This window comes from Streptopelia decaocto, assembly GCF_964273445.1.
Source record: "Streptopelia decaocto genome assembly, chromosome: 20".
In the NCBI taxonomy this organism is placed as follows: Eukaryota; Metazoa; Chordata; class Aves; order Columbiformes; family Columbidae; genus Streptopelia; species Streptopelia decaocto.
The window spans coordinates 3,750,134-3,820,718 of record NC_138675.1 but is presented as its reverse complement, the minus strand read 5'-3'; the positions used below and the strand labels follow the sequence as shown (position 1 = coordinate 3,820,718).

Genomic DNA, 70,585 nt, shown 5'->3' with positions numbered 1-70,585 from the left:
TTTGAAAGTGCAATGTGAGTTACATCGCACCATGAATTTGGCCCCAAATATTTTGTTCCCTAACTCACTGTATCTGTCTATTTTAACTCTTACTGCAGCTGGAAGCCAGAACATGCTGAGAACCTCATTCTTCTTGACCAAAGCCTCACATTTTCCTTGCTTTTTCAGGGAGGCCAAGAAAACTGAATTATACTGTTCAACTTCCTTACCTTTATTTAAAACAAGCTCTGCTCATTTTCTCCATTAATCAGTTTGAGCTATTACCACCACAATACAGAAACAATGGGCCTTTGTCCCTGGACAGAAGTCAGATTAACGAGTACACTGGAGCTATAACACAAATGAACTTTGCTGTGAACACAAATCTTCGCAGAGCTCGTGTGAGTGCCGGGTGTTATCAGTGCTCGGCTGCCCTGGAATGGTGGAGCTACAGAAAGCTCGCTGGATTTTGCTGTAATGGAGAAACAGGTCTTAGGGGATAGTCTGATCCCTTTACAGCTTTAATGTGAGCAGAACTTACTCATTTTGGCCTGTTAAACTCATTGTAAAATTCAGCTTCATTGTTAAAATATTGTAATGGGAAAAACAGGAGAAAGGAAAAGACTGGATTTTCTCGGTTACATAATTTTCTTTTAAACCAAACAAACTATTTTCCATCTGACAGGATTTATGGGGGTACTTAATCTGGAGCCAACCATAATCTCTAAAAATGCAGCTTCCTTGTAGCTGGCTTGCTGTAATACCCAAAGTTTATAGAATTGGTGCAGCCAGGCTGGGACGCTCAGAGAATCATATCAACACGGTTCCTGCTGCTGAGAGAAGCAGCTTGCTTCTTTTTATGACATTCTCCCACCCTTCCAGCTTCCCTTGATTACTGTTTTCTTGAAATTAGCTCCTTAAAATTCTTATAGCCAATCTCCTAGACCTCCCAGCTGACACATATATCTTAGGCTGCTGTTCTCCTCCTTCATAAGAATTCACACAAAGCATGTGAAGTACTTCACATTTTGTTTGCTAATAAAGACCATGGAGGGATGTTAAACCAATAGAAACCACCTTACAAGAAGATGGGTTGAAAAGGATGATACCGCCATATCCTTTCTTTGATTCATAAGCTTAACTCCCAGTCTGGCGTTGGTTTTAAGCTTGATGTTCTGACGAAAAACAAGAAATAGAGGTCGAAATAGAAGGCACAGTGGTTTAATGGTGAATGCTGCCAACATTGCCACCAGCTCAGCTCTGTAACTTCAAACCATACAATTTCTTTATGTGGTTTTATTTCCCTGTGTGTGAAAAAACAATGTCATGTTGCCTTTTCCTTCCTTTTCTTGCAGTAATCCCTCCTCCAAGGTATTTCTGGTATTTTATTCAGTGCACATTAGTAAATCTGTAGCACGCAGACCTGCTTTAAAACTTGAACTACTGTGGAGATGATTGGACAATGTCTTGTGGTTTGTTTGTCTTTTATTTAGGACTCCAGGGTGAAGCATCTGGAAACTATTCCCTCTGTCATGCTCTTGTCTCTTTACTCAGTTTATTAATTAAATATTTATTTCTTTACTTCATTATTTCAGATTTTTAGTTGCCTCTCACATCTAGAGGAACTGAGAGAGATATTTAATTCATTGCCTCCTGTATATGCTGTTTCTTGGGGATTTCCTCCTGAAAGTGCTGAGCTTCTTTGGTGCTTTGTTGAGTTGCCATTTCTGAGGAGTTTTATATTTACTCAAATTAGCCAAAGGTGATTATTTATTCAACCGGAAGAAAAAAATCACGAGCAGCTGGAAGCTTTATTTGTACTTGTGTTTTTCTTCTCAAATCTGCAGTTTGTTAAAGCCTGCTGTATGAGTATTTAACAATCCTGTTTTCCCCTCATGCATGCTTATTTACAAGAGGAAAAATAGACACTGATTGCATGGTGTAGCTGATTAGTTACACAAATGCTCTGCAAACCTCAGCCATACTGAAGCTTTCCGTATTGACCCCATATACTATTTCTCTGCACATAACAAATACCAGAGCGGTCTATATTCACACTTGGCATAAATTGGCATAGCAAGTGCTGCTGATTTATGCCACCGAAAGACATATTTACCTGGCTAGTAATGATGGATTTCATCAAAACTCCTGATGCCACCAGCAGAGCAGATTGTAATGAGAACAGGATGGGCTGGGATCAATAGCATTTTGATTTCCTTACGTCTGCAGTCCTGTAGCAAGCACATTTTTTTCTTTATTATTCTTTCAGAACGGTGGCCGGCAGCCAGAATGGTTCCATGCGCTGCACTGAGCTCTCTGAGGTATTAAGTTGTGTCTCTTGGTTACTGACGATGGCATGTGAGTCTCTGGTGGGACTGTAAAAATCCACCACAGGCCTGAAAAATGGAGAAATGTCTCCCAAAATACATTTTCCTAATCCAGAAATGCAGCAGAGTCAGAAGCACCTAAAGAAAACAGATTCTGCCTTGTTCAAACAAAGTTTCACCTTGCCTGTATCTCTGGGGATCTGGTGTTCTTATTAGCCCTGAAGTGATGGTGACAGTCACAGCACAAAGGGACGGGATGCACAGGAGACCCTTGTTTGTTCTTACAGATGAGACAAATATGGAGAGAGCTGGCAGGGAAGGTGCGATGCTGCCATCCCCAACTGCCGCAGCTGGAGGACACATCTTTAGAAATGTTCCCAAGACACAACCGGGGAGGTAATTAGATAATCCAGTGAAAAAACATCCTGGTAGCCAAGTATGTTGTAGGCGAGGAGCTGAAGAAGTTGTATACTTCTGTTCATGGCAGGGGCATGAAAATGATCTGTTCTCCTTTCTACCATTGCAACGATTTGTAAAGACTTGTCTCCAATTCCGTAAAAGTCTAAACAGAACTAAACTAATGAGAAGTGTGTTGCTGAAAGTGCTGTTCATCCAAAGAACTCTGGGCAGGGAAAATGGTTTGTGTCATCTGAAGTCTTGGATTGACGTTCTATCACAGCGAACCCAGCATTTGCGTCTTTCATTTAGCTTTTCTAAGTAACAACAGCAGATGGGATGCGATGGGAATGCAGTCACAGAAAGATGCGATGGATGGATGCCAGCATAGGTGAGCCGTACAGACCCAGGACACCTGGAAAGCACATGCAGCCCATACCAAAATTGATGCTTCCATTGCTACTGTGTGTTGTTAGAAGCTGGCTCGGGTACTCACGCTGCAGGCAGGTGAAGGTAACAGGATAAAATCAGTTGCTAGTACTCATTTTTACAGGATAAGGGAATGCAGAATTCCGCAATAATCGCATCCAGTTGGAATAATGACAAGGCACAGGCAGGACTATTTACATTTTCTGGGTTGCTTTTTTGTCAGGGGACCTGAACACTCTGAATTGTGTAGCAATTATGGATGTAATAACTTGACAATGTTAAATATCATTAATGACTGATCTAAGGGAACTTGCAAATGACCATGTAGTTACACAGTGTTTGCAGCATAAATACCAATTAACTTCATAGCTGTAGCTGTTTGTACTTAGCAGATTATATCAGGGAATCCCACAGAGTGGGAACGAGTGTCAAATGATCTAAGACAGGGGAAAAGGGCGATAACACGAAACTGATAATGAAGGAAAGTCTTGGTCTTCCCTCTAATACATCTGCTAAAGCAATAGGGATGCTCAGGAATCATATGCAGAAACCTGAAAAGCAATATGTATGTGTCTATATCTACGTCCACCCATCTGTCTCTAACAAATTAGGTAAAGGAATTACCGTGGCATTTAGCTCACAGAATTTTGCTTTAGCTTAAGCTGCAGAGGCTGCGTTCTTGGATTAAAGGGCTTGGGACTCTGGATTTTGCTCAGTGATTCATACAGTAATTGTCAGCAGTATGCAGCACATACATTTATCTCAACAGGAAGCCAGAACATGCTCCATTGATACTTCTGGACTCCGTCCAGAGCCCTCACCGAAGGCCAGTGAGTGTGTGTCACAGTCACAAGCTGCAGAGCTCTGGGAGCACCAGAAAGACACCCCAGCTCATCAGGTTCAGCAAAGAGTTGACGTCCCTGTCTGCCACTCTGCTCAGAAGGTGTTTGTCACTCTCCTGAACGGGGGAGAAAGCAGCCAGTTAGCCAGGGTTTGCGTCACAATGGAGCTTGGGGAGAAGAGTTTGTATTTCATTGTAAACAGAAATTTCTGATGCTCTTGCTTTCCCCTCCCCTTGGCTGTAAATGAGATCCGGAGAGAGGGACAGAGAGAACAAGGAAAAATAATTGATAAAATGCCATACTGATCTTTGGTCAATAAATCAATTTCTAATTAGGAACTACAGCAGCAGGTGCACAGTGTATGTTCTGCTGCAGGGTGCTCATCCTAACAATACAAAACTGAATTTTAATATTTTCATCAGCATGATTGTGAAGCAATCCCAGTGAAATCATGGTGTTTATCCTGGATTTCTACCAGTATCAAAGAAAGCAAAATCCCTCTGATATTTGTCAAGGGTCTTCTTTACTGTAATGACTAAACCAGCCCTGCATTGCAGCTTCCCTTACTGCAGGCTTAAGGATGCCCCTCTTTTCTTTAGTATAGGTTTGGGGATTTCATTTCTAGGCGCAGCGCTAAACACTCTGTCCTTCCCTTCAGAGATGGCAGCCACTCCCCTGACTGGAATTCTTGATTTTATGGTCACCTCTAGTATACGCTGGAGTAACTCTGTCACTGGTATTGTACCTGGCCTGGTATCCCCATTTTCTGCTGGGGACAACCATAACCAGGCATTTGCATTTGAAATAAAGAAGCTTTCAAAGGAATAAACAAGTAGAAGAGTGGAGAGAGGGTTGCCTACTTGTAGGGAAGAGGCAGGCGGAGGAAGAGAGGAGAGATGCAGTGCAAAGCTGAAATGACAGAGGTGGGGCATCGGGTGCTGCAGCTGGGCATCTGGAGTTCTGCCAGATCACATCGGAAGAAGACCTGTCTCTGAACTCCCACCCCACTGACTGTTGCATTAACAATCTGTCTAGCAAATCAATCTCAGGTGAGTGCTGGCAGCAAAAAGCATCTTGTTGGGTGAAGTCAAAAGACCTAGATGGATAGATGTGAATATCAAACGCACATTAGAGCTGGCGAAAAGCTTTAAATGTGGTGCCCAGGACATGAGCATGGGAGCACAGGACAAGGGAGAGCAGCACAGGAAAAACTGTTCTCTCTAAATGTGTCAGTCTCAGAGAGGTGACAGCTGTCAAGGCAGATGACGGCCTGATGGATTGTCACCTGCACCAACAGACAAAAGAGCTCTGCTTATTGTGGAAGGTTTTCTTTTAATGGTGTGCTGCTATTTTCCCGTTTTCCAAAATCAGAGAGAGTTGGTCTAAATTCTGATCTCTGATAGATGCTGTTAGTGGTTTCCACTGAAATCTAAAAGCCTTTTGTGTCTCATCAAAAGCATTATTTGGCTTTAGCTTCATTGGTCCAACCTGCCATTCCATATTTATCCCCCGCCTTCTCTGCAGGCATCTCCGGATGCTATCTGCATCTGTGATTCCACAATCACTGTACGAGATCAACACAATCCCAGTTCTTCTGACAGGGCAAATTTGATTCTTGCACTGTGTTACACATGGCTGAATTTCCACTGGATTAGCTCGTGCACGTAGCTCAGAGTTTATGCCAATTTACAGTTTTATGTCAGGTTACACTGCTTGTGGGAGGACAACAAACACCTGATCCAGCTGAAGGCAGAGCGGGGCAGACAGGTAACGTGCACATTGCCTGGCAGTGCGATGCTTTGTCTGGGACTGTCCTCCCAGCTGGGGCGAGTACAGAGTTTGAACAGAAGGGACATCGTGGAAGAAACCTGGAAAAGGAAAGGGACACTGGCTAAGTTGAAAAAAGAATGGCAGAAAGAACAAGAGACAGAAAAGCAAACAGGACCTAATCCTGTATTGTACTGAGTTCACTTTGAGAAGCATAAACTGCCCTCAACTCCCAGCGACTGCAGCAAAAGTGGCTTTTACTGAGTATTTATATTGCTTTTTTATTATTCTCATTCCACAGTTGCAGACAGGATTAGGATGGAGGCAGGAAATGCTTCGTATCGTGCTGGATCTGACCCATGGGGGAAGAGAACAGTAAGGGCACAGCTCAGGGCTTGAGAAAGGGCCAGGGACTGGGGACAGGCAGGAAATCTACTCTATTGTTGAGCATTCCTGCTCCATGACCCCTTACCAAACATGAGCAAAAATCCCTTGCACTCTCCAAAGAGCAGGAAACCCTTTTACAGGAGGGGAAACAGAGGCAGGGAGAGAGGAAGGCTCAATTTTCCAAAGGAGTCTATCCAGTTTAGGTGACTACATTTCCTCCTAAAACACACACCAGGTTTGTGTTGGATCCTGCATGTTGCCAGAGGAGAGCCAAAACAGAAGCCAGGACACCAGATTTCCTGAACTGGGGGCACAATGTCACATCCCAAAGCAGCTAAAGGGACCATCAAAGGCAGGGAGAAATCTGCAGCTGGGGTGCCAGCTGAAATAGTTAATGGAAGAAAATATTCACCTAACCCTTAATTATTTAGAACCAGAGTTAATTTTGCAGTTCCTCTGGCAGGTTTCTCTGGTCATTAGGGCACTGGCAATGAGTCTTTCCCAGCAATGCGGCCATCGATCAATCTCTCTGAAGGCTGATGTGCCACTGAGAGGTTGGACACAGCTGTGTCTCAGGGCAGAAGCTGAGCAAGGCAGAATTTATCCATGCTCTTAAATTTTACTGCTCCTTCTTTCCTCCCCCTCCTCTCAGAGAGATGATAAAAATAAAGACACATAAAATAAAAAAGAAAGAATAATGGCTTCATCCTTCTGAGGGACTGTATTTTGAGATTTTGGCCAGCTTTCACCAGAAGTGCAGCTGACTTGAATAAATTCTTTTGATCATCTAAACCTTGGCTGGATTAAATTGCCAAATCCCATTGGATTCCTTGGGATTTACAACAGATGCTGAATGAAAGATTTATCTGTGGCCCACCAGGACTGCATGGCCGTTCAGAGCTCTGCTGTCCCCACAGGCGTCGGGCAGCACCGGAGGAATTATCTTTCACTCCTCATCTGTTGTGTCTGAGAAGGTGTAGGGATCAGCTGATCCTACCCCAGGCACAAGGATCATTTCTAATGGAAGGAGGTCCTGAGCAGGGGCACTCCAGCTTTCCTTGGAGAGGGGAGATGTTTTTGTGCGAACCCCCACTCTGGAGGGATAGGGGAGCAGTGTGTAGGGAAAAGGAATTAATTCTGGGCAACACTGCAAGGTTTGTTTGCATTAGCTCTCTACTTTCTTGCTTTCTCCTTCTGTCCACGCTTTTAAGATCACACAAAGGTTTGGGAGTAGTGGGAATAGCTGATACGTTATTAATGCTTGTAACCAGTGGCCAAGCTAACTGAGCCATTACAGTGTCAGCTCCATTTCATGCCCTCTTTCCACTTTCCCTGCCTTGACTTTTCTGCTCTATTTGTCTGAAACGAATAGAGATGAAGTGAAATGACTTACAGCCTCTCCTTCTTTCATGCTCAAGACCTAGAGAGAGAGTAGTGTCACTGTGTTTGGCTCACAATTTGTGGCTCTGCTGCAACGCAGCCTTTCCCAAGCAAGCGCTGGCATGCACAGAATCCTTCTCTCCCATTCAAAACCTAATTTACATGCAGCACTCATTTCTACTCTTATTGTCCCTATGCTCTGCACACTTCTCTTCCACAGGCTCAAATCTGCCAGATGTTGAATGTTCCCTGAGAATTCCAGCAGGGCACAAGAGCACACAGGGAGTCCAGATGTGATAAGTGAACTAATACTTATGTGCTTCCTCACTCGGACCCTTGGGTACTCAACAGGATCCTCACCCAGACTCCAGGGAATAAGCAAAGAGGCTACAAGCAGAAAATGACAGTGGCATTCCATTTGATGAGGATTTTTCCTCTGGGACCCAGCTGTAGCTTGCATTACAATTGTAAGGTAGACACACAACATCCACAACCCGCACTGAGATGAGATATTGCTGCTGTTGAGGCTTCTGCCTCTCCATGCTGTGAATTTGGGAGTTCAGGCAGCAATCGGAAACCACCACATCCTAGGGCTGCATGAAGAAGATGCACCAAACACGTCTCCTTGTGCTCTTTGCTGGTTGAGAAATTGTTCCGGCTCTAAGTTTTAATCCTTTCCGTACAGAAGCTTCCAACTGGTACAGCTTGTTCTTCCTGCTTAGCTAAAACACTAGCCTGAAACTTAGCAGATAGTAATTACACTTTGACATTAATATTTAAACCACAAACACAGTTAACGCTCTAATACTGTCCCCAAAGGCTACTGCTCATTTAAGTTTCATCCTTATGAGACTTAATTATTGTCAGGGATGAATCCTAAAAGGCAAGAAATATTGCAGCTGAAAGACTAAACATTCCCTTGATTATTAGAGCTACAGGATTTGGGCACCGAGTATGGAAAGGACCTTGGCTATGGTGGTAACATTTATACCACTACTGAAATCCATTGAGTTTTCAAATCCTAAAGCCTGATTTTAAATGTCTGCTGAGATTTCTTTGTACTTGAAATTATACAGAGAACTCAGTGTTCAGTTAGTTTAGCCAAAGAATAATTTTGCAAAAGTTAGGTGTCGTTACCTGTTGTGCAGATGGAGAAACAGCAGTGTTTTGAGGGTCTGACCCAAGGCAAGATCAGGGCTCTGCAGCCTTAACCTTCCCCTCTCTGGAATAAGTGGCTGAGGTGATGCGAGTAAGAAGTGCCTGATGTTTCAAGCCTGCCACTTAACTATTCTTCAAGCTATTTCTCCCGCGTAACCTCTTTATGGACCTTTTATAAGAAAGAACCCTAGGATCACACATTTTCAAATCAGTTTGCGCAGCTGCAGTTAAGTTCCCAGGATGCAAAGAGCTAGCTGGCCATTTTAGATGCTTTTTGGCATTCTGAAACACACTATTGTTTGCTATACAATAGGGCAATCTGTTCCAGAAACACCAGTAAAAAAGTTAGATTTTCTGCTGGTGAAACTCCAGAAGCATCAAGACACTGGGCTGTGTTTGGCTAAAAACCAATGGCTTGATCCTCAGTCAAAATGAGCCTGTTTAATTTCTCTCTGGATGAGCCCAATCAGGTGCAGGTTTGAGGCTGTTTTCTGTCGTACTGCATTAAAGGAGGGATCAGTGTGGTGAGACCAGCTCACGGCTGGAGTGTATCAGGATCGCGCCTGTGCACAGAGGGGACTCTCCTTCAGTTCTCATCCAGCTGCACTTTAGTGACCATCTCCTGATTTTTGTTGGGAGGGCAAACAGAAATAACCACACAGATAATTAGCTGAAATTGCCAATTCCACCTGGCTTAGCAACAGTAGTTGTAAAATGGCTTGTTTCCAGTCTTCTGAAAGGAAATGGTGGATTCCCAGAGGTCTGATCAAGAGCTGAAGCCAGGTTCAAATTTGCCACCTTCTATCTGGAATTGGGCCTTGGCGATGTTGCCCTGGACCCAAGTTTACTCCAAAATTTAACAGGTCTTGGCAAGCTTCTGGCTCGGCCTGGGGTAAATTTCAAATGTGAGGCTGTACCCCAAAGTAAGTGAGCTTTCCTATTTTGAGATGTCATAATTTACATTTTGTACGGTTCTAAAATACCACAGCCAGGAAGCTGAATTTTGCTTTTCCTCCTGCCTCCTTCCCTCTCACTCTCCCTCTGTGCTGTGCTGTCTTCTTGGTACTGACATTGTGTGTGGTGGGAAACCCAGATCTCATGGAAGGAGAGAAATCCTTTGACATGGATCTTTAGATTAATTACTAGTTTCTTAAGCAGTCTCAAAGCCTTTAATTCAGGCCAGTGCAGACTCTACCACCTGTGTCCAGGGAAAGGCAAGTCTACTGCCATCTGCTCCCTCAGCCTAAAACTAATGAGTGCCTTAACTTGCAGAGAGAGATTCATAAACTGCCACTGCCTGAGGATGTGATGAGCTGTTGATGTTTAAAGAGTAGCCTCCAAAGATTGCTCAGCCAACTGTGCTCCATTTTATTTAGAGAAACCCATCAGAAGGCTCCCATTATTCCCAAAAACGTGTGTGATTTTTCTGGAGGTGATAGCTGTGTTATAGTAGATTAAATTCATCATTTACATTGCTCAGGAACCAGGGCTAGTTGAGCTCACTCCTGCCACTCTGCAGCTGATTTAAAAACTAACAAATACAGGCACAGCAGATGTGAAGTCTGTGTCCACTGCACAAATGCACCGTGTGCGTAGGATGCTGAAGCACCAGAGTGGCCATTTGCATGTTGATGTAAATGACGACCCACGGAGCAGTGAAACCAGGAGGTGTAAAGGGCTCATACAAGGCACTGAGTATCAGGAGCAGGAACTGGAGTCACAGCTCCTATTCTGCTTCCACTTTAACTAGCATGAGAGGCATTCATTTTCTCCATATCCTTCTAGTCAAATTAGATTTGTCCTCCCTTTGAGTGTCTAATTAGTCTCTATTTAACATGCAAGTGCAATGTTTTAAATGAGAAGCCTTGATTTGTGGAAAGAGGCATTGACGTTCAATCTATATTTAAATTCATGGGCAAACAGCCTGTGGACTGAGATACAAGCCGACAGAGTCATTGAAGTCCCCATGGTGGCTGACACAGAGAGCCTGAATCACTGGTGTGTTTACCCCCATAAATTGATGGTATAAATGCAGATTAATAGAGGGGTGACTCAGATACTTTGACTTTAACCCATGTTGTTTGGCTGGCGTAAAGGTTGGGTGCACACTAATGTGCCCGCTTGGAACATCCTAGCTTGGTTTGCCTTGTAGCTCAGTTGAATGCTGATCCGAACCCTTTCATGTACATTTTTCTCATTTTTAAACACCAAGCCTCAACATTTTCCAAGTAGCTCCCATTAAAGACAACAGCAGGCACATAGCAGAGCCTCATGTGCAAATTTAACCCGAAGCATCCTGGGATGCAGCGATCGGGAACCATTCTGCTTTTTGGCAGTTGCCAATCGGGGAAGGTGATTTTCCCGGTTGTGTTGTCTGGTGAAATGTTATGCTGTGTGAAGTTGTTGAGCACCTGCTTCTTCACAACAGGAGAAGGTGGAAAGTGCTCCCCGCTGCCCTATAGAGGCTGCTAAAAAGATAGCAGGGGGTTGGGGTCAGATGGGTAATTACTAAAATGAGCAATGTGCTAAGTGCTCACACTTTTTAGCATTGGAGCTTTGTGTACAGTGAGTTTAATGTCATATAAAATGAGAGAAAGCAAGTTTTTGTTGCTGCTGTTGGAGCTGACGTTCTCCTAGAGGGTGTAACGTTAAGCACTAATGCAAAGAACCACACAGCAGAGGCCATTTGCTCTACACAATCTTTATTATGTGCAATACACAACTTTCAGAGCGTGGTCTACTGGCCCCTTATTTGTTAGCCAGCTGCGTGTAAACAGATGTCTGGGTAGCATTTTGGTAATATTTGAGATGTTAGTGACCCGATGGTGGCTGGTATAGGAGTTTGGACAGTGACACAGCCTATAAAAATGAAAATGATACAGCGCAGTTTTAAATCTCATTTTGTAAGAGACATGGCAACATTTCTGAGGTGCGGAGGTTATTTTTTTTCCCTCAGATGGATGTGCCTAGAGCTTTAAAGAAAATATTGAGCATTTTCCAAGACCCACTTCTTATATATGTGGGTGAGAGGTGCCCTGGGAATACTGATGATGAGACCGACTCAATGAAGGGCCCAATTCTGTCATAGCACCTGACTCTATTTAAGCAGTTGGATTTGTTGTGACATAAAACCCCATTGATGACTGAGAGACACTTGCCAAGAGATAATAAAGATTAAAAGTGGAAGAGTGTTCATCTGCAATTACCTTAGCTGATTTTAGTAACAAAAGAATGAATAATTTTGCATGCGAGTGAAGCTACGCAGAGATAAATTTGGCTTACAGCTTCATTTTTCTGTTAGGTCTCTGTACATTTTTCTTTTCAAAGTCTATTTTTCTGCTCACTATTTGAAAAGAGAGATCGAACATGACACCGAGTGAACACATGGTAGTTTTAGGAGTAGCCTGACATGGCCTGTTTGATTGCAAAAGCACACCAGATAGAGCTATCTCTCTAGTCCTCCTTCTGTAATTCCCTCCTTTTCTTGCTTTTTCCCCTCTTCTTGAAAATTACAATAGTAAAATTGCACAGGGGCTGAGAACTCCTCGGCCAAATTGTAATACAGCAGTAAGCTTTTTGTGCCAAGACATGAAAAACAAAACCTCAGAGGAAAGGATATAGGGAGTTAAGATGGGAGTGCTGATACGACCTTAACTCCAGTGTCATCCACAGCAATACTTTAATTTATTCAATCAATTTCGGGGCCCTAAGGCTGGGAAAGGATAACGCAAGGATATTAAATCTGTCCCTCTCTCCAATCTGTCACTGGTGTGCCAGAACACATTGATTCCTCTAGTCCTGCTTTTATTAACTGTCTCCTCAATGTGGCCTCTCAGTCTATCACACACTAACCTGCAATTGCTTGCTGAGTGCGAGACCCCTGGAAAACCTCTGGATTCTCCGCTGACCCCGTTTTGTAGCACTGTCAGTGCAGATGTGCTGACCTGCTATTACTGTCTGTCATTCATCCCCACGTACCTGGGAACTGCCATGGAAGACTACACTGGAAGTCTATTTTGCCTTCTGCTCTCTCACAAACTAGTGATGGGTGCACCAAAAGAGATGTTTGGTACCTGAGTGACTGTGCTGTAAATCCCACAGCACGAGGAATGGTGGTCTGAGGGATGTTCCTCCCAGATCCCCAGTGATGGTGTGTGGCCTGCAGGGTGGGAGCTGATCACCCTTGTATTTTGTCAGCAGCTTCGTTAGTCTAATTGCACATGCCATCCCTGCAGACAGCGTTTCCAGCCTGCAGCAAATAGCTCAGAGCTGAGCAGGCATTTCCTATTTTGACTAAAGCGTCAAAGCACCTAAAGCTGGCCTGTCCCTAGATTAACTCTGCGTATTATAAAAAGGGCTAAACTCATCCTTCCCCATAGCTTGCTTAGTATGGATTCCAGTCTTTTTAAAGGCTAAGTCTACTTGTAAACATCCTGTGGATCACTTTCCAAATGTACTAGTGGCTGGCGTCACTAGTTTTTTGGGTGTTCACCTTAGAGGCCAAGGTTGGTATACAGTTCTGCCTCTGTACAGCTTTGCCTCAGTGATTATTGACCCCCAATAGCACAATGAAACACAGAGTCATGAACATTAAAGCTGGAAGCAACATTTTGATCACCCAACTCCAGCCTTTTGCCTAACACGAGCTAAAGAATCTAACCCAAGCTGCCTGTCTCTTCATTGGACTGATTCTTATTAATTTTGGTTTTAGAAACTGACAGAGCTGGAAAATCACCAAGGCACCTTTCATACAAGTTGAAATGAATCAGATAAATCAGAGAAATAAATTGCCCAGGGAGCTCAGGGGAGCAATGGAGCTACACGTGCAGCACAACCCGTGTCGCATCGTGAGGGGGAGACTGAGAAAGTGCCACCTCTCAGCCTTGTCCCGATGGCTCCAGCTGGCCCTGGTACTCCTGCAAAATTCGGAGAGAGGTTGTTTAAGGTTTCTATAATCACCTTCCCAGCTGCAGGAGCTGAATCCACTTGCAGCTTTAAAAATGTCAGCCTTTTGGCTTTGTCTCCGTTACATTATCCGTAGCCCAGAGTGCTTTAGAGATGGGCTCAGTATTTTAAACACAGCGAAGCTGGGCCTGGCAGTGGGTTTCTTTGAAAAGCCAGGAATTTGTACCATTCTTGAAAACTCTGTTGTAAAGACAGGTACTTTTCCCCTCTGTAGTCTGAGCACTTGAGACACCTCTCTTTCTTGATTTATTTGCTATATAATTCCAGGTGTTTTTGGCACTGTTTCTTTCCCCTGTAGCATGAGCAAATATTTAGCAACAAATCCTCACTTTAATTTAATTAATTATCTGCTAGGGCTGGAAGCCTCTGAAATAATGTCTGATTTTAATAGAGAGATCACAAGCAAAACAAGCTTCTATTGCCTCCACTTCTTTCAAAGGTCTTTTACTCCATTTACTTTGAATCTGGTTTTAATTCGCTCTCCCTCACCTTCCAAGGATTTTCAGGTTTCTTTGTTCGCATCTGAGATGGAGAGGAACAGCTAATTGTGTTTCATTACCATGTGCAATACGGTCTGATCCAGGGTAAGTTTCTCACTCCCACAAATAAACAATGAAATAAAGTCCTTAACTCATCCAAGCGATTTTTCTTTTTAATGTCTGCATGCATAAGTATTGACTTTGTCTGTCTGCGAAGATCAGGTTGGAACAAAAGAAGCCATCTTGCTTTCCTGTACACATCCTAGCGTGAATAATATAGAGTGAGGAAAGGAAGTGGGGAAGAAACAGCTGACTAAAGGCTTCCTGAAATGATCCTATTCCAGATGCAGACTCTCATTAGCTGAACTTCTGGCCAGGGACCCTAAAGCAGCTGAGAAATCAAGATTTATATATATATTTTTTTCTATTATTTTATCTTTTCCTAAAGAAGTCCCTACTGCCTCAGATTCCCACGAAGCTGAACCTCACTTTGATAATCTGTGATAGCCCTGATGTGTTCTGCTGCCCCTCACTTCTCCCCTGCTGCTGCAGCAGCAGCACTGGGGCTGAGCAAATTAGCAAAATAAAGAGAGTCCCAATTGTTTAATTAAAAATTAAATATTCGTAGCAATAGAGGCTGGTGCTGAGTGTCCAGTCCCCTCTAGCTTACTGATACAAACACCCGTGTAATCACTTTGAAAGCAGAGTTGCGTAGGAAAAATACCAGAACAGCCAAACAGATGAAGGCCAGTTTAGGGCAGTGGCTGCTGGCTGACGGTGCCTTGAGCTTGGAATTAAAGCCCAGCATGACATTTGGTTATGGAGAACGCACATGTGCAGGACAAACACCCTCTCTGTCATGACCAGCTGTTGAAAAGTCATAGCACTGTTTTTCATCAGTGGCAGAGATCTGTCCAGCTGCAGTGTGTGTCATTCCACCCCGCCGGGCCGTGCTTTCCTGTTCTCCCCATTGCACTCCTGGCTCTGGCTGTGAGGGTCTGGCACAGGTGAGCTGAAATGTCTGCTGCTTTATTCCCCAGGGTGAAGAATGGTGCTGGGTATTTACAGGCATCTTTTAAATAGGAACGGGAGGCTGTTCAGGGCACTGCTGAATTTCCAGATAGGGAAGTTGGTGGTGATCACAGCAAATCAATCTCTTGCGCATGAAATATCACTATAAACAAGGAATACATTTCTCGTCCAGTCACTCTTTTTTCTGGGACAAACAGGCAGATCAGAAGTTCCAGGAAAATGAAAAACATCTTGCAGAGGATAGATCGATGTTCTCGTTTATGGGGAAGAGCACAGTGCGGATTGTGTGCAGGTGTAAAGGGCTGACAGCTGCTATCAAATGCTTTCCAAATCCTATTAAAAATGTTGCACTGAAGCATTTGTGGGGAAGGCTCTGTGAGAAGAGGGATGAGGGAGCCAGAGAAAGGGAGGAATGCAGGTTTCATTGAGCAAGTTTTCTTATTATCACTCCTGAGAGCAGTGTGTGATATGTAGGAAGATGTGGTAGATTTCTGTGCTAGTGAATATTAAGTGGGAAAAAAACACTTTTGTAGGAACTGCTTTTAAGACAGGATTTCAGTCACTGTGAGCATGGAGAGCACAGGCTTTGCAGAGTGCTGGTAACTGGTTAAATATGCAGGGGAAGGAAAGTTGATCAGTCAGGACAATAATCTGTAAACTGGGCAAACTCACTTTAAGAGTGCCATGGGAAAATCATTTAGAAGACCCCTCAGAATGATTAGGCACCATCCCTCTTCTTCACTCCTAAATCTGTTGGTTTGTCTGTTTTTCAATCTGAATCTCCTTTTCCCATACATGTAATAGGGAATATTAGCAGAGAGCCTTTGGAGACTAAATGTATCAGCCACTAACACCAGAGATAAGCATTCTGGCTGGAAGGACTGACAAATAAGTGGACAAATAAGTAAGTAGTAGTGGTGGACAGACAAACAGAAAGGCAAACAAATCGCTGTGTGCTGTACGGTTTGCTTTTATAGCTTATCTAAGACTCACTGTTGCGAGTCGCTTTCTGAATTTCTGCTCTCATCAGGAAATGAGCTTGTGGTTTGGGCGCAGTCGTGGGCACACCCACATTGAAAGCTTCAGTGAAAACAGGTATTTGCCTCTTGGTGCTTGGCTGGAAATTCCTTCCAAACTTGGTGACTCTCTCAAATTAAACAGAGAATTGCAGCAATTGTTGCCATCAACTGATAGCAACATAGCTCACCTCAGGTGGAAAAATAAGGGCTAAGGTCTGTTTCTAGGCCTTGAAGCAAGATCGAAGTATACAAGATGGAATAAAAAGGTATAGTTCCTGCAAATAACTTTGCAGGCCCTGACTAGCACATATCCACAGTCTAGAACATGTTCCTAATCATCCCTTATCTGAGCAGTTGCAGCCCCAAATTGAATCGCCTAGTTAGGTCATTTCTGCATCTCCTAATCATGTGTGACATTAAACACTTATTCAATGAAACTCTTTTCTCCAGCACTAATTATTAAGCATGAAAAGTTGATATTGAGCGAGGTCATTGAGCCAAGACAATTCAATAACTAGCAGGGAGGAGAGATTATTTCAATAAAATAAGTTCGCTTGAGCCAGATGGAGTTCCCAGGATGCACTGGGACAATATGACACATGAAATTGTCCTCTGGCTTGTGTTGACAACTATGCTATTAAAAAGCCATCAACGAACTGGAGTGAGGGCTTGCAAGAAAGGACACAATGAGGGGGAAATTGAGGGCATTTTAGACAAAACGTGGGTAAGTGGTGAATATAAAATGCAGCAAGGCTTGGCTGGGAGACTCCAAATTCCTCAGCAATCCTCGGTGATAGAGACCAAAGAAAACTGCTGTATTTCTACAGGATTAACAGGCAGCCGTTGTGTGACCTGCCCCTGCACAGTGGGACACGCTTGTCCACCCAATGAATTTCTAGCTAAAAGAGCGCTGGATCCCACCCCCCAGTTTCAGAAGGAAATGCTTTGTGTTTGTGCTGGGAAAAACCTCCAAGTAAATCATTCCTCACTTTAGATGTGGAGGCTGTTCTGGAGCTGTAGCTGGAAGACCAGTGCCAATATCTACCATTTGAGACCCCCACACCGGTCCTGCTGGGTCTGTAGAGAGACACCCGGAGTTGTTCATGCACTAACAGACATGTTCATAAAAACAGAAAGCGCATTTGGAAACCAAACTCCTTCTGCTACTTTCTCGTCCTCCTTTTCTCTCCTCTCTTAGATTTGCTTCCTTCCCTTTCATTTTCTTCCTATCTTTCTTGTTTCGTATGCTTTGCCTTGTCCTGTTTTTCCCCCTCTCCATTACCAACCTGACCCCGAGAGGTCCAGTTTATAACCAGGAGTGCTCAGATCCTCCGTGTCCTTACTTTTTTCTCCATACTTCATGGGACCCGTGCCTTGTGTTCTCTGTCTGGGGATGCTGCTAACGGCCTCTTCAGGGAAGGAAATGCCATCCTATAACAAGTCGGGTGGTATATGACATCCAATTATCCAAACAGAATATAATGTAATTTCACCCATGGGCAGCGCTGAAAGAATTGAATTTCCTTGGAGTGTGATGTATGAAGCCGCTTCTGCTATCTCTGTTTGCTGAGCCTCTTGCTTCATTCCTAGCTCCCCGGCAAATCTCTAAAGCTCAGAAGACGCTGGAGCACAGTATGTTTCACAGCTGAGGAACCAAGATAAACCAGAGACATAGCAGCTTGTTGTTTAAATCCCAGGGCAAACAGAGGCAAATTAATGGGTCTATCTATATCCCTCCCTTTCACGCTTCTGTTTGTCTTTTCCTTTCTTGTTTTCTCTCCTCTTTCCCTTTTCCTTTGTTCTCTTCCTTCTTTGTTTCTTGTTATGATAAACATGATTCAGGCCACAGTGGCATTCAGCCTGAGAGGCTTTACTTTACATTGGGGGAATGGCTTAGGACAAGATAGGGCAGTTCAGGGGATTTAGCAACTTCTATTTAACCCGCTTTTCCCAGGGATGAGGTGCTGGTCAGGAATGAGAATGGAGCTGTGCTGAGCAGGGAAGGGCCAGCAAAGGTGCTGGGACTTTTCCAGTCTTACATCTCACAGATATTTGATAATACCCTTAAATAACTTCATGCCTCCCTCCAGAGAGGAAATCTATGGCATTCCTGCCCGACCCTAGTTTGGGACGGAAGTTCAAAGGTATGGAGGCATCTATAGAAAGAGGAGCACATCTTGCAAAATGTACAAAGCACCGTGACTAGGAAGGAGTGGCTCAGCCCTTTGGATGCTTAGTGGGGTCTTGCAGCATGAGTGTCTGCATCAGCAGGTGCCGACAGCCCACAGTGACTCTGGCCTCATGTTTTAGCTCTGGCTGGTGGATGCAGGAGCCTGTTGTGCAACCTCTGAGCACTTGCCCCATGTTCCTGCCTGCACTCAGCGTCACGTTGCTGCTCCCAGCAGCACCCAGCGCTGCCCGGCACGGGCAGGAAACATGGAAGGAAAAGTTGTGTTAATCCTCCTGGGCTGGACTGTGGTGCAGCCTTTAATTGTAGGATCACACACAATCTCCTGCATCATGCAACACATCAAACAGCACGCTCCGCCAACTCCAGCTGTGTTCTCCTAAGCTGCTCCCTTCATGTTTATTTAGAAGAGCTGACTGTGAACTTGTTTAAAAGCACATCCAATGGAGAATGACAGCAAATGGTGCTGAGAGCAATTGTGCGGATCCCAAAGGCCTGAACGTAAGGGAAACCCCTTTCCCATGGGAACAGCACGGGCAGGATTGAGGAGAGCCAGGCCTGCCAGCCCTTTTTATCTTTCTCCTCTCCTATCCTCCTCTGCCTTTCTCCTTGCTGTTTAAGGTAAATACCACCCAGTTCCTGGAGGCATCTTCGGCTCTCTGAAGTGGTGGTGCCTATTTGATCTGCCATTTGAAAGGATGCTGTAGTGGTTTGGCACCTGTACGTCTTTGCTGCTTCCTTGCTGTGTCTTTGTCAGGAGTATAATTTAGGACTAATTAGTTCTCAGCTCTCAGGCCTCACAAAGGAGCATCAGCACCTGGTGGACTCTATTTGCTAAAGCCTTTATGAAATGGGAACACATCGCTCTTTCATCTTATTGTACAAATAATTAGAATATCTTAAGCCAAAGTCCCCTGGGATGCAGTTTGTGCTTAAAACTTATCTTCAGTGACCAGCTACTTTGGCATCCAGAGTACAGAAGAGCTGGAGGGGGCAAGACCTCTTGTCTGTAGATGCCCTCAGCTTTTCCTCTGTATCCTCATGGGTTCCAACCCTTTCTAAGAAGCTGTATCCAGAATTGTGCCTCTCCTGGAGAGCAGCTGAAATGAAAGGTGACATACAGGCTTGGGAGAGCCGGGATGCTCGGTGCCACTATCTGTGGCTCTGCGGTGCCTCAGCAGCTTTAAAGCCAGTGGAGTTCACAAGAAAGGTAACAGCACCTCAGTCAAGTGGTTCTGTGTGTTGCAAGGTTGAGTCCCATTTACATCCATAAAGATCAAGATCTCCGAGGTCTTTTATTTTTCATGTCTGTGACACCTTGTTACAGACAGACCTGAAATGCTTCACGTCCTCGGGATTTCAACCTTCCGCAGTCCATCAGCTGTCAGTAATGTGATCCCCTCACACATATTCAATTGCTACCTTGGGTGATAATTTCCCTGCTTTTAATGTATTTGTACACTGAGCTTGAGTTACAGTTGCTGTGGGAACCATAACTCTGAGTTTTATGATTCAGAAAGAAGAAAGGGAGTATATTTATATACTTTCTTTATTTTGCTTATGATGCAATGGAAGAAGAAAGAGAAACAAACTTCTAAAGAGAAAGCATAACATCAGATACTGATCTATTTATTTTCCCTTTTGCGAAGTTCCCCTAACAGGCAGAATCCTTGCAATAAAAAGTGAAAAATGATGAACTAGGAAGCAGACAAAGAAAGCAGCGATAGGTGTGAGGTTAAATTAAGTTGTTGAGAGATAAAATGTTTGCATTTACCAGTCACAGATCGCAACACGCTAGGAACCTTTGTATAAAATCAGCCAGTAACTCAGGGCACGGGGATGGGCAGAGTCCAGGACTTACTGTGGGCAATTCGAATAATTCTGCTGTTGTTGTTCAGGGGAGTATGTAGGGAAACAAAGCAGACACTGAAAAGCACATGGGGGAGACTTAAAATCTGTTTATGGTGTCTTTCCCACTACGCTGAGAAGCACATGAGCTTGTGAATTTAAAGCAGAAAGGTTTGTTCCTCACACACTCAGAGGAACTAGAAGTGTTTGTAGGAGGCTCGAGCAGAAGTCTGCATTACACTCTCTTTTTCCACCTCGCAGAATGAGGAGTCTGGTTTTGATCTTCTACTGGTGTTGAGTCAGAAGGAGTTTTCTTCAAGTTAATGGCCTTAGATGGCATAAACGAGGAGTAATGGGGGAGAAGCAGGTTGTGCAGTGTACGACACGGCATTTCACTTCCCAGCAACAGCCAACACTGCGTCCTAGTCACAAGCTAATACGATGTAGGATGCTAAAGTACATTCTGTATATAGCAGTACCTTCCTAACATGGCTGCTTCTGAGGAAGCCGCAAAGTTCGCTTTTTTTCAATTTATCTCTAATTGAAAAAAATAGGAGCCCTTTCCCTCTCGCAGCCCACAGCCACTCTTTCCCTGGTCACACTGCCTACTCTGCTTTAATTTGTTATTGATTTTTACTGAGGTTGTGCCCATAACGGAAGTGAAGCGACCCAAATCACAAATCACTTTTGAAAACTGTGACCAGCCTCTGACCAGCCTGCAAAGAGGATCATTAAAAATGACTGAAAAAGGAAAATCAATCAAGCACCTTCAGAAAGTGTTTGGGTGCACAAAAACAAAAAGCAAACATTAGCGATACTAAAATCAGATTCTTTCAAAAGCTTCAGTTGGTCTCCTCTGTAACAGAAATAGCTTTGTTTCCTAAACACAGAGCAAGGATTTATCTCCAGAGCAGACAGTGATGGCTGAGGTGGAGTCACTCTAGTGTGTCAGAAAAATAACGTGTGTTTCTAACATTGTTTTGCACTCCGAAGCTCACAGAAGTCTGAATGGCCTTCAGAACAATAAATCTAGAGAGCAAGTTATGGATTTAACATTTTGGCTCCTGGATAGCTGCTATGAGAGGGATATTAAATGAGCATTCTGGTGGATCAATGGCTTCTCAAGACACATGTGTCCCTGCTGGGTTAGGCTCTGACCCCGCTGGGGTCACTGGCAGCCCCGTGCACTCGCTCCAGGACCAGCTCCAGCCCCTCTTGGGTCAAGTATCATTTGGGTGATGTATTCCCAGGGCCGCTATTTTCCAGGGAGCACAGCACGTGGGTATTTACAGCTGTAACCTCGGAGCAGCCTTGGGAAGCAGTGAAGCGTTAGCACAGCCGTGGGAATCAGACACACGCAGGCACTAAGTGACTTACCTGGTGCAGCCCAATGTCTCACTCAGCACTTACTGTCAAAGTCCTCAGTGGGTATAAACTGCTCTAAATCCATCAGATTCGCTGGCAACAGACTGACTGCGCTGATATACACCATAAGAGCTGGTATTTTGGAAACAGTGGTCTCAGATGGGGTCAAAGCCAATGATGTATGATGACAGAGCAGTTGCTCCAGGGACAGAAGTCCAGCAAGATCTCTCCGTCTCCTCTTGTAAGGCATGAGCAAGGTTTGGCCAGGCCATTTCTGTTCCTGCCTGTTGAAATGCTAGTTCTGCACTTCCCTTAAATCAGTTAAGGCCACAACTAATATTTGATTTCAGTGAAACATGAAAGGAAAGGAATCTACTTCTCCTCTGTGGCTCAGGGTGGGCTGGCTGCGAGTTGGAGTAAAGGAGATGGGGAGAGACCTGGGGAAGCAGCTCTCACATTTTGTGGATGAAGTGGCATGAATATGTATGAGGCTGTAATTGGCTCCCACACATAACCAAGGTGCCTGAAGGCCCAGGCATCCTGGCTAATTGTTGTAGACAATTAATAACTTAGATTCTGCTAATTCCATATCGTGCTGTGCAACTCATTACAGGGGCAGTGAACGAGATTCTCTGCAAAAGCTGGTTGGAGACTGGGAGCGTTTGGGGATCCAGGCTCAGGGGCGGAGAAGGTCACAACTGGCCTGGCACCATCCTTGGCTCAAACACCAATGAAGAATCATCATAAATCACAACCAGCAGGAGACAGTGACACTCGGTCTGTCAGCCTTTGGCTGAGTTCTGGAGTCGCAGGGAGGGAGAGCTGCTCCCTGGAAAAAGGAGCTGGATAATGAGTGTAGCAAAGCACAGAGCAGATCAAACTACATCCCTGTTCTGTGACCTGGCCTACACACAGACCCTTCTTGTGATGATCTGAATCCCATAAGTGAAAAATGTAAGTACACTCCATCATGTCCCACACACAGGGATATCCTGCAAACTGGATGACTCCTGGTGGTTTGCGACATCTGAAGCCCACTTGAGGCTTTCATGATAACCTGCCACTAAAACCAAATCTCCTTGAGAGGAAACACCAGTAATTGTAGGAGGGGGATGCGGCAGCTTCCCAGTTTGCTCTCTGTTGTAAGGCCTGGAATGGATGCAGGTGGTGTACAGGGCATAAGCAATGTCTCCCTGCACACCCTGGGGAAAGCTGGTATTGCTCTCAAGCCAGACTGTTTTATAAGTAGTCTGAGCAGTGATGGACCCTGGTTTTCAGAGCCTAATAAAGCTCTCTTTCGCTGGGCTTAATGCACTTGTCACAGCAGCATTCATCAAAAGCAAACACCTGAGAGAGTGCGGCTCCCTGGTGCTTGAGCGCCCAGGAAATGGATGGTGCTCCAAGCCGAGGCTTTGCAGGCAGCATGGAGCACATTATGTCTGGAAACAACTGAATTTTTTATGGCGTTCAAACAAGCTCCTCCATTAGCCACCTCTCCCTTGCCCTTTCTCCAGCATTCGTGTACTTGGGCTTGCTGGGGTTTTAGCTGCAGAACTTCAGTGACTTTCTGTCTCCTGTTCCTATTTTCATTTTCTTCTTTTTCTTTCCATTAAAATTTTCCCTTGAGTTTCATGCTAGACATAAGAAAGTTCCTCCTCTGCAACTTTGCTATCCATGTTGCAAAAATTCTGTAGCAGCAATTATAGGTACCAGCCCCATGCTGTAGTTTCCCTCTTCTGTTGTACCATTTTTAATCCCCTTACCTCTTTCCTTCACTCTTTTTCTCTTTTGTGTATTCTCCTTCCTGTACCCTCATATTTCCCTGCTTTTTCACTTCCCTTCCTGCCCTTTTGGACGGCCTGACCACAGCAGAAGAGATTCTACAAGACCACAGTCTTGTCTCTGGGGGCTGAAAGGGGCTCAGCATCCCACGGATTGATGCCTGAGCTTGGATTACAAGAGGGAGCCCAGGAGGGATCCTGGATGTCTTGGTTTGGGGCAGGATCATGTGAGCTACATTGGGTGGTTATAGAGATCTAAATAACTCCAATTCTAAAATGTAACTGCAGGGAAAAATGGGAAATAATCATAAATGAATGAACGTAACTGCTGATGGGCACTGGTGGAACTTTAATCTCTGGTCCTTATTAGAGTAAACATGTCCACACCACCCACCAGCTCTGGCCATTCTCAGTGCTTTGCCATCTGTTGCAGGATGGCTGGATGGACAAAATGTCCATAATTTGCAGCATGTCCTCATGCGAAGCACAGTAAGAAGGCTGCTGATAGTTTCTGGTCTTCTGGCTCTGAGGAGACAAAGCTGGGCTTTCGCTGTAGGGAGGACATCCAGACTCCTTCACGTGTAACCCTTTCTCTTTTGAGTCTCAGAACCTGCAGAACTTCTCTAGAATTTTATGAAACTCTCCTCATTTTTCCTCAGGGACAATGAATTTCCAAAACATCCCATGAACTGCAACTTCAACAAAACAATTCTCTGCCAGCACCTGAGGCAAGTCTGGGAAGCAAAATAAACAAGTGAAATCCAAGCCACACACACTGCTAGAGCTAAATGCAAATAAATCACAGAACTATTCAGTTCTAAATCTCTCTCTTCGCCTTCCTGTCTTTCATGCTGCCTGTTTCTTGACTAAGAATATTTTATCAATCTGCCAATCTGGGTTTAAGTACAGTTTAGATTTTTCCTATGGCTATGTTTTGTCTGTCTGCCTGCCCGTTTATACTTCTCACTTCACCTTTATACTAATAACTCTGTGTTGGTAAACAGGGGCATACCAGGAAAAGCAACTGCAAAAGCTATGTCTCCAGCCCCACCTCCCAAAGGACTCTCCTCTTTTTGAAAGACCAGGGGCTCCTTCGCAGCAATGGTTCTACTTCTCAGCTACAGCCTCCTCTGGAGGCCACTTCCACACTGGAGGCAGCACAGCTGGATCTGTCCCTGCTGCAGTGACACAAACCCAGTGACACTGCTACAAAGGGCTCTAGTGAATGATCTGGAGCCACCACAACAGGCAGAACTGGCCTGTTGGAACCTGAAGCCATCCTCTTTGGCAAAATTAACCCACATCTCCTGTCCGTTGGGCTGCGGTGCTCAGACACACATGTGGACCCTTTTCTTGCTCTCTCAGAACCACACCAGTCGTTGGCTTCCTCACCCATGGGGTGGAACAGCCTTTCTTCCCCACCAGCAGTTCAAGCAGGCTGTTGCTCAGATGGAAATGTCTGCACAAAGCCAAATACAAAGCTTCACTGAGAATAGGTTTAGATTGTGCTTCCTGTTTGCTCGGGGTATGAAAACAGCACAAGCTTTTATTCTGTTTCATCATTTAAGGCAGGATGCTTTTCTTGGCTGGAAAAGGTGGAAGGACCCAGACATGAAAGGGACACTTAGCTGCTTAGCTTCCCGATATATAAGTAGCTGTTACTGAGATAACTCTCTGTGTGCTATTTTATAGGGAGGACAAAAGATTTATTTGCCAAGTAGATACCATATAGAACTCCCTACTAGTGGGCATTTGAATGACAGGGGATGAGTCATATGCTACTCTGCTAGGAACTGCCCAGCCTTTCTGAGGTCAAAATGAAATGGGATTGATTTAGAGCAGCTATGAATTTGCTCTGTGTTTCCCCCACCCCAAGTCTTTTTTTTTTTCCACGGTGGTAACATTAACAGGAAAAATACCTGATATATGATAAATGTGTGGAATTGGAATGACATCTTCTCTTGCATAAATCATTAGGCCAGAATGTGCCCTGCATTTGTTACGTGCACACCACAACCTTTCCCACATACTGTTCACAATGATTCACACCAGGAGAGGAAGAAATCCTTTTGTTTGCTAGGAATCTCTGACCTAGAACCTTCCTAGGAATGTGCTGGTTTGTAGGAATTTTTTGCTTTCTGGTAATGTAACTTCTGCAAGCTTTCCTGGTTCTCTGGTAGTTGAAGGGGTTGGTAACACTTGCTGGTGTTCCCAAAGCAGTAGTAGGTACGCACCTTGTTCCCGTGTGTGAATGGCTTCGTTTGATTTCTTGTCCTCCTCCTCTTTTTTCTGATTCTTACTCTGTTCTGGCTTCCTGGAACAGACATTTCTCCCACCTGATTCTCAGAAGCACTTTTATACTGCCACTGCCAATGTGCAAAACCTTCTGATTGTCCCCGCTGCATAGCTGGTGGGGAACGAGTTAGAAAGGATGCTTTGCTTAAGCATATTTTATTTTTATTACTTTGAAAAGGAGTATCTGAAACCCCAAATATTTCAGCTTAAACTAACATGTTTTGGTTCCAGACAGTGCCTCTTAAAGATTTGTGTTTCCAGTGAAGAGCTGAAATTTTCTGCTGGTACAGTCGAGTATTTTTTGAGAAGCTCTTCATTCCTGTTTATGTATTTGGAAACAAATGGCCAGCTGTGAAGAGCTTTGAGCACTCGCAAATTCTGTTACAGGTAATGGGAGCTTCAGGTCTGATGCTTAGGGGTTTAAATATGGATTTGAAAACCTACCTTTTGGCATCTGGATTTGAACATCTTGGCTTTTTATTACTGGAATGCCCTGATTTTTCCCCTGCGTGACTGCTTCTCCTTGCGGTGTATTCCTCCTTTGGGATGTTTCCTTCATCAGAGCAATAATGTCTGAAATGCATCAGGACACAGGATGCTCCGAGTGATTTCTGTCTGTGACACAGAGCAGCTGAGGGGACCCGAGGCCTCTGCTACATGAAGGTCAGGCAGCTGCTGGGCATTGCTGGCAGGGAAAATGCAGCTGAAGAGCTCAATTAACAGCTCTTCCTCCATGGTGTCGGGGGGGCTCAGGGGACTGGTAATGGAATATGGCACTCTCTGCCTCTGCTTTACCAGTTAATATTCTCCCTGGTGAGTAATAAGTGAAGGATAGTGCCAGCTGACTGTGGTTTTTGGCCTCTGATGTGACCTTGTGGAGTGAACTTCGCTGTAAATGCCAGATTCAGCAGCCTTCCTTCAGTGCTGCACAGGGGAGGGAGCGCGGCTGGATGCGGAGGGAGGAGGGACGTGCAGGTGGAGAGGGCAGCTTTGAAGGGGCCAGATTAGAAACCACCAGTTTACCCTTCTGAGTTCACTAACACTGCGGGCTGAGTGAGGTGGAAGCAGACGAAAAGGACAAATAAACAGCACCCCAAAGCCTTTGCGCCAGCAGGGTGGGCAGATGCAGCGGAAGGCTGGAGGAAAGCCAAGGCAGAGAGAACCAGAGTGACTTATTCAAGATCCCAGAGTGGATGCTGGGGGTCCAGGAATAGAGGGGTCCTCTGGGCTGCGATGGCCTCAGACCATCCACCCTTTATAGGTGGTTATTATTTATATCATTAATAATTTGAAGAAAATCTATCTATAGTAAAAGCTCACTTATTATGTTCCACCTTCTATGTTCAACTAACTCCTACTATGATCTGTGTGGTAGAATCTATTTAGGGACAGCTCTTTAACTAGATGGCAGGTAAAATAGAATTAGATGCTCCACAGGTGGACATGGAAAAGAAGAGTTGAACAATTGCAGAAAAGTTTCTACAGACTCTGAGGCTCAAGGAGGGGACCAGCTCTATGAAAAAACACAAGGGAGACACCGGGCCAAAGATGACTATGGAATAGGAATAGGAATAGGAATAGGAATAGGAATAGGAATAGGAATAGGAATAGGAATAGGAATAGGAATAGGAATAGGAATAGGAATAGGAATAGGAAAGGTTGAGCAGCCTCTGCTAGAGGAAGACCATTGAGAACAGGGCAACCATCCCAGTTCATCGGTCCCTGCAGGGAGGCAGCTGCTGCATTTGTTCTGCTGACGTCCACCTCAGAGTGGCCTGTAATGTATAACCTCACCAGGAGAACACTGCAATAGAGGAAAGGATGTCCTGTTCAAGGTCACATAGTGAGGCAGTGGCAAAGGTGGCTGGGGACAAGCCTCAGGGCTCCTCGGGTCCCTGGCCTGCATCCACTGTGCATTCACTGGCACCAAGCAGCTCTGCAAATCCCACATTCATTACAATACAATAAAGCTACAAAGCTTTGCTACATGAGTCCTTTTTTTTTTTCTTTCCAATGTCTCTCAAAAACCCCGGACTGATTTGCATTTTAAAACCACCAGTTACCGCTCAGAAAAATGCTATTCCATAGTTACTGGAGCTCAGGAGTAAAGATTCTCTCCGTTGTTCTCTCCCAGTTCTTTTGCCTGAAATATATTTTTGTCCAAATTGCACCATGCTTATTGCTAATGTTTATGTCATGAATATTCATGACACCCTGGGGCTTCATGCCTGGGGTGCAAAGGCAGCACAGGAGGCATGGCAGCCCTGGTGCTCCTGTGCTGCACCCAGAGCAGGCAGAGCCACCGGGGCGAGCAGGCTTGTTTGGGTAGGATGTGAGCTGTGGGATACTAATGCCGGCTGGAAGCCTTTGGGGAACGCTGGTGAAACTCCATTAAACAGCACACTGAGGCCTTTTGAACAAACAACTTCCATAAAACCATTAGCTTCACTTAATTGCAAGGAAAAGGCCCCACACACAGCAGGGGTTTAGAATATGCTCTCTCTTTTTCATCTGTTTCTTTTTTTCATGCAATCTGCAGATACAGCTCCCTTTCCCAGAGAGCTTCAGGACTGCAGAGTTTCCTGCCCTCAGAAGTGTAGGATTGTACCTGTCAGCAGTGGCAATTTAGGCTTCCACATGCAAATTTATGCTGTTGGTTGAATACAAAAAAGCTTCCTACCCGTCCCATGCTGCTCCGTGCCCCTGTGCCAGGGCAGAGGCAGCTGCCCGCAGATGGGGCTCCAGGGTCACGCATCCCTTCGCGGAGGTGGCCAGCAGCTTCCAGCCTCACTGCTGTTCAAATGGTGCCATCTGGCTCTCGTGAAATATATGAGAAATGTAATCCAATAAAAGAAGGGGCTGGCTGGCTGCGTGCCTTCACCTCCACGCTCTTTGGGGACGGGATTGTTTCTGCATCTGGGAAATGTTTAACATAATTTTTAAGTGCTAGTGGTGCCTGCGTAAGAAATAATAAGCTGGTGGTTTGAACTCAGGCCTGAGTCAGTGGTAGCTGGAAGCTGTTTTGCTTGATCAGGTCAGGGCTGAGGTTTAGAAATACACACCACATAGAAATAGCTTGCGATGTGGCTTTGTTAGTTTTGTGGGCAGATAGGAAATACCCCTTTCCTTGATGTGCTGTCAAGCAGGATGTCTGGCTTAGGAAAGACAAGGAGGAAAGGTCTGAGTTCTCTGACAGGAAGACAGTAGGAAACAAAAAGCACAACTTCAAAAAGGCTGAGAGGGATGTTTCTAAACAGAGCATTTTGTCCACACTCCCCATTCTCATGAAAATAAGCTTTATCTGCAGCTCAGTATCCTTTAGGGATTGCCCTTTCTTCAGGGTTTCTCCATTATTTTCTCTCCACATGATTAAGCTTACTGGTGTATTCCAACAGCCTTGCTTTGAGCCCTGGCTCACAGCAAACATTGGAGAAAGCTGCTCAAATAGGAAGGGTCTGAACTCACAGAGCCTGCTTCTGTTCTCAGCTGTGTCACCATAAAGCCCAGCGACTCCCAAGCAGTTACTCTGCAGTGACATTTGTGTGGCTGAGATCATGTTCACTCCTTTTTCATGCACCCACAATCTTGTGCTCACTCACGCAGTGTCACCCTTGCATCCAGACGCTTCTCACAGCCAAGCACACACTCATTTACACAAACTCCAGCAGCCTCCTGTGTTCTCCAGGGACACGCTGGCAGACTCTGCCTGCACTCATGCGTACATGCTCACATGTACGCATTTCGCCTTCCCGAGCCTGGCTCCCAAGCCGGCGATGGTGCTTAATAGAAGTTCAGTGCTCAGTGGTTACCCAGCCCCTCCGCTGTACGGCTTGCTGCCTGGTACAAACTTGAAAGCCTTGCAGGCAATCAGGCAGTAATAGACCTTGTGGAAGCTGAATGTCCCCCAGCTAAAATTTACAAGTCTTAAGAGAGCCTGCCTGGAATTATTTAACGCTTTAGTAATGAGCACCTGAACAGGAAAGATTGCTTGGGTAGTTTTATTCTGCATAGATGAGCAGTCAGAATTTCAAAGAGGGGCCATAAATATAAGCAAGCGGAATGGCCGATGGTACCCGATTTTGGCATGGGAGGTAGCCGTGCTGAGACTGTGAGAAGGTTAGAGAGCTTGAATAAAGGGGAAGATGTTTTCCTTCAGCTTCCCACCTCCAAAAGGCATCTTTTAGCCCGGAATGGCTTCAGGTGCAGCAGCAACCCTTTTGCTGCCTGTTTGTGACTGTGCCTCTGTGTGTGTGGCCAGGCATTTGTGAATAGGCAGCTCACTAATGAAGACTGCAGTACTGTGCTAATGTCTCTTGGTGTCACGCGTGTGTTTGTGTACCTGTGTGGTTAATGAGGACAACAGCAGTGTGCAGCACATCAGGCTGTGTGCTGTTTGTCTGTGTACGTGTGGGGTTAATAAAACCCACAAATAACGTTAGTCTGCAGTAAAGCGCTAAAACCTTTCTGTATAGGTACATGCAAGTGATGCAGGTACAGCTTGACGTAGTTTGTGTTTAGGTGCATGGATATTGCTGCTCATGTAGACAGTTCTAACCTGCACCTGAGTAGAACTTGTTCAGTGTTGCTGGTTCAAACTAGTAATCAACTATTTATTCATTTTGGCAACACACATGCTGTGTTGTTGAACACTTCTGTGGGGCCTGAGGGAAGGCAATGACAGCAGTCAGAGGCTGATGCTCTCTGAGCACAGAGGGGCACAGAAGGAAAGGTTAAGCCAGGTATGAAGATTTCCACTGTGCACCATCCTGCCCCATCCATCCCCAAACATTTGAACTGTTTTATTTCCTTCCAACACAGAATGAAAAGAGACTGAAATCACAGAAGCTGCCACAGAGCAGGACCATCAGCCGCCCAGTCACCCCTTCTCATCCAGGTGACCATCCCATTACGAGGCTTTTTGAGTGCTGTGCAGACCCCTGCGCATTCATGAGGTGATATTTAACAGACAAATGTGGCAATCTGAGTGTCTCTGTATTGACAGGGAAAGGCACATTCTTCATGGATATACTGTAGGTGCTAACACAGCAAGAGAAACTTCTAGTTCAGCTAAGGGCTAGCGTAGCTCTGGGGAGTGTGTGTGGCAAAGGAAGGTGCCATGTGTGTTAATGCTGTCAGAAAAACATGCACAAGTTTTAAAATCTAAAGCTGTCAAGTTGATGTACTTCTGCGTGTACTTCACGGTTCATCCGTGAGCAGGTGCATCAGCATCATTTTGCGTCTGTTTGCCCGTGTGTGCATCGCAGGACTCAGTGCACGGCACGCACGTACACAGAGGGGAGCTGGGGGCTGATCATGGACTCACACGTGTGTGCCTGTCTGTGAGCTGTTGGAAACGCTGCCGAGAACCGCGATATTGTCTGAGTGCTCGTACGCAGCACTGACTGATCACTCCCTGCAGTTCGCCGGGCTCTGCTGTGTGATGGATTGAGCGCTGTCCTTCACATCAGTGTGGGCTCCGCTTGCATCACTGGCAAAGTTAGAAAATGCCATTTTTCTCTTTACTGTACACTTGCAGTTTTCAACAAAATTGCTGACCCCTCACCATCACCTTCTCTGCAGAAACCTCCATCACTGGCAGAAACGCACAAAGCTGGTGGAATGCAATTTTACTTCAGCAGCCTCATTAAATTTGCATTCCTTGGAGCCCCACAAGGAAGGTGATGGTCTGGCTTTGTCTGCCCGGCTTCCTGTTCACTTTGGGTGATGCATCAGACAGAACGCAATGCCTCTGACACAACTGCCTGCTTGGAGACACACTCGGGTGATGGGCCTGTTTTACTGTGCTGCTCTCTACTTGTTATTGACTTGACAAATCTATCTAAAAACTGGGGTGGGGGATATTTTTCCTAGGCAGCACCAACACAAAAATAAACAAGAATATTGAGAAAAACATGCTTAGGTCACCTCTAAAATGCAGCCTGATTAACAGCCATTCTCATCAGGTAGTTGTTCAGCAATTTACTGACATAATCCCGCTCATGCAGCAGTCCATATTGTAGCAACAGGTCACCCCAGTAAACAGGCCAAGGATGGGGGAAATGTTTTCTCCCTGCCTCCAAAAGCAGAGTGAGTCACAGAAGAGCACACAATAAATAAATGCAAGACTGCTGTGACCAGCAGTCATTGGAGACCTCCTGTCAACACTAGGCAAAGCCCCTGTGCTCAGGGGTGTCTTTATCATAAACAGGACTCCCACTCCCAAAAGCCAAGGCAAGGGTCCGTGGTCAGGTTAGGTGACCGACTGTGCAGAATGCCTAGCTACATAAGAACCCAGCGTGAAAATAAAGAATATTTTCTCTACCACCGTAGTAAACAGCCTTGCCAACTCCCATTTAATGACTCCTACTTAATTGAGGGATAGTTGGTGCATAGCTCTACCACTGAATGCATGTAGGTATCTTCTATAAGGAGCATTTATCTAGCGGTGAGAGTACCAGCAAGGAAACCAGATGAGTCCTTCCCAGAGCCCTGGCTCTTAAGCCGCGGTGGACCTGCAGCACCGGCCGGTTGCTGCAAAAGTTTCTGGCAGTTTCTGCTCCAAGATCCGCTTGGTCCCGGGGTGGCCGTGGCCCCTGCCCTGGGAGGGCCGGATTCCCACCCGCCCCTACCTGGGAGCTCGTTGCACAGGGCAGTCTAGTTGGGGTCCAAGTGCACCCTGAGCTCCCGTTACCTGCCCTCTCCGGCACAGGGGAAGGACAGGCACCGCGGACCCTTCCCAAACGCCTCGTTGCTGCTCCCGTACGCCCGGTAGAAGCAGCGCCCCCTTGCCCGGGGCCGGGCCCCCTTCCCAGCGCCGCCGCACCGGGGGCCGGCGCGGGCGGGGGCCGCGCACGGGGCAGGGTTTATAGCGCGGCCGCAGCGCCGCCCGCAGCCCGGCGGCAGCGGGCAGCGGCCGCGCCCGGGTGCGGAGCTCCGCACCGGCGCAGCGGCGGAGCCGGCGGCTGCTCACTCACTCACCCACCCACCCACCCACCCACCCGTCCGTCCGTCCCCGGGGGCCGGCGGGCCGAGCTAGTAGTCGGCCGCCGAGCACGGGTGAGCGGCATTAAAAGGCGGAGGCGGCGGCTCGGCGGGCTGGCACCGGGCTGCGGGGAGGGGGACCGGCCGGTGCTGGGCGGGGGAACGCGGCGCTGCAGGGCGAGTATCAGAACCGCGGTACCCGGCTCTGCCCCGGCATCGCTGCGAGCTCACGGCTGCTGCCACCCGGCCGAGCGGAGGTGAGTGCTGCGCTCCGGGAGCGGGTGTGGGGCTGCAGGGCACAGCCATGTCCCGGGGGCCCGGCCCCCGGGCGCTCGGCTCTGCCTGGAATGTGCCCTGGGAGGGTAGGTCGGGTTCCTGGGTCCTGCTGTGCCAGGCAGCGGGTAGAGCAGAGCACAGCTCGAAATCGCCCCCTTTCTCCCCGCTTCTCAGTTTACTTTTTTTTTTTTTTAAAGCCCTCCACCTTTTCCATTCTCCCAGCTCTCCCCCTTTTGTTTTTTTTTTTTTTGCTGCGAATCCAACAGATAGATCCCTCAGTTGTGTGTTTAGCCAACTCTCCCTGGAAGCTCTGGAGAGTTCATGAATATGCACGGAGGAGATCGTTTCCCGGGGAGGCTGCCGCTATAATAAGCTGATTGAGCTGTGCCTGCAGCAGGGCTGTTCTCCTGAGGGAAAAGTTGAGCACCAAAACTGAGCAGCTTTGTGTCCCCGGCTTCACGGAGGGTTGGCCTTCCTCCCTGAGGAAGAGGAGAGCCAGTGGAGGCCTTCTCCATGCTCAGGGATGACAGCAGGTCCAGCCAGGCAGGATCCTCATCTCTGAAAACAGCTGATATCAGATGCTTGTCTGGAAGATGTAAAGAGAATCAAGTATCTGGTATATTAACCATCCTGGTTTATACTGGCTTGTGTAGAAAATGCCTTTTCCTGCCTAAAAAACCCAGGTAACTTAGTGAGGGTATTACATTGCTTAGCAACAGTCCTAATTGCAGCCCAGTCCTGGGCCCTTAATGTTCGAGGTGGTCTCCAGGGATGTGCCAGCAAAACAGGCTGTGTCCCGGAGAAAATGAACTCTTTAATGTTCTTTCCTCTTTGGTGATGTGACAACCAAACCAAAAGAGTGGGGCTGGTTGCCACTGCCCAGGTATTTGAAAGCCCTTGAGAAGGGTGGGAGCTGAGTGTAACTGAAAAGCTCTGGGACAGATGGAGTAAGGTGGAAGTGGTAGGTTCCTCGGGCATGTATAGGACCTTGCATTTGCCTTGCTGCTGCATCCTGTGTCGCTTGCACTTTGTGCGCAGGCACAGCAGAGTCCTGGTTAGCAACCAGAGCTTATGCAATTATTAGGATAGTATTTTGACAGCTGTGCTGAGACTGTTAGGGTTTAATGCAGTATGCAAGTAAATAAGTTCCTTTAAAAGCAGGCTGATGCATACCCTGTTCTGCGGCTGCAAGGCATGGCTCAAGTTAAGTGGGATGAAGACTTGTGTATTGGAAGAGAAGTACTTTTACAATTCAAATGACAGAATAAACGCGCAGACTTTTTGCTCACAAAGCCATGTGCTGATACACGTAAAATCTGTGCCACCCTTAAAGCTCGATTTTTTTAAAAGCAGTTTTCACATGAAAATGTGGGTGAGCTTTTGAAACTAGCTTTCTATTCTCACCAGTAAGACTTTGCCCAGGGACAATATTTTTCCCCTCTTCTTCCCCAACAACCTTGTGAGGTGTTGGTAAAGATATTATCCACAGCATCAGCTTCCCTTGATTGCTCTTTTAGGCTGTGTGTCTAGATGGAAACCTAGCAACACAATAACTGTATTGAAGGGAGGTGTTTCAATAGCTACACTTCTTGTATCACCCTGGGTGCATCTTCAGAGGTTAGACTCATCAAGCCAGGCTCCTCATCCCTTTGGAGCCTTGTCGTTTGATTCCCTAAGCTTGGATAAAACAGACCTGAGCTAGTGAAAGAGACAACAGGGATTGAATGGAAATGCTTAATATGATAAAAGATCCATTCCTCCTTTCTTCCTGCTGCCCCTGTGAACACCTGCTGTATTCCCATGAGGAAAATACTCTACTACAGAGGGAGAATGTATGTCTAATAGAAAAATTATTCAAGGGGAAACTGCTATCAGCATTTGTGACTGTTTCACCAAGACATACATGGGGAAAAGCTAAGAAACAAATGGCCCAGAGCAATATGTGACAGTGTAATATGTGAGAAGTAGCATCAGCATCTTCCCAATCACCCACTGCGGTGAAGATTGTGATTCAGTTTCTGCAATGTACAGGGCCAATAAAAACTCTACCTGAAATCACCGATACTCTCTAGATTTACCTCGCTGGCTATATTCTGGTGTTCTTAGCTGTACTTGTGCATGCTGTGTGGAGAAAGGCACTTACAGGGAGTCAGGGTGGCACAGGAATGAGGCATTTCACACTGGTGAAATCTCAGTGTTCAGGTATTTGGGGAGAATGCCTTTGCTAGATGCTAAAAATTATCTCAGTACCAACTATGTCCTTGGCCACGCCCCTCAAGATTTTGTACTTATTCAACATTAATCAATTAAACATCACAAATGCCTTTGCCAGGCCAATAGAAACAGTGTGTAAGTTACAGGAGAACTTTGGCCACATTTGTCTCTGTCATTTCTGAACTGTCAAGGACAAGTGTTTTTAACAAGCTGTGTTGTGCAGGAGTTTCAGGGGGTAGCTGTGGTGTATGTGTATGTAACTATATAGCTTGGGAGTGATAGGATGTGTGCATTTCAGCATGACCCTGGGGAGGGTATAAATACGGTGTTAACATTTTGCATCCAAAAAACCACAGCACATCCGAAATCCTCTTGTGATGCCAGTGCTCTGAGATAAGTGCTGCTTATACCAAGACTTGCCTGTTGGGTACAAGTACTTAATAAAGAAGCTTGCCTGAAACTGGAGAAGGATAAAGGTTCATATACTGACAGCACAAGGAAAAGCTGGATAAGCTGCGATTTTTATTTCTGAAGTTTAAACAGGTCCTACTGATTCCCAGGGTCTCTGGGTGATGCCGTGGTCTCTGCATGCGAACATGCAGTAAATCCTGGCAAGACTCTCTTTAGCACGAAGCATTTAGCATACATTTGGTTTAATCCTCTAATCTTATCAAGCACTGACATGAGAACTGAACAGATTAATTCATTCTAAAAATCAAACCCTGTTGTATTTTTCAATGTAGTGTATGAGATTTATCCTTTCACTTACCGGATTGGTTTACTTTTTTATCTATTTGTTTAAAAGTGTCTGGCTGTAGATTTGGGCTCAGTGGTGACAGGTACTTTGTAATTGCCTCTCCTGTGATGCGGGTTTATCTGTTGTTGAAGTTGCCTCGGGAGATTTCAGGATCAGAGCCAGTGAAGTGGGCTGGGAGACCTGGTCACTGGAATGGCAAGGTTGGCAGAGGAAGGAGTTGCTGGTAAGTGTGTTGTTACCTCCATGATGACAAGCAGTCCTGCTGATTTTTCTATTATTATTTTAAAATCATTGTTGTTCCTTTTGTGCCAGGCAAGAGGAGTGGAACATGATCTCTGCCTTCTTCTTTTCCACACACTTCCCTATTTCTCTCTCTATAGATAAAACAGCCCTCAGGAGGTGTGTGTGCAAGCTGCCGTTTGGCTCTGTGAATGTGTGGCCAGGGGCAGGAGAATGTGTTTCCAGATGTCGTGATGAAGTTGAACAATGAAATATTAGTTTCTAGCACTCCCTTATATCTCCCCTGTGATACCGCAGAACAGGCTGTCTCTTTAAATGATTGATTTCACACAGATTTACTTGAGTTCATTCATCTTGATGCAGCTTTACCAGGGTGAATTTTCTCTGAGCTGTAGCCTTACTGGTGTCTTTTCCAAGGGCTGGATCCTGCCTCCTTTCCTCTTGCAGGAGAGTCCTTATTTCATGAATAGCTCTGCTGCATTCAGTGAGACTGTTTAAAGAGTAAGGTGCTGTGGTGCCTGTGACTCAGGCTAATGCAAGTCAATTTAAAGGACAAATTAAGCGCAGTGTGAGTATGGATTGCAGTGTCTGGCCCTTAATGAATAATTCAGAGTTATGGAGGAGACAATGTAAGAGTTAAATGCTTGATCCAACTCAAGGTGAAGTCAGCAAGAGACTCTCCATTGACCCCAGTCCAGAATATGTTTCAGCATGGGTTTAACTGGGAGTTTGTAAGTTATCTCATTGATGCTTCAGGCGTGAGCTCCAACAACTGTCTGAACTAACACCTAGTAGAATATTATCTGTGACCCTCTTGCCTGTCATACTGTCATTAACTGACCTCTGTGGCATGTGAGAGAAGTTTTCTGAGGTCTGAACGCTGCTACTGAGTAATGCTTTTACAGTATTGAAAACCAGAAGATATTAATAACTGGAGTGCTGCACCATTAATGGGAGAAAATACAGACACACAAAAAATTGGCAAAACAAAGGTTTTCAAATTTCAAAGGTTTAATATTTGCTGCGTGGAGCTGCGGTTGATGCCGTCCTTTTGCAAGAACAAGGCGCTTGCCTGTCACATGGATTTCAGCAGAACTGGGCGCTCAGCCCTGCGCAGCTCAGGAGGCCACTTGTGTTTGTTGCTGCGGGTGACTGAGTGTAACGACGAACCCCCCAGCACTGGAACTGCTCCTGGGACACCCACTGCGGTGGGGATGGCAGAGCAGCCGTCTCCTGATGGGAAGCAGAGGATGCTCTGCAACCGCAGCTCATGTTTTATGCTGTGGGAATCCTGTCCTTGTAGCTGCTCCAGAGGGATTTGCTTTCCCATAAAGGCACAGTTCAGCACTCATCATAAGCAGTGCTGATTTTTTTATGATGGCAACATCACTGACTTGGAGGAGCGGAGCATCTCCTCTTTCATGTTCCAGTGAAACCCGTGCCCTTGCTCTCAGCAGTGGATCCTGGTGGTGCGTCGGGCGCTGCTCCTCGGTGGGGAGGCAAGTGTGCCCATTGCAGAGCAGGGCACCGCAGGGACGGGCTGTCTCCTGCACTGGAATTAGGGCTCCACAGATGCCTGACCCTTTTTTCCTGTTTTTTAGTTCTCTGCTTGCTGGGAGAAGAGGTTTGGGGAACAAGGCTGGGATACTTTCCCTGCCATCTGCCTTAAGGCAGCAGGCTTGAAAGCTGGCACAGTTAATTCCTGATCTTTGCCAAGCTCTGTTAATAGAGAACGACTCCTCCTGAATAGAAGGCAGTTCATGTCACATAAATAGTGGAGAAGGGGGAGAGGCCAATGTGTTTGCAGGGGGTGAAAGGCATACTGGCAGTCGTCTGATTCTTAAACTGCTGCTGGTCTTGACTCTCTGCTGCTTTATGGGGAGAGTCAGAGGTGATAATCATTTATTTTCTGCCTGGACTTCAGGTGCGGATGCTGTTGGTCCTGGGGCTGGTTCTGCAGCTGCGATCCCACTCTGTAAATGCAGCACGTCAGTGCAGTCACTTTGGATTTGTTAGTGGAGTGAGAGCTCAGGATCTACCTGCTAAGATGACTACATGGACGAGCTTCTATGGGCTCCAGGGCATCCTGTCTGGTGCTGCCACAGATTTTCTTCCCATGTTGCTTTTGCATAGCAGAAATTTCTTTGACTTGAACACAGAGTAGGTTCTAGGAGGTCTCTGGTTTTACTCTGAGCTCGCTTGGCTGTCTGATGTTAGAATCATAGAATAGTTCGGGTTGGAAGGGACCTTAAAAGGTCATGTAGTCCAACCACATCATCCACATGTGGTGATATATATTTAATAAATAATAATAATGCCCTGCATCAAACTGGCACTTTGATTTCCAGAATCATTTGGCTCAGTACATTTTCTTTCACAGTCTGTCTACAGAAATGTATCATAGGAGCCCTGTTTCCCCCTGCATTCCTATGTTCTTAAAGGATCTGTGTGTTGGAAAACCAGTAGCAGAGAAGGAAATGTGTGTATTAGCATCACAGGTCTCTGTTAGGTGTTACTCTTTATGATATTGAGCATGGGAGGAGCTGGGGCATCTGGTAATCGAAGCAGAGTTGGGAAGAGTTGTGTCCTGTTGTCATTCTGCCACAAATCTTGTGATTTTTGAGCAGATCTGGAAGGCAAAGATGCCTCAGTTTTGGGGAATCCAGTTTGTGTCACTGTTAATGGGATTGTAGGTACTGTTGCTGCTCCCCAGTGGCAATTAAAACCAGGGTCCACTTAATACTAGTTGTAACTTTCTTGGTCTGTACTTAACTTCTGTTAAAGTTAGCAAAAGTCATGGCTGAATTCCAGCAGAGTTGGAGTTAGGCTGTGGAGCCTTGCTTAATTCACTTGTAAACTTGTGTGTAATCTGACCTACTTCCCAAGAGGAATAAGGGAATTGGATCTGATAGGCGTTCGTAACAGGTTTATGGAGTCTCTGATAGAAGCTGAGATGATGCACAAATGCAAAGTGCTCTTTGCTCCTAGGGGGATGTGCTATCTGTTGACTTGTTTCTTGGCTTTGTTTTACACCCAGGAGCTGAGAATGAATTGCTTTTGAGCGCCGTATTAAGGTCTGTGGAGACAATTTGGGGAAAAAAACCCAAACCAACACCTAATCCTTTCTCTTGCTTGGGGTACTGCTGAACATGCAGCACACTTGATTCTAAGAATCAAATAATTTGTCTTTTTGTTCTTCCTTTTAACAAGGCAAATGAATTCCTGAAGAAGATGAGGCTGCAAACTTGGATTTAAACTAGAGCCCAACGGGGCATTTTAAATGAGTCTGAGAAAAACCCGCAGCAACCCTGGCTCCTGCTTGTAAATCAAACCTGGCCAAATCCTCCGTCTTCACATTTCCTCTGCTCCTTCTTTCCCTCCACCTCCCCCCTCGCACACCCTCCCATTGCTCTCCAGCTAACAACTCATGCGCCAAGTTTAATCTCCAAGCCAATTTTTATGGCTGAGTTGAAATGGAAAGGTGGACAGGCCCACAAGAGCATGAAAGTGACTCAATAAAACAGCGGGCTCCATTTAAACTGAGAGCCATGAGTCTGGACAATAGAGACAACAGCTTGTTTTGAAAACTAAATCTATTTTGCTGGAAAGCTCGGGCTGGTTCTTGAACGATGCAGAAAGCTGCTTCTTCTGGTGCTTCCTGCCAACAGTTGCGATTTCCAGACTCCAGAGCCAGGCTTTGCAAGCTGTGGCTCTTCAGTGCCTTGGGCTCGCCCGAGTGTCGAATCTATAGACATGCTTTTAAATGGAGTGTCTCAGAATCCAATGTGTGTGCCCCGAGCCATGTTTTTCTGCATCCAAACTCAAGTTTGCTTTCAAAGCCAGTCCTTCTCTTTCTCCCAGTCCGAACTCTTACATCTCAGCTCTGTCACTGCACATGGGCTCTTTGAGACAGGTAGCGACTGAGCTGTGGGCTTTGGTGTTCTATGGTCCCTTTCGTTTTCATCACTGATGTCAATACTTGTGCACAGAGCATGGCAGAACTGCTGCAGCATCATAGGGAGCTATAAAACACCAGCCTGTAACAACCGGAAACAAGATAAATCAGCAGGTAAGTGTTTCATCCACTGTGGCATTGCTTAAGCTGAAGAAAAGAAGCTTCATTCCTTTAAATCTGCTGCATGAAACCGATTCCTTGGTACAAGTTAGCTCACACTGACTGCAGGTTCCATAGCACAGGTTTCTGTGTAAGTGGTACAGGAAAGCATTTGACCTTATTTAGATTCCAGTAACAGAGAGCTGTACTGTAAGTAGCAGAGGCAGATTAAGTTAAGACTGTGATGACATTTCCTTTACAGACCTCTTGCTGTTTCTTGTATTTATCTTGTATTTCTGATGCGTTGTGGGGCAGAGCATTCCTTCTGCATCCAAATCTTCACACACATGCAGCCAAATTCATTCCTGCACATATACTTCCTGCCTACATTCCCATATACTCAGTTATGTTGCAGATCCTGGTAGCATTTGCATTTTATTCCCTCCCTTGCACAGGGACTAACCAGGAATCGGTTCTTAGTGGCTCTCGTCTGTATTAGAAAGCATCCTGGACTCTCCCTGAGATTAATGTGTCATTAAAGCCTGTTTGCTTATTCTGAGACCCTACCGCCTCCTCTGCTAACAGTCTGCAGGACTCTGCTTATTGAGCTGTGGTAACATTTAATGTGAGTTTCTGCATGGTTGGTGCAGCTGGCAGTGAGCTTTAAGTCCTTGTACTGGCAGGGGATCTGCTGACGTGCTGTTCAGGCACTGAGGCATCTTGTCTCCACATCCTTCCCTTCCCCTCAGGAAGTTTTCCTTCTGTTCTGAAAACCCTTCTGTTCACCCGGGTCCCACTCTGGAGCAGTCAGCTGTGGCTCTAGGGACTCTCCAGCCTCTGGGTTTCAGACCTCTGCTTCCAGGTGTCCCACTGATGCTGGTGCTAATTAATTTAATTCCAGAAGCACCAGGTTTTCATGGGAGGAGAGCAGCTTGCTGCATGAGTTTCAGGGAGAGAGAGGAGTGTGGGAGGTAAGAAACACATACCTGCTCGGATCCCACTTCACAGGCTGCTGGGAGCCGTATGGGGAGACTCACCTTTCGGAGAGGGTGTTTGGATTAGTCCCAGAACAATCTGCACACAAGCAGCTATTGCTGGGCAGCTGCGGATGGAGGAGAGAGCACAGCCAGCCCTTGTCTTCAAACTGCCTCCTGCAGCACGGAGCAGGTGTGGGGAGCAGGGTCAGAGCTGGGGTCGGTGCCCATGGTGATGTAAACTGAGCAGCCTCAGCATGGGATGGGATAATAACTGACTGGCAGAGGCTGACAGCAGGACTTGGCTTTCCTTTTCAGGGTGACAATGGTGTGGGAAGCCTGAGTTTATCTGTAACAGAGCAGAACACAAGCTTTGGGGATGGCAGTTTATTCCAGGGGCTTGGGAATTGGTGAATCTTCTCTGTGGTCTGAGATTCCTTCCTGGGGTGAGTGATGCTTCTTGGGATAATAATACAAGGCCCTGGTTTGTGGCAGACATCTGTATTTAATGATCTGTAACAGCTTTGCTATGAACATAGGTGCTTGGGGGTAGACGCTGGAATGTGGGAATCCACACACCTTTAACAAGGTTGTTATGTCGGGCCCCTGGTAGATGGGACCCAGGGTGCTTCTGGGGTCCGTGTCACAGCACCCAAAGGCACACAGCTGATCCAGAAGCCAACCCTTTACTTGGCAACAGCAAGCAGCTGGAGCTCAGACAAAATCTAAGTCATTTTTGTAGTGGTTAGGTAAGTTATTTCTGAAGCATATCAGAGCTGCTGCTTGCTTGGCATCTGTGAGCAGAAACCTGTAAGTGCCACATGCCTGAGTGACAGCGGGGCCTTATCATTAACACACGCGAGTAACTCAAGTGGTAAACATGGTACAAGGCTGCAAGGCGTGTGTTGTGAGATTATAACCCAGAAGCTGTCTTCTAACACCTGCAATCATTAGCTACAATAACTGGGAGCAAATTATTTTATCAGGAAACAAATTTTGTCTGCAATGACATGAATGTTAGCGAGGTTCTTGTGTAGGTTTACCTCTGCAGCAATCCCGGGATGGCAGGGCACCCAACGTGCATGGTTTGAGGCCAACAGATCCCGGTGACCTTTCCCTTTGAAAAGTGCCAGTTTCCATCATTTGAAGCAACCATTTGGGGGCAATTTATTGTGTCCTTTGGGATTTTTTTATTTAAAAACCTGTCACTGGTGATCATTGTGCTCTCTGGCACTTTGAGATGTCCCAGGTACTAGTATGTCCATCACTAGTTAGCACAGATGGCGTGAAATTCGTTCTTATTGCGGAGGTTGGGTGTCCTTTCCCAGCACAGAGGTTACATTGCACAACGACAGTTACGCTTGATGTTACAGCTCAAATTGTGCTCGCAGAACAAAGTGGAGTTTGCAGTTTGTTGCACACAGCCCCTATCTGTGCTGTTGTGTGCACCCTAAAAAAAGGAGGTGTCTTGTGTGTCTTAAACTAGGCACCCAAAAAGTGTCTATTTTTTCCTTCTGATCTCCTGGGCTCGTCCATCTGTGAGATGCAGACTGCACCACCCCCTCCTTCTCAGAGATGCTGGGAGAAGAGTCAGTTTGCTCAGCCCTCAGACTGTCGTGACAGGCAGCGTGAAGAGCTCATGAGGAAATTAATAATTCTGCCTCTGAGCCAGGCTTGAGCAGCGTGCAGGAAATGAGGCGTGAGACCACACGCTGAACAATGAGGAGAGAACAAGGTAGCGAATAGCTGCTGGGTTTGGGAGCATCATCCATTGCATGCACTGGTGGAGGCCAGAGTCCTTGCCTGTGGACACTGGGCTTGGAAGAAAAATTGCACTGCAAAGCATTTACGGAAGGGGGACAAATTAAGGATGCTGTGTCAGCCCTGAATTTGGCATTTCCTGACTGGTGAGTGCTTGACTTTGCAGCTAATCTTTCACCCTGCTTTTGGCATGCAATTATATCTAATCAGTGCTTGTCAGACACCTGGGATAGCAGGCAGGAGATCCTTGATATCGTAGGCTGAGAGGGCTCCAACCAGCCTTTGTCCATTCTGAAAGCAGGTTGATAGATCATGGAATCATTTAGGTTGGAAAAGACCTTTAAGGTCATAGAGTCTGACCGGTTCCTCCCATTTCCAGCTGCTCTTATCTTAGCCAGGGTGTAAAAGTGCCTGGAAGGGGAAAGAAGGGTAGGACAGTCAGCAGTGAAAGAGGAGACCTCAGTTAGGAATGAGTGTGTGTGCATGTACTTGATTTCAGAAAGCCTGGGAGATCAGTGTATACAGCCCTATCGTCTTGCCTCCTGTGGGAAAGTGGAACTGCAGACAATAGAGTTTAAATATATTTTTTAAAAATCATTTTGTTGAAGTTTTTTTTTCCCAGTGAGTACATATTTACATCGTTGTGCTGTAGTTCCAACAGCACTGTGCTGCTGGAGCATTTTGATGCCATTCTGATCTGCAAAGTGCCTGAGGTCTGACAATGATTTTGTGCATCTTACCAAAGGATTTAAAGCAAGTGGGAAGGGAAATGCAAAGGGCTCAGAAAACAGATTAAAGCCTTGTTTCTGCATTGTGCTGTGCAGCTGGAAAAGTAGACCTGCTTCATTAACAATGGTGTAGCCAGCCCAGCCAGCAGTTTAAAGCAGTGCCTTTAAGCAGCATGTGCATCTCTGGGCTTGTAGCCCACTGAAGCTGGTTCTGGGTTGTGTCCTCAGGCACAGGTTCTGGTCATTGGCTGAATTAAGGCAGATTTTCAGAAGTAAGTCTTACTCCATCCACCCCGTTACAGCTGCGTTGGTAAAGGGCGAGCAGGGACCTGAGAAAGCCCTTCTGGGTTGTTGTTTGAAACAATAACTTCTGGACTAGTCTCAGTGATTCAAGTGCAGAGCAAAATGCTGGTCCTGAGTCTGTGTCACCGTGGAGCCCTGTTTTGGAGTGGGCACACATTAATGATGCCTTGCAGATGTTTTACATGGCCAGAGCTGCGTGCAGCGTTCTTCAGCATAACGGGGCCTGGGAGACACTGTCCGTCCCGGCTATCGACTGCGCATCGTTACCAAGAGGTGGCTTTTGGCAGGAGCTGAATGCTCTTAGTGTGATTTTGCAAGCACAAAGCCCATTTATCTCTCTCTTAGAGGAACTTTATATAGCTAACAAAGGGGCCTAAAGCTGCCTTGGGTAGAAACTCCAGGAGTTTTCAGGAATACAAATAGGACCACAAAACTGCTAGCTCTGCTCTGAAAGCTTTGCCCATGGGAGAAACGAATATGAAGTTTAATTATTTTGTCGATAGGAATCTCCCATATTACAGAAATTGTCTTTCCCTCCCCTTCTAGCCTTGTGCTTTCTTTCCTTTTTTCTTTCTAGCTTGCCGATGCACAAGGCTTCCTTTTTACTGTAAGGAGGAACAACTGAGTAATTGAAATGGAACGCTAGTGAGGATTTTTTAATCTGAAAGTCAGCATTAATTAGTCAGGTCGTGTGTAATTAGCTTCCTCATCTGTCAGTGCCTCTCCGCAACTTGTCAATGACTTTCTTCTATCCTACATTTCACTGAAAAATAACTGTCACGTGGGAGCTGCGTGGGTGTTTGTCCTGGCTGGGTGCAAGTGGGTGACAATCCCTGCAGGGCTGTTGGGGTCTGAGCTGGATCCCACCTGCTGCAGTCAAGGGAAAAGCTCTTGCTGATTCTAATGTCACCCAGGTTTGGTTTTGTCCCTTCTTTTCTGCTGTGTGCCAGGCTCACAGGAGGAAGCCTGTTTGCTTTGAAATGGGCAAAGGGAAGCCCAAGGAATCTGAATGCCAACCCCAAACAGCTAAATCAGTGAATCTTCTCTAAAGAAACAGATCCAGGGCTCTTATCCTCTGCTCCTTGCAACCTGGAGCAGGCTAAGCTTGCACAAAAGGGAGGCAGAGCTTTGGTTAGGGCTGCAGGATTAGGTCCACTGTGCACATCCTGGAACTGAAAAAGTAGCTGGGCTGGGCTTCAATGCTGGGAGTCCCTGGGCAGTACGGGAAGTGGTGGAGGGAAAACAGGTAGAATTCAAGCAGGAAAAATGCATTTCACTCCCCTTCTGGCTGATTTCAGGGTTTATCTCCCCCACTGATTCAGTTTGCTGTGTTTTGGGTTGGATAAGCTTTCATCCTGACCCAGGCAGGATCTGACGAAGGCGGTAAAGCCAGACGAGTCCCCAGGGCAATACTAAGTGAGCCGTGTCTGGCTTTGCAGCTGGATCATGTGGTAAACTCTCTTTTGAAGGGAGTTCAGAGCCGTGGTGGAACTAGGGCAGGATGCGCGCATGTGCTGTCACCGGCAGCCACGGCACAGCCTCAGCGCCGCCCTCCCTGCCCTTGCGCCTGGACCAAATCTTCATCCTTCCCTGACTCGGCTCTCATGTGAGGGCACATAATCCTGGGGATTTTCCAGCATTTGCTGTGCTGGGGTTTACACCAGCGTCAGAATTTGTACCAGTCTTTAGCTAGAGGGTAGCATGCCTTGGCCTTCAGACATTGTGGGTGCCCTTCTGTTATGAGTTTTGCAGTCACCATGAGAGCAGATGGGAGAGACAGAGGGAGATGCTGAGGTCTGATCCCTTCCTTGAGTTGAGGATTTAGCTCTTTGTTAAAAAAGATGATGCTATGATCCTTTTACAGCTGGTTTATTACTATCTCAGTCTCTCTCATTTCCCTTTCTTGTCACGTGCAGGCTCTTCTGTTTCAGGATTAGAATCTTCTCCCTCCTTCTCCTCAGTAGCTCAATAAATGGGAAATTATTATGGCTCTTTACCTCTCTTTCTAAAGAGAGGATACAGATGCTTGATCAGGTCTTGCAGTAACTCCATTCCGTTGAAGAGGCCGATGGGCGAAGGCAGCTGGGTGGAGTGGAGGCGACTGCACGTACACACCAGCTTGCCCAGATGGGCGAGGGAGGTTTGCACCTACGTTTGTGCAGCACCAAACTGTGCTGCTAACGTGGGCTGAAGCTTTAGCTCAGCTGACTGCTTTTCTCTGCTCCTTTGTGCAGGCGCTGGACATGGACACAGAGGATGACCCCTTGTTACAGGATGCCTGGCTAGATGAGGAAGATGAAGAGGTAACCTTCAGCTCCCAGAAGAGACGGGAGGGTGCTCTGTTGTGTGGGAAAAGCCCATGCAGAGTCAGGCCCCTGCGTGTCACGCTGCCCGTGTCTGGCTTCTGGAATATTGTTGGCTGGGTATTTACCAACCCGTACTGTGCTGGCTTCATCCTTTTCCTGGGCTGTGCCATCCCTGCTGTGCTTGCCGTTGTCATGTTCCTCCACTACCCAGCCCTGGACATTGACATCTCCTACAACGCTTTCGAGATCCGCAACCATGAGTCCTCTCAGCGCTTTGATGCACTTGCCTTGGCCCTCAAGTCTCAGTTTGGGTCATGGGGGAGGAACCGCCGGGACCTGGCTGACTTCACCTCTGAAACCCTGCAGAGACTCATCTTTGAGCAGCTCCAGCAGCTTCACCTCAATGCTTCCCATCTCGGGGTCAATGCACGGGTCAAGCGCAGCACCCCAGAGGGCAGGATGAGCTCCCCCAAGCCCCATGCCCACCTGAACCCCGGAAACCGAACTTCCCGAACTGGGAGGGGTGCCCCACGCTGGGACTACTCCAGCACTTACATCAGCGCCAACACACAGACACATGCCCACTGGCGCATCGAGCTCATTTTTCTGGCTCGGGGAGACTCTGAAAACAACATCTTCACCACTGAGCGCCTGGTTACCATCCATGAGGTCGAGCGCAAGATCATGGACCACCCTCGCTTCCGGGAGTTCTGCTGGAAACCCCATGAGGTGTTGAAGGACCTGCCCTTGGGCTCCTACTCCTACTGCTCCCCTCCCAGCTCCCTCATGACATACTTCTTCCCCACTGAGAGAGGAGGGAAGATTTACTATGATGGCATGGGACAAGACCTTGCTGACATCCAAGGTGAGCCGAGGGCTGTGGGGTGGCATGTTTAAGGTGTGCACCTCCTGCCAGTTCAGGCAGTTGCTGATGTGCAGCTGAGAGAAGTGACTGCCTTGTGCAGAGAAGCAGCAGCTGCCATGTTGTGCCTTGAGGAATTGTCTTTTCTGCACTAGGGCCACTCTTCTACCCTTTCAACAAAGCCCCTGCAACCCCAGTCATGGGTCACACAGGTCCCAATAGGCGAGTGAAAGGGACAAATGTGGAGACCTACAGATACCTTTTACTGACCCTTGTCCCCTGGGAAGAGCTGTGGTTAACCAGAGGAATGTCAGGTCTTGGACAGACAATAGGGGTGAGCTTCCTTGCACGGTGAAGCAGATGAAAAGAGGTCTGTGGGCTGCTCTGGAGCTTGAAAGGCAGCTTGTGAGTCACCAGCTGGAAAGGCTTCTATAAGGAGAGGAGGAGGAAGGCCCTGCCTCCTCCTCACAGCTCTGTGCTATATGCCCCTCTAGTAGAGCAGAGGCTCTGGATGGTGAAAAAGAGGTGAATCATGAGGAGTCTGTGGGTGTGATGTGGCTGTGGGATGAAGCCTCCATCTGTCTCCAGGCACAGGCTGCAGATGAGAGCCGTCCAGGAGCCGTACAGGGAGCAGGCAAAGAATTAACTCCATCTGCTCCACCGTGAGTAACAGTTCTGCTACCAAAACAGGAAAGAGTGTAGCTTCTGGGTCTTTCTGGTGTGAACTCAAGGGAGTGTGGGCATTGTTTAGCTCTCGTACTTCCCAGTGTGATGGAGCAAATATTGGCCCAGTGTATGAGAACTAACTGCATCCAGCAGCGGAGGTATTGATGGAGATGTGTGTGTTGCTGCTTGGGGGACCTGCGATCAGATCACAGTCGAGTGGAAGATGCATCCCTGATGGGGAACTGCATGTAGGCAACATTGAATTCAGACTCAAAAAGCAGAAAGTGGAACATGAGTCTTTGCAGTCCAGCTTTCCTCAGCCCTCCTTGCGCTTTGCAAGGCAGCAGCACTCACATCACTCTGATGAAAGACAGGGTTGCTCACAGTTTCCCTTTGCCACACTAGACCCTGTGCCTTGTCTTAGCAGGACCAAACAAAAGTGGTGCTGCTTTCTCCCGCAGGGTCCCTGGAGCTGGCCATGACCCACCCCGAATTCTACTGGTATGTGGATGAGGGCTTGTCAGCCGAGAACATGAAAAGCTCCCTGCTGCGGAGTGAAATCCTCTTTGGGGCACCACTGCCGAACTACTACTCGGTGGAGGACCGCTGGGAGGAGCAGCGCCGCAAGTTCCAGAACTTTGTCATCACCTACGTGGCCATGCTGGCCAAGCAATCCACAAGGTGAGGGTCTGTGCAGACACAGCAGGTGCCCAGTTGGAAGTGGGCGAGAGCAGGGAAAGGCAAAACCTGGAGAGGATGGTTTCTGTTTACTAAAGGAGTGGATGGAACAGGCCCTTCAGGGTGTAAAAGCTCAGTCTTAAGGTTTATGCAGGGCAGACATAGCCTTGCAGCATTCAGTCTCACCTGGAAGGCACAGAAGGCTTGGTGCACCTGCTCAGTCTCAAACAGTAGCCACGGTGTAATGCTCCAAACCAAGGAGAAAAAGCATCTCCTTTGAGGCTGGGCTCAGGCACAGCACTGTGAATGAGGGTGGGGAGCAGACGGCAGAAAACCACTCCTGTGCTTCCCTTTAATGCCACTTCCTACTGCAGCAACATGCCAGAGACATCAATAGAGACAATGAGAGGCAGCCAGAGATTGAATCCAGTGCCTGCCTTTCCACTCAGCCCCTGTGTGGCATTGGATCTATTTGTTCCCATCTCACAAGTCCAATTCCAGTGGCTTCAACAGAGCTGCTTTTCTGCCTTCCTAATCTCAGTTTGGCCCTAGTGGGTCTATTGCAGGGGGTGAAATGGTCCTTCCTCAAGGCATCAGCCTGTGGATCTGATTCTGCTTTTGCTCATGCCAGTGTAATTCCTTCCAGACATGTTTTCTCTTTGTACAGAGGGATGGGGAGTTTCAAAGCAGGACAAGTTTGAGGAAGGGCAGGCTTTTTTCCCCACCAGGTCTGTATGACTTGGGATGGACAAAGCTTTGCTCAGTGCTTGTGAGAGGGAGATGATAAAATACTGCCAGAAGGGCTAAAAGAGTAGCCCAGCACCCAGAGCACTGAGGAAAGGCAGCAAGTCCCAGTTCCAGTGAACCTGCTCAGTCTCCTGCTCTCTGCTGCTCTGACTCTCAGTAGATCCCCGAGCTAAGGGATATGGATCTTCAAAAGCAGAGGGAAATGTCAGCCTGGCCAGCGAGCAGCCCCAGAGCGTTCCGGCAGAGTGGGCTGCAGGCAGGGGAAGCCAAAAGGGAACTGGGGCCAAGGCCTGATTCGGAAGCTCTGCTTCCTGAAAGCCTCCTGTGGTGCACGTTACTGTGCTCCTGGTTAAATTATCTCGGATTACTTCCACTCGGAGCCTGCTTCCAGAAGCAGAAGCTGGTAAATCATGTGGTTTCTGATAAGCTCTCACTCTGCCTGCATCTGCTGGTTATTACCTTTGTGCTTAATATAATAAGCAATGATTAGGATTCCAGATGGAATTGGCTTTGGAGGCTTTGGGAGCTGTTTGCTGACAGCAAGAAGTCTATTAGTGCCAAAGACCCACCATGCATTGGAGGAATTTAAAAAATATTAGACCTGCTTTTATTTTTCTCCCTTCTTGTGTGAACTTCCCGTCCAGCAGCAACCTTGTTCAACCTGCTCTCACCACTCTGAGCCGTTTCCTCAGAGAACTGTCAAGTTTATTGGAGCAGTGACCTCCTCTGGCTCTGGGCGAGACGTTGTGCTTTGTTAAATCCCCTGTTTTATTAAATCCCCTGGCTCTGCTCCCTTTACACTCAACTCTGCCTACTCCTCTTCATTCCTTCCTATCTTCCCTCCCTAGCAAAGTCCAGGTGCTGTACGGAGGGACAGATTTGTTTGACTATGAAGTGAGGCGGACCTTCAACAACGACATGTTGCTGGCCTTCATCAGCAGTAGCTGCATAGCCGTCCTGGTCTACATCCTTACCTCCTGCTCAGGTAGGCTGCAGTCACGGCTGCTCTGCTCTCACGAAAAAGTCAAACATGCCGTGACTCCCCGTGTCTGTGCAAGCCCCGGAGAGGCTCTCATGTCCCGACACCAGCCTGGCTCTGGCACAGCAGCATGCAGGAGGTCATGCAAGTCCGATTTTCCATAGCAGAGATTAGTGGGCAACATGGGGGGAAGGTCACAGGAGAGCAGGAATAAAGTGCAAATTCCCATCTTACTAGTGCTGGTGTAGAGCTGATGTAATTTCTTGGGTGGGTCTCATGGGAAGAAGTCTACAAGTGGTAGTCTTGCAGCCCTAAACTATTTTCTGTCACCAACTCACTCCTGGGCACCAGTATTCTGGCAGGGCGGGTATGAGGTGTCTTCTCTCCCAGCAGTACTATTTTTGCTGTGTTCCTTTCCTCCTATAGTGTTCCTGTCATTCTTTGGCATTGCCAGTATTGGCCTGAGCTGCCTGGTGGCTCTGTTCCTGTACCACGTCGTATTTGGGATCCAGTACCTGGGTATACTCAATGGTGTGGCTGCCTTTGTCATTGTGGGGATTGGTAAGCATGTCCTTCCTCCAAACCTGCCTGTGCTACCTTGCCGCACCTCCTGCCTGCAGGAGACAGAAGGGCAATGGTGGCAAACGCACACTGAATTTTCAAACCTTTTCCCTCCATTACCTGTAAGTGAAATATTTGCAGGTCAGATATTGAGGGGAAATCAGATATTTAACGTGTGTCCCTACTGTGAGCAAAGTATCAATCTCCCTCCTCTTTTCCCAGGGGTTGATGATGTCTTCGTTTTCATCAATACCTACCGCCAAGCCACCCACCTCAAGGACCTGCGGCTGCGCATGATCCATACTATCCAGACAGCGGGGAAGGCCACCTTCTTCACTTCTCTGACCACGGCTGCAGCCTATGCTGCCAACATCTTCTCTCAGGTACACTGCAGCTGTGGGATTTGGGGATTTCTGCTTCTGCCAGAGGCCCCAATAGAGAGGGAAGCTGCCAGTACCATCTTTCTGCACTGCTGGAATTGCTTGCCCTGGAGGGCTGTTCCTTACCTGCTCTAAGGCAGTGGATACTCTCTCTGTGTCTCCAAAGACAATATTTCCTGTGCCGCTGGTGAGCTCAGCTCGGTACCTACCAGCTTTGCTCTCTACCATGACTGAGGTCAGCATGTGCTGTTCTCTGGTTCCTCCAGACATCTCTTTCTGGCCTGATGTCTCTCCAGGTCTCCTGCCCCAGTTGATCCCAACTCCATGTTCTCTCTTCATGTAGATCCCAGCCGTGCATGACTTTGGGCTCTTTATGTCGCTGATTGTGTCCTGCTGCTGGGTAGCTGTGCTCTTCACCATGCCAGCTGCTCTTGGAATATGGACTCTGTATGTGTCCCCGCTAGAGAGCTCCTGCCAAACCAGGTGAGCACTGGAGCCTCCTTTTCTGGGTGGGAAGTTGTTGTGAAACTCCTGGCCAAAGCAGTGTGAAAATTCCTGCTCTATCCTCTCAGTTATCCTCATCACCCTCAGGCAGCTTGGTTTCACCATTCTCTGTTAGTGTCTAACAGAAGGGAAATTTAGCTTCTGCCATTCCAGATTGGAGCAAAATGGAAGGGCCAGGTCCCAATCTTACTGTCCTGGTCTGTGCACAGGTGTCTCCCAGGAGCCAGACCCTGCAGTGCCAGTCATACCTCTTCATTGAGTCCCATGGAGTTTTGGAGCCATTTGTGTCCTCAGAGCACTTACTGTACAGCTAAATTCTCACACTGTGGAGACAGGCCCACAAGGCAGACAAAGCAACATTGCTTCTGCCTGTGAGCACAAGCGGTGCATGCAGATTTGTATTTGAAAGTCAGCACATTTCCCTATCCCCTGCTCTTCAGCAGTGCAGATGACCCGGCCTGATTTAATTCATTAGCAGGGAGATGAACTGCTGAAACCTCCGTTCCTCAGCACCCAGTGTCGATGGCTCTGTGTGTCCAGCCCATCCAGTTACTGCTTTGCTGTAGCAGCTCAGCCCCTGACCTCTGAGCACTTAGCAGCAAAAATCGCTTGTGGCACTGCCTGTTGGCTTTCCAAGTAATTGGAGCGGACTGTTGCTGCTCCCCTTGTCACCGAAAGAGCCCACTGGTAACTCTTTGCAGGGTATGTGGCTTCAAACTCAAGCCTTTGTCTCCTTTGCACCAATCCAGCTGTAGTCAGAAGTGCACCAAGAAGAGTGCCTTGCACCTGGCTGAAGATCTGTTCATTGCCTCCGAGGCCACCTCCAGAGCAGGCAGAGAGACGCTTCCCTATCTCGATGATGACATCCCACTGCTCAGTGTGGAGGAGGAGCCTGGTATGTGCCTTCAGGGGAACCACACTGCTCTGTTCTTCCTAGCCCTGCCACTGGCCTGTGCCTCAGTTTCCCTACTTTTAAGCTGGTGATGGTGCTGTCACAGGAGGCTGTAGGAGTATGAACTCAGTAATGGTTGTAAGTCGCTTTGAGATCTTTGGCAGGTGTCAATACATGCATTTGCTGATCCTCTTGAGTCTAATGGTGGATGGTACTTTCTGGCTGGAATCACTAGTTGTGACATGGTGTAGCCATGAAATATCTCACAGCTCTGAGCTTCCTGTGCCAGGCAGACAGCGAAGCTTTGGCACTGTGTTGCAAGAGCTGCCTCAGTATGCTAGAGCCACATGAAATGGTAATGTGTGGAAATAACCCCTTCCCTGGAGCAGAGTAAACAGCAGGATGCTTTTCTCCAGGGACCCCTGGGCATCAGGTAACTTGTGAAGAAACAAAGCAGCTTGTTCCAGTTGGTGACCAAGTGTGGTTTCTGGGTCAGCTGTACAGTGTGCCAGGCACGCTTTGACCCTATTCGTCACCTGTTGAGAGGAGGGCAGTCCCCAGGCGTCCCTGAGCTGGAGTAAAGAGGTCAGGTAGGAGCCAGGCTGCAGTCAGGAAGAGGTCAGCTGTGTGAAGTTAGCTACAAGACATACTTAATGGGACAGGGATAAATTTTGCTTGGCCCAAGGAGCATGCAGTGTCCCTGTGACCATATGGACAGTGTCAGTGGGATCTGGCAGAGAAAGAATAGCCTGAAGCACAGGCTTTGGACTGAACTGTGGATTTAGAAGTGTAGCTTTCATGTGGCAGTGACTTGAGAAAGATGCTTCCTGTGACATCCTGGCCAAGTCACTGCCCCTGCCGGGGTCTTACTCCATCTCCTTAGCTTGAGTGACTTGTACAGAACCTTCAAAGTTTTTGTAAAGGAGAGCGAAAAGCTGCAAGAGACTCATGACACTGAGCACTGAGGCTGCCTTTGATTTTTCTCTTTTTCTAGTCTCCCTGGAAATAGGGGATGTCCCATTGGTATCTGTGATGCCAGAAAATCTGCAGCTTCCTGCTGAGAAGAGCAACCAGGGTCACTTGATAACTCATCTGCAGGAGCTGCTGGAACACTGGGTGCTGTGGTCTGCAGTGAAGAGCAGATGGGTGATTGTGGGTAAGGAACGAGGGGATATTCCATCTGCATGGATTTTAGAGGGTTTGGCAGTATCTTGATCAGTCCCCAAACCTTGATTATTAGTCACAAGAGACTGAGAAAAGGGACATAATGCATGACTTCTAAGTCAGTGGAAGAGTGTCACTGGAACAGTCAGTCCCTAAGGGAACTGCATGAGGAACTCAGACTTTTCCATCCCTCTTGTTTCACTCAGATCTGAAATGGCAAGTCCTGGTGGAGTTATCCAGGCATGGGGTTCATTACAAGAAATCCCAGCTGCCAGTGTGCTTTAGAGATTGTTCCTTTTTCCTGTTGAAAATACCATCTTTCTGCCACACCCCTGCTGTCTGAGGATGTCCTAAGTGCAAGATGTACGTATTTCCCACACACTTACCTGGGCTTCTCCTTGCAGGGCTCTTTCTCCTGGTTTTGCTCCTGTCCATATTCTTTGCCAGCCGCCTCCATCCAGCTAGCCGTGCTCCAGTCTTGTTCCGGCCAGACACCAACATCCAGGTGCTGCTAGACCTGAAATACAACCTGAGTGCTGAAGGCATCTCCTGCATTACCTGCTCAGGTGAGAGTGCTGCTCCCCAGACCGTGGTGGGCGCAGCCTGGTCTAAGCCCTGGGCTGGAGGAGATGAAATGTGAGGCAGAGACCTACATTGTTCAGATACCTCACTGGACACTGGATGGACCTTGTTGAAGGGAGACACATGCTGGGAGTGGGATGGTTGAGTTGCCTGTAGGAGTGGAGTGTTCTGAAAAGTATTTCCTGCTTTAGCTGGGAGCTGCCTGGGTGTTTTGGCTGGAGCAATTCCTTTACAGTCTGTGAAGACTGACTATTTTAACTCATAACTGCTGGTCACATGCTGGTGACCAGCTGAGGGTCTGTGGCTCTGTTCCCTGCTTAGGGTTTGGTGTTCAATAGCAGAGTCTGTGCTGTGTGCAGGGCTGGTAGGTGTCTGGTCGTGCCATCCACTCTTTCCTTCCTGACTAACCTTGTGGGACAGGTTTGTTTCAGGAAAAGCCCCACAGTTTGCAGAACAACATCCGAACCGCCTTGGAAAAAAAGAAGAGGGGCTCAGGGTCACCTTGGGGAAGCAAAGGGAGCACAAGTGATACAGGGCAACAAGGTAAGTGGGGTGTGATGATTCTGACCACATTTGGATCCAGGGCCCAAGGGTCCACACAGATAAAAACTAAATCATATAATCTGAATAGCTGATGGGGAATAATTATCTTCAGACCCTGCCCTGTTGAGCCCTGGCTTGTTGCTGGATGTAAGAGGCATCATTACAATCCCCCTTGCCCTGGACACCTGCTGTTCTCTAGGACATGATCCTACAACCCAGGTGGCAGTACAGGCTAGTGACAAATCCCTCTGGCCTGAGTACAGAGCTAGGAGCTCAGAGCTTTGGCATCCCAGCTCTGTGTTGCAACCTTGCTGGCAGGCTGTGAGGAGGGTAAATTTAGCCTGTTCTGCAGGGGATTTTGAGGATAAGAGAGTTACTGGGCCAGATCCTGAGGTGACATGAATCAGTAAGCCATCAGGAATTACTGCAACTCAGGGTATATCTTTGAAAGGTTGTGCTGTGCTGTGCTGCTAGAAGGCAGAGGCTGAGCCTACTGCCCCGGAGGACACAGCGGACCAGAACCCTTTGCTGCTGCCCATGCCTATAGGATTTGCTGGTTGAAAAGTACCACTAGCCCTCATGCTCTCTGTTTCCTTCAGATCTCCAGGGGACTGTGTATATCTCCAAGTCCAGAAGCAAGGGCAGGCCAGCCATCTACAGATTCTCGCTCAATGCCAGTGTCCCTGCCCCTTGGCAGATGGTGTCACCAGGAGACGGGGAGGTGCCTTCATTCCAGGTGAGTCAGTCCAGGGATGCTGGACCTCTCTATCAAGAGTGCAGCACTCAACAGGTGAGCACAAGAGCCTCCTCCTGTTTCTCCATGGGGTCCTAGGTAGTTCCTAGGGTGGAATTTGCAGGGCATTGCAGCAAGGTAGCTAAAACAGAGGACATTGTATCTGGCATCATTATATAGATTATGCCTTGCAGTATTTGCCTGTTGCTGTTGCAGTGTGACTGTCAGCAATGGGAGCAGAAGTGTGGGTGCCTGTGGGGGTCAGATGAGGCCTGGTGTCACCGGCTGAGCTTGTTCTAGTAGAAACTGCTACTGAGACAGCTGGATTCCCATTGCTTCCTTCTGCCCATGCACAGACACAGGCGAGCAGGCAACACTGCTTACGCACAGGCCATGTTGGACACACACTCAGCCCCAGGATGACTCACTTTCAGGTGTCCCTCACCCTGGGGACAGAGCAGCCACCATTCAGCTGAGGCCACAGAGAACAGGGGTGGTGAGGGGCCCCGTCGCGCCCTGGGAAGGCGGCAGGCTGGGGCTGGCTGGGTTCGTGTCTGCAGCGCTCATCTGTGTGGCTGTGCCAGTGCTCGGGGAGGAGGGGAGTGTGTGATGCTAATGTGCAACAGGCTGCAACCCTGTGGAGTTAAGTGTCTGTTTTCATTAATCCATTGCTTAGGTGTATAGAGTGCCTTTCGGTAACTTCACCAGGAAGCTGACAGCTTGTGTGTCCACAGTAGGGCTGCTTAAGCAGATGAGCCCCAGGAAGTGGATGATGACCACCTTGTCCTGTGACACCAAGAGAGGCTGGAAGTTCGACTTCAGTTTCTACGTGGCCGCCAAGGAGCAGCAGCGAACACGGTAACCTGCCAAAACCCAGGCGGGGCCAGGCAGCGAAACCAGCACAGCCAAGTGCCTGATACGGGATGCCCAATATCCAGTGCCAGTCCTGCCCTTATTTGATGTCTATGGCCCTAAGTCTTGCTTTACTGCAAATATGCCCCATCTTTGCAAAGTTATTTTGCAGGCCTATAGCATCATTAACGTGCCAAAGGCTTGGCAGGTGCAAGACTGTGACTGGGGGCTTCTTTGGGTGGCAAAAAGGCATTGCTGATCTTGGTCTTGCCCTTACCCACCTGAAGTCCTGGGCTGAACATGCAGCACGGAATATGCAACGACTAGGGATCCAGGTCTGGAGTTGCTCACCTCTTCCTTTCCTTCTGTCCCTGAGAGCATCTGTTTCCACGTAATGCTTTGGACACATCACCTTAACTATCTCTGGTCCCCCATAACAAACTTTCTTTGTTGCACAGGAAACTGTATTTTGCTCAGTCACACAAGCCCCCTTACCATGGTCGAGTGTGTGCGGCACCTCCTGGCTGTCTTCTCAGCTCTAGCCCAGACGGACCCACCAAAGGCATCCTTTACGTTCCCAGCGAGAAAGGTGAGCTGATGGGAACCGGTTCAGCCACGTCTGGCTGTCTGGGCCAGAGAGTCAGACCTTTTCTTATCACCTTCTGATGTAACCAGCCTTTCTTCTGTATTTCACAGCAGCACCCAAAGCAAAGCTGTCAGCCACTTCTGGATTTAATCCTTGCATGAACACAGGCTGCGGAAAGCCAGCGGTGCGGCCGCTGGTCGACACAGGAGCCATGGTGTTTGTAGTGTTTGGTATCAGAGGTGTTAACCGCACAAGACGCCCGGACAACCACGTCATCGCAGACATGGTACACACATTCTGGCATGCTGGACAGGCGCGCTCGGGGCTGATGAATGAAGGATGGTCTCCCTGGATGGTGTTTAGCTAATCCCTGCAGCCCAGGCAGCATGTTCCAGCAGTCTAGACAGATGGAACAGCAGAGATGGCAGCATTATGATGAGCCAAAAGCACATTTCTATTTTAGCAAATTCACAAATAAGAGAGATCAGGAAGCCCTTACTGAAATCACTTCAGACTTTTCAGAAAATCCCTTTCTGAGTGTAATATCCAGCCTTCTAATTTTGAGTCTAAATCTGGCTTTCCTGAGGATTTTAGAAGCAAACTCAGCTTGAGCTCAGTATGAAAATTGCACTACAAATTCAATATCTGGGGTTCTGATATTTTTCTATAGTTGTTAATTTTGTTATGAGATACTAACATGAAAAAATACATATCAGTTACTCCAGGGAAAGGTTACTAAATGTGGCTTTTCCAGGAAAAGCTTATCTCCCAGATCTGATACCTCGCCACATTCGCAGCCTTTCCCCAGCAGAATTATGCTTAGCTCTGGTTGCTCAGCAGATGCCCCTCAGGTTTTTGCTGTTCTTCCTGCCTTCTGATTTGGGGGCACTGTGCAGAATCAGCCGTTGCCTGTTTCCTCTGGCTGGGGCAGCATGAAATGCAGGCGGTGGAGTGGGCAGAAAGCTGGAGCTGCATGCTGGGCACTGTGGGGATTGTGAGCTGCTCCTTAGGCAGACCCTGATGGTTTGGGGCATGGCATGGTGGCTGTTCATTTATCAGTGCTGCTTTCTTAAGGGGGGCTGTATTATCTTTTCTTTTTTCCACCATGTAACCTGTGGTCTGTACAAGCTGCTCCCAGGCTGTGTAGCCAGGAGAGGGCTCGGCTTCTGCCTTCTTGTTCCCATTGCTGTGTGTGCCTCACGTGTGGTGCTCTTATTGTTTTGTCTCCTTGTGAAAGGGCAGCGTTATCTACGATGACAGCTTTGACCTCTTCAAAGAGATTGGCAACCTGTGCCGGCTCTGCAAAGCCATCGCCAGCAACGCCGAGCTGGTGAAGCCAGGAGGGGCTCAGTGCCTGCCCTCTGGTAGGTAGGACCAACACCACCCACAGTCCTTGTGGAGAGCGCAGGTCCCTGGGTGGAGGCTGGTTCTCACCCTCTGACTGAGAGCACGGCTGCTAAGGGCTTGTGAACTTTCAGATCCCAGCTTGGCAAAGCAGGAAAAGAGGCAGCAGTCAATGACCAGGCTGCTCTAGTTGCAGCAGTGTTTGTTTGGGCTGGGTTCCTCAACAGCAAACCAGAAAGGACGGCTGCTTCTTGCCAACTCCTTTTTTTCCCAAGGCAGCTTTACTTTTGTAGAACATGCTCCTGGTGATACTTTCTGGGAGATGAGAGAGAGAGAAATGGTCTCTAAAGACACTGGGCCTATTCTTCAGGATTTAATCCTGTGAAGATAAGAACAGAATTTAATCTGTTCTTTCCAGTCATGAGTATTGCTTGTGATACACTTGAAATCCTTTGGATAAATAAATATCTTCTTAGTAGCTGCTGAATAACCACCCCTGTGGCTTCACATACCTAACCAGTGACTGTCTCTTCCCAATTCAGAGGTCACAGGGCTGTAGAGCTGAATCTAGGAAGTGTATATTGGCTTCAGGCCAAAAAGTTGTTTGTTTTTTATTTTGTTTCCTCTCCCTTGTTGCAAAGTGTTTCCTTTCCTTGTCTTGTCCTCCATCCGTTGCTCTTTCTTTCCCTCCAGGTTACAGCATCTCCTCCTTTCTGCAGATGTTGCACCCTGAGTGCAAGAACATCCCTGAGCCAAACCTGCTGCCTGGACAGCTGTCTCATGGGGCAGTGGGGGTGAAGGATGGGAAGGTGCAGTGGATCTCCATGGCGTTTGAATCGGTGAGCACATGGCATCACCATCTGTCCTTGTGACAGTTTCTTCTTGTGACTTCTGGGGGTCTGGCTCTGCTCTTTCTGCACTGGCTGCTTTCATTTGCAGCCATAATTCAGTGTTTGCTAGTGTTTATGCCTTGTGGCAGAGAGGTGCCTGCACTCACAAGTTGCTAGAAGTGGCTGTTTATGCCCCAACTTGCTCTTGCCATGAGAGCTCAGGCAAGGAGCTGGTGGCAGGTTTGGCAGTTCTGCCTGGTGCTGCAGCTCCAGCTGGCTTGTTCTGCCTTTTCCCTTGCCATGCATACCCTGCCCCAACGAGCAGGACGTGACAATAACGTGTTCATCTCCTTGCAGACAACCTACAAAGGGAAATCTTCCTTCCAGACATATGCTGACTACCTTAAATGGGAGACATTCCTGCAGCAGCAACTCCAGCTCTTCCCAGAGGACTCTGCCCTCCGACATGGTTTCCAGACCTGTGAGCACTGGAAGCAGATCTTCATGGAGATTATAGGCAAGTGCCTGCCATGTTTCTCTCCCTGAGGAGCCCACGCTCTGTGATACATCTTCACGGGACACTCTATCCCACCTGGTGGGCATGTGTTATATCGTCAGTCCTTTATATATCACCTGCTTTCCACTTTCATCCTCCCCTTCCCATCTCACCCTGCCTGCCTTGTTGCGAGGGACACCCAGAGCCTTTCTCATCCCAGCTGTCGCGTTCCAGGAGTCAAATGAGCTGGCTCTTTTCTTCCAGGAGTGCAAAGTGCCCTGTACGGTCTGGTCCTCTCGCTGGTTATTTGTGTGGCTGCGGTGGCGGTGTTTACCACTCACATCCTCCTCCTGCTGCCAGTGCTGCTCAGCATTTTAGGTAAAAGTGCCACTTCCAATGGGTTAAGCTCTCCCTTTGTCTGAAATTGGTGGGTTGTAGCACTGCTGAGTCTCTGGTGATATGAACTGAATTGCTCTGACTCTATGTAAAGCCTTTTGGCTTCCCAGAAGCCAGCCCTGATACACCTATGTGAACAGGAGAAACTCTGAACAAATGCACAGGAACCTCATTGGGAAAGTAGATCTGTATGTCTAATTCCCAGTGTGTTTTATCTACACAATCCCCTTCTATTTGTTTAAATAAGAGTTTTAGCTACACAAATGCCATCCCTGCCTGTTATGTATAATAATGTGATTAAGTCCCATGTGTTCTGAATAACAATTGCAGTACTTCACAAGGATCTGCACCACGGCTGCTGTTTCCAAGCTGTGGGAGATTTTTAAAAGCTGAATATTTTAGCGCTTTTGTTAGTATTTGAAGCAAATTTGTAAATAGCTCCTTCGCCCCGGCTGGTGATTTGACGACATTGTGGACTAAGTGTGTTGCTAAACTTCTCAGTTTAAAAATCAAATCAACCATTTTAAAGCCACTTAGTCTCCCACACATGACTCACAAACAAATGTCGCTCTTGCCTTTAAGAAAACCTGTGCATGCACTCAGCCTGTGTGTAACTCCTGCAAGCAATACGAAGGGCCCTATTCAACTAGGTGCTTCACTCCCCAGGAGATCAAACTACCTTATTGAATGATCCCTGTGGCAAGGGAAGGTCCCTAAAATTCACTTAACGTGACTTTCTTCACACAGGGGTGGTCTGCTTGGTGGTGACCATCATGTACTGGTCTGGCTGGGAGATGGGAGCTGTGGAAGCCATTTCCCTCTCCATCCTCGTTGGCTCCTCCGTGGATTACTGCGTACACTTGGTGGAGGGCTATCTGCTGGCGGGGGAGAACCTGCCGCTGCACCAGGCCGAGGTGAGCTCTTTTCCTCCCACAGCCTCGCGTCCATGCCCCTCATGCCCTCTGTGCCGCTTGGCTATGATGCACGACCTGAGGTGTGATGGGCAAGGGAGGATGCAGCTTCCCACCCTCGCAGCACGTCCAGGATGTGTCCTGCTTCTCCAGCTGACTGGTTGGAGGCGGGTGTGAGATTGCATACCTGAGTGCAGTAAATCCAGCCGAGGGTCCAACCCACGTGCTTGTCTCTTTCTTGCTGACCGCAGTTGTGTGCAAAGCAGCCCCAATTCATACCCCATTAAGATAGTCGTGTGCTGGAATGTCCTTACACTTGTTTTGTAGCCTCTGCAAACTGTTGTGCTGTGCTGGACCTGCAGGTCTTCTCCAGCCTTCTTCCTCTTTGGGAAGAAGGAGACCACAAAAGCTTGGGGATCTCTGACGCCAGGTATAGTGTCGTCATGCAGAGCCTCTGTTATGTCAGTCAGCAATCTGCGGTGGAAATGAGCCACAAAATCCAGCAGATTTTGCCTCTACTGGGTTTTAACCTCATGGCTGTTTGCCCAGTGTGCTCAAAGACTGCATGAACTGTCCATCTGCACTCACACAGCATCTCCCGCCTGGACCGGGATGCTGTGAGCTAAGCCACCCTCTCAAAGGCTAGAACATTAGTGCAGCCCCATGCGCTCGTCCCCATTCTCCCTTAACCCTGCTGTCCCTTCTGCCAGGACCCCCGAGCGTGTCGCCAGTGGAGGACGATTGAAGCGGTCCGGCACGTGGGGGTGGCAATCGTCTCGAGCGCCGTCACCACAGTGATCGCCACTGTCCCGCTCTTCTTCTGCATCATTGCCCCTTTTGCCAAGTTCGGGAAGATCGTGGCCCTCAACACAGGGGTGTCCATCCTGTACACGTTAACTGTGAGCACAGCCCTGCTGAGCATCATGGGGCCGGGCACGTTCATCCGCAGCAGGACTTCTTGCCTCAAGGCTGTGCTGGGGGTGCTTCTTGCTGGTCTGCTGGGTCTATGCATCTGCCTCGCCCTGCTGAAGAGTGGATTTGAGATCCCCCTGCCTAATGGGAGGGCCCTTTAGACCCTGCGCCAAGAGCCACATGCTCTGTCTTCTTGCTCCCTTTTTTTCTTTTCTTTTTTTTTTTAAAAGGATATTTTTTGTAAGAAAAAGAAATAGGAAAAAATCCCCTTTTTCCAGAAGTTTTTCGACTCCAGATGCACTTTATTTTCTAATGGGTTTTGCTCTAAGCTTCTATTTATTATTTTGGGTAGTGATGGATGGATGTCGGACAGTGAGGGCTGCCCAGGGAATACCTCAGCCTGTGAGTAGGAGGGGAGGAGGTCTCCTGGTCTCCTTCTCTCAATTTTTCTGCTTTTATTTTTCTCTTTTTTTCTTTTTTTCTCTTTTCTTTTAATGAACAGAGCTTTCTGGAACCGTGAACCTAAAAGGGGGAGAAGCTGGGAAGACCATCTGATCCCTTTCAAAATGCTTCCCTTGTCCCTTCTCTCCCCTTGGCCAGGGTCAGCATTGCAACCGTGACTCTCGAGGTGATGTCCTACCCCCATGCCAACCCTGTGCCTCGTTACCTGAGCCTTGGACAACAGCAGTGAGCTGTTGGCCAGGCCTGGGAAATGGTGTGGTCTGGACCAGCAGTGAACTCGCTGCGCAGGAGCTCTTATGGGTGTCATTGTGGGATCCGAACTAGAGATGGCGGGTGGCACGACCAGCAGTGACCTGCTGTCATCGTTTGTGGGGGGGTGTCAGGATGGCTGGGATCTCTTGGGTCTGTGAACAGCTGTCAAGAATGCAATCAGTGCCCTCAGTGACTTGCTCCCCCCTCCCTCATCACAGTGGTGAGGTCAAGGCACTATTGATACCCAGTCCCACCTCCTGCTCAGAGTGGGATCTCACCCGTCGCTGCCTCTGCTCTTTGTGGCAGAGAAAACAGCCCTGAGGTCCCTGCAGAGAGTTTTGGTCATGGCAGTCAGCTCTTAGCCTGAGGACGAGCTCGTACCTGGTGGCATGCACAGATAAACCGTGGTGCATCCTCTGTGCCACCCTCCGTCGTGAAGACACGAGGGCAGCGGAGCTTCAGCCTGCGGCTGCTGCCTGCTCAGAGCAGATGGTTTATATTAAAGTAAAATGAAATTGCAAACTGGTACCATTAACAAGTACATTTTAAGCATCGCTGATTCTATCATATTTTTAAAATTGAAATAGCTAAGTGTGTGCATTGATATGCAGCACATCTGGTTCTTGGCAGAAAGGGAGGGGTTAGGCCCACTGGGAGATGCATTAAACATTATTTACAGGGATGCCAATAGAGGGAGGTGGCCAGAAAGCAGCCTGGCTCCATTTGTTTGCTGATACCATGTTCCTGGTGGCTTTGTTTTCTCTGTCTGGACTTAACCCCCTTTTTAAGATGGCAATTGCAGGGAGCCTGTCCCGATTGCCAGCCAAATGCTGGGGACTGTGCTGGTGAGACAGAGCAGCAGCTGCTTCTGCCTGGCTCAGTGTATCCCTGCCAGTCTTACACCTTCACAGCGTGTCATTCCTGTGAAACTGGATCAAATGTTTGTTCCCTAAAGTAGGTTACCCAAGGTGTCAGCTGGAGAGAGGAGTGCCAGGCCAGGACTCTTATTGATGCCAGAGGAAATCCAGAGCAATTCTGCCTCAGGCAGTGAGGGTGACGAAAGCATGAGCAGAACAGACCTGGTTTCCTCCTCACCATCCCACAGTGCAGCTGAGTTACCCATTTCTGCAAAGTGTTAAATGTTCCTTGGCACCTACCTCTGATCTGCACCAGTTCCTTCGTAATGAACCCTGTGCCCATGAATAAATGGCCCTGGAAAGGATTTTTCACTATCCTGAAGCTGTGCTGTTTTGATGGCTGCTGTGCACAGTTCAGCCCCAACGTTGGCCTGTAAGCCAGGCTTTTTCCTATGTCTGCTCTCTGAATTTAATTACTAGCGGTGCCCTGAGCTCTCCTAAGTGCAGCGAGCACAGAGGGCAGTGTGCTGGGACCCCTGTGGGTGCTGCAGGGGACAGCAACGTGGCCTTAGTGCTGCTGCCAAGGATGCTCTGACTGGCAGCTTGGCCTGAATTTAGCTAATGCTTCACATTCCTTGGGGTGATTAAAGCTGATGGATATTTCCAGGTCACTAGCCGAAAGAATAAAGTGCCAAGTGCACCCTTAGAGGAAGTTCCTCCTCCTATGAGCATGAAAAAACCTTGAAAGGTCTTTAAGACAAGGCATAGATGTGCTTTGAATTCTGCGACGTTTAAAGCTATTTAAGCCTCTATGTTTGTGCTCACTATAAAGAGGCTGTGAGAGGCTCCCACTTCCAGAGTGACACACCATGCTGGGACCATTCATTCAGCCTCTCTGGGAAGACAAAGATTAATTGCAAAGTAGTAGAAATCCTTTTATGTCTCTTGGGGCTGATCTGGCAGCGTTTGATCTGGCAGTGGCTGATCTGCAGATGAAAATAACGGAGTTTTTGGCACCTGACAGGATCTGTCCAGTTTCCTGGAGCAAGCAGGGGAAAGGACAAGCGATCGCTTTCCCTCCTCTCTGCAGGCAGCCCTGGCTCGCTCAGTGCAGCAGGGCTGGCTGGCACTAGAAGGAGCAGAGCATCACCTTCCTCTTCTTTGTCCAAGGTGGTACAGGGAGAGCAATGGCCAGAGCGATTCAGAAAGGAAAATTAGAGTCTGAGATAAGTGCAGAGCTGTAGCAGGTGAGTCCCAAAGGCACACTGCGAGATTGTGCTCCTCCGGCAAGGGGAGGAGGAGGAGGAACTTACTCCAGATTGTAGTAGGATGGTGGAAGAACCAGGAGATGATCCTGGGTGATGCTTTTCACTGCAAGGACCCACCGGATGTTGGTAAGCTGAAAACTCAATTAAACATAGTAATGACGCTTAAGATCTAACTAGTCATTTGCCTCATCGCTATTTCACTCTGCACAGCTCTGCGGTCAGGGTGGCCAGTGCTTTTTGCACATGCTGTGCAGTGGAAGAAGCTTAGAGGCAAGCACCAGCCTTCTCCAAAATTCTTACAGCACCGTGATCTCCCCAAGCATCTGCAGAGACAATAAATCAGTAGCAGATGTGTACATCCATCTCCATGTAGGCGGCATCCTCCTCGGGATTAGAAAATATTCATAAAATTATAGAGGTAAGAAAACGGATGGGTTTATCTGAGCAAATGCGAAGGTGTGGCTGACAGCCCTGCAGGGAATCAGTGCTCCGAGGCAGATGCTCGGAGCAATAAAAAGCACGGCCCTCACCTGTCTGGCACTGTTCCGTGAGCAGATGCTCGCTCTAAATTAATTCCTCCCCCATCTCTGCCTATTTTCTTTCTCTGATGACTCCTCTGTTTCCCAGACCATCTCTTGGGCACTGTTGTCTTGCCGAGCAAGGTTCAGCCTTTTCCGTGGTAGCTGCTTCTGCCTGAGGTGCTCACAGAGACTGGATAAAGTGGCCGGAGGTTGTCTCAGGGTGAATTGCTCAGGCAGAGGAGCTAGGGAGTTCAAACGCTTCAGATGAAGCTGTCCATTTTGCTGGTTTTAAACAGTAGAATGCAGCAGACCCACCTTACTTGGAAGAGAATGCTCCATTTGTTCGTTTCCAAGCAATCTTGTTGCAGTTAAAAAGAAGTGTACATGGGTGCTCAGTTACAGCACACTGCAATGGAATATTTCAGACTGCCCACTAGTAAATCCCGCTTTGAGGATGTTTTGAAAAGCTGATGTTAATGTTTCAGTTTCCTACAAAACAGAGCCAGTCCTGTCCTGACCAGAAGGACGCTGCTCCCAGAGCTGCTGTCGCTGCTCCTTCGGCTGAGCTTCCCCGTGAGTTTAGGGCTCCCCATGGCTGTGGATGCTCAGGTAGAGTCTCTGCTCACAACAGCCCTGTCGAATTCAGCTGAGCTGACGTGATTTGCAGAGATCAGTGTCAGAGGAAGGAACAGAGCCGGGTGTCCTCGCTCTGTCCTTGTGTCCTGGTGCCTCCTGAGGTTCTGGGTTCACGTGGGGTCTGTACAGGCAACTGGGGCATCGGGTTTGGCCACCAACCTTGGCAATTTCAAAGGCTGTGGATGCTGAAAGGGGATCAGTGGCTGAGCTGGGCTGTGTTCCTTGATCCCTGCTGGATCTGAAACTATGCCAGAGCAAAGCCAGCCTGGGAAAGATCTCTGAGCAGAAGGACGTGTGGCATGCCCACAGGTTACTGGGACCACTGATAGTCTGGATGCAATGGTCTCCAGAGACCCCTGGCTTTGTCTCTGCTGGAGCAAACTCGGATGTTACTTTGTGTCATGGCATCTGATTCTTCAAGCTTGTCCTGCACTGAATTTTCCTACCCGAGCAGCCTGCCCTCCTGGAAGGTTATAAAAGGCTTTTTATTTAGCCCTGTGACATGTATAAATCCTCCCACGCTCTCCACCAAGGAAGCTGTGCTGACTGATTTGCAGCCAGGCAGGACAAACTCACAGTCTCTTGGTTATTTCTTCCAAAATCACTCCTCACCCCAGAGAACACACAAGCCATAGTTCACGGTTTTCCGAAGGCTGAGCCCTGGTAGAGGGCGATGGCCAGAACCAGAGGCAGAGCTGCAAGCAGATGAGCAGAGAAGTTTACGGGGGGAAGGCGAAGAGAACAAATGGGAGGGAGGGTGGTTCAAAAGCCAAGGGAAGGTGTGAGCACTCAAAGGCAGAGGGAGGGCACTGCTGTTTCACCGCGTCCTGTGCAGACCTTAGAGTGTCGGTTCTCAGAGTGATGTAGCACAATTCCTGATGTAATGTACGCGTGTTTCTTTTGTAAGTCGTCTCCTACCCTCACTATTTTCAGTGTTCTTGATTTTTGGAGACTGTTGTAAATAAAAAATTTTGACATTCGCACCTTTGGGTCCTTCACTGTATCACTGTTGCATGTAAACGTTAGCGCTGGATGGAGCGTGCTGCCATGGATGCTTCCAACCCACACTGTTCTATGGTGTGTTGTGTCAGTAAGTCATGCAGTGGGTTCCCAACGCACACAGGGCTGCTCCTGCTGCTGAAATCAGGCCTCTTGAAGCCAACATCCCACATGCAGAAAAGCTGACAGTCTGCAAAAGCCAGCTCAGGATCCCACACAGGTCTGCAAGAGGCTGGCTCGAGCAGGAGCTTTACCAGGTGTTGTGGAGGCCTTTTACTCCTCCACTCCATACTGTGCTACTTGCAGTATAAGAAGATTGCACCACAAGAAGGAGACTCACCTGCCTCCTCCTGCAGCACCGCGGTTTCTCACAACACACGTTCCTGGCATGAACTTCTGGTCAACGTTTTGCCCCCGTGTCCTGCACTGCAGCAGCAAAGTGCCGCTCTGCACCTCCCAGGACCGCACTGAGCTGGTTTCTATAGCTCTTCAGAAAGTGGCTGCTGGGCTGAGGAAGGGTTTGGGGCAGGGGAAAGGGCTCAGAGGATGGATTACATGGGGAAATAGTGCCTCATTGTTCATTTCAAGCTGGCAGAGGTGGGAAGGAATTGTGTTTCTATCTGTCTGTGCAGAGCTGCTGGCTCAGCCCGTGCTAACGCTGACAGTCCACGCTGCCTGCAATCTGGCATCTCTTCTTCCAGGAGAGCGAGTCTGGAGTGAAGTCTTCATTATGCACAGCAGATTCCCCTTGGTCCGCTGTCAAGCTGCAGCACAGCGAGGTCTCCATTGCTTCCCCGGCGGCGTTTCGAGGTGCCTGTGTGCCCTGGGGTGCTGCAGCGGGTGCACCCTGTGTCCCCTTCCCACAGGCTCCTTCCCACCCTGAAACCAAACCCCAAGCCCCAATTCTGTGGGGGGCTGCTCCGGGGTGCCTGACGAGGGGGACTCGGAGCAGCGCTGGTCCCGCTCCATCCCCGCCATCCCCTGGCTGCAAGTGACTTAGCACTTGGGAAACTAGACCAGCTTTTTATTTTCCCTGTGAGTGCTATTGAGCTAGTTCTGGATGGTGCACAGTGTTCCCATTGTATGCTCTTTGGGGGTAAACTGCTCCCGGGGACAGTTTCTCGGGGTGGTAGGCTGATTTCCTTTGTTTCTTTTTCTTTTTTTAAGCCCTTACAGTGCTCCTGAGGGTTCCAGTTTGTCAGTGACATGGGTGTGAACGAGCAGCAGCCCTGTCCCCTGCCTCTGGTATTTATGTAGCTCTTACAGGAGCTGCTATAGGGGACCCAAAGGGTAAACCCAGGCTGTTGTGAATGACAGTGATGATAAATCGCAGTATCTTGCCAGTTCTTTGTCTGTACGTCTTTAAGCTTTATTTTTCCTGATGTAAAAATGGAAGTGGCAACCGTGTCTGATGTGTGAGGCTGTGACCTCGGTGAACTTCGCTGCTGGGTGCTGCCAGAAGGCCATCGCACATCTCCCAAGTGCTGGGCAGCGTCTCTGCCCTTGCTGAGCTGTCTGCTGTGCCAGCACCCTCTTGCTGCTCACTGGGAACACAGGACGGCTGCTGTTTCCTTGGGGCCTGGCTGACCACAGTGAGGCTTATGTGGGGAGAGACAGCATGCTCTGAACTGCCCCGGTGTGTGTTTAGGCATCCGGTGTGCCGACAGATCATCTCTGACCCCCAGTACGCAGCTATCATCTCCTGCCTGCTGCCAGAGGCTGGGTTTTGCTGGGCCTTTGCTGCTTTGGAGCTTTAGGGCTGAGCAGTCTGTGCAGCTGGTAATAAACCTGAGATAAGAGCACAGCTCTAACGCTGCAGAGCACGGAGGGCACCGGGTCAGAGACACCCAGCTAAGCATTAATTCTGTTCTCTGCAGGTTTTTATCGTGTGCTACTGGAGAAATCCACCAGTGCTCTCCAGAAAGCCTCCTCTCTGATCTGCTGAGGCCATTTCTAATAAAGCTAACTACAGAAAAGCAGATTCAGCTCCTTCCTGACACATGGAGACAGATAAGCGCTTCCTCCAGCACTGCTGCTCTGACCCCGTTCCTGCAAGCCGAGAAAGCCACCCTACCCCACCGGCTCTGATAGCAAACCCTCCCTGCACACCTAGCAGGTGGCTTTTGGGGACACTCTGTGATTGTAGCTGTGCCGAGGCAGCTCCTGCAGGGTTAACTGGGTGTTGGGGTGTGTGGACAGAGCCGGGACTGCTGGGCAGGCAGAGCCGCGCTCCCTGGCTGTGTTTGGAGGGGTTTGCAGGGTTTGGCAGCACAGAGCCGCTCGTGGCCTGGGGAAGGCTGGTGGTGACCAGCCGCGAACCTCGCGTGTGCTCGGCAGCCTGCAGTTCCATTTATTAGCACTTAGAATTTGCTGTCTCTGCTCCAAATGGAGTGTTTACAGCATTGACACAAACAGCTGTCCCAGTCAGCTAGATCATAACAAATGGGAGCTCTGGCTGGAGTGGTTTTTTGCTGCAAGGGGGCAATACATCTTATTATTAAACAATGAAGCTCGTGATGGATGGTGACAAGTCGCTTTGCTGTCTTGCTTGAAGATCACACTGAAAAATAAATATAAAACTGAAGGTGTTCCCAGAGATCTAAGCAAGGCCTCGCATTGTACCTGGGAAGGGACAGTGGTGACGTTCTCTGGTGCCTTAACTGCAAGGTCCTTTGCACCAGGGACGTGGGTTATGCTGCCTTCTCTCCAGGAGAGATGAGCTGTGAGGGATGTGGCAGTTGGGGGAGGAAATTTAGGAAGAGAGAGGAGGAGGTGCTGGTCAAAACCATGGGGTATGGCAAGAGCTGAGCTCTTCCCTGAGAACGCTGCAGAGCTCTTGTCCTCTGCAATGTTGCCTGTCATCTGATTATAAGGCAGAATGGATCAAACAGTGTCATTTTGGTGCAGCCTGAGGCAGAGCTGTGTTATTGGAGGAGCTTATGGTCTAAAGGGGTGGGAGGCTGTTGGGGACAAGGTCCTCCAGAGGCTGTGGAGGAAAATGGTGGTTACTGGGAGGGCAAAGCCCTCCTGGGGGCCAGGCACGTCACCCCGCTGCTGTAAGCCACAGCTCTCTGAGCAGAGAGCTGGAACAAATGGTATGCTCGTTTAATGCCAGAACGAAACTGGAAGAATCGTATTCAACAGAAAGGAGCCGAGCTATTCTGAGCAGCTGCGGCAACAAAGCCCAGCCCTGTGCAGGTACGTTACCTGCAGCTCTGTCACTGCGGAGATATTGATGGGCTCTTGGCCCGCGAGCTGCAGAGCTGAGCTGGAGATGGTGCGTGACTCACCGAGCTCCTGCACACACCTTCCCCCACCACCCTTCCCCTCCTGCTGTTCTGAGAGCAGAGCACAGGACTGTGGGATTTTCTTATCTGTCCTCCCCCACCCTAAGAGAGGTTTATTTCAAATGGGAGCTGTGAAATGATCAGAACAGGTCGTGTGGTGATTTCACACCAGAATAAATATATTCGGAGCTCAGGTGGGGCAAGCAGAGCAGCCCCGTGGGAAGCTGTGTGTGCGTTTGGGCTGCATGGGTGGCGATGCAGGGTGCACAACGGGGCTGACAGCCGTGAGGGCTGGCACGGGCTGTGTGAGTGACATGGGTACTGTTGGGAAACCAATTAAAGCTTATTTAAAATATTAGCATATCAGCAGGCAGGGATTCTTCCGACTGGATTGGTTTCACTAGGAGATTGGGGAGTAGGGCCAGCGTTCATCTGGCAGCTTTTCCTTCTGCAC

General features: G+C 47.9%; 1 protein-coding gene across 3 annotated transcripts; it reads left to right on the top strand.

The window, feature by feature from the left end:
• Positions 1 to 32,757: 32,757 nt before the first annotated feature.
• On the top strand, positions 32,758 to 66,828 carry DISP3 (dispatched RND transporter family member 3). Of its 3 annotated transcripts, none has more exons than XM_082069558.1 (21): positions 32,758 to 32,875; positions 46,160 to 47,096; positions 48,221 to 48,440; positions 50,033 to 50,169; positions 50,590 to 50,724; positions 50,947 to 51,107; positions 51,448 to 51,587; positions 52,358 to 52,503; positions 53,495 to 53,656; positions 54,069 to 54,230; positions 54,667 to 54,789; positions 55,389 to 55,525; positions 56,199 to 56,380; positions 56,833 to 56,963; positions 57,074 to 57,246; positions 58,198 to 58,324; positions 58,998 to 59,143; positions 59,492 to 59,651; positions 59,895 to 60,008; positions 60,774 to 60,940; positions 61,648 to 66,828. In XM_082069558.1, exons 2-21 carry the CDS (start codon positions 46,169 to 46,171, stop codon positions 62,008 to 62,010), a joined length of 4,014 nt encoding a protein of 1,337 aa, XP_081925684.1. In that variant the 5' UTR covers positions 32,758 to 32,875; positions 46,160 to 46,168; the 3' UTR covers positions 62,011 to 66,828. The 3 variants fall into 3 exon arrangements, with proteins under 3 accessions (XP_081925684.1, XP_081925682.1, XP_081925683.1); XM_082069556.1 differs by having other exon boundaries at positions 57,071 to 57,246; XM_082069557.1 differs by lacking the exon at positions 32,758 to 32,875 and adding an exon at positions 40,054 to 40,174 and having other exon boundaries at positions 57,071 to 57,246.
• The last annotated feature ends 3,757 nt before the right edge of the window (positions 66,829 to 70,585 follow it).

What these genes read in the sequence shown, in the direction of transcription:
- DISP3 (XM_082069556.1), top strand. Translation starts at nt 46,169, where the DNA reads ATGGACACAGAGGATGACCCCTTGTTACAGGATGCCTGGCTAGATGAG. An exon ending in CTGGCCAAGCAATCCACAAG is followed by an intron (nt 48,441 to 50,032) that starts GTGAGGGTCTGT and finishes TTCCCTCCCTAG; the next exon opens with CAAAGTCCAGGTGCTGTACG. An exon ending in GGCTCAGTGCCTGCCCTCTG is followed by an intron (nt 58,325 to 58,997) that starts GTAGGTAGGACC and finishes CTTTCCCTCCAG; the next exon opens with GTTACAGCATCTCCTCCTTT.